The sequence below is a fragment of the Amblyomma mixtum genome, chromosome 8 (genome assembly GCF_055824585.1).
Source record: "Amblyomma mixtum isolate Tamu chromosome 8, ASM5582458v1, whole genome shotgun sequence".
Classification (NCBI taxonomy): domain Eukaryota; kingdom Metazoa; phylum Arthropoda; class Arachnida; order Ixodida; family Ixodidae; genus Amblyomma; species Amblyomma mixtum.
Genome location: NC_143019.1, coordinates 128,900,743 through 128,972,831, shown reverse-complemented (window position 1 = coordinate 128,972,831; position 72,089 = coordinate 128,900,743). Strand labels below are relative to the sequence as shown.

The window sequence follows — 72,089 nt, the reverse complement described above, 5'->3', positions numbered from 1 at the left end:
ACATCAAATTTTATAGTTGTCATTTCCGGTCTGGTGAGGTCTCTTCGGGTCCAGTGACTTAACGCCCGATCCTATGGATTAAGCGACCAAAGACGCATTTGCTACAAAAAAAGCTGTTCGGGCGATAGAAAATGTATCATTCAATGCGCATGCTAAAACTCTGTTCTGTAAATACAAAATCATGAAAGCCGATAACATATAGAAGTGCAAACTAATGAAAAGTTACACTAGAGCGATACAGGGCAAGTTAGATACACTCGTCTCACTCGCTAATCTCCACAAACAAGAATACGTATACCCTCATCGCCATAAACTGCCTTGGAAAGTTCCTGTCACGCGCACAAGTTATGGCCGCCAAGGCATAGAATACATTCTCCCCCACACACTCAATGACTTCGCGAAGCAAGATATAGACATTACGGCACTTAACAAAAACGGCACAATGCAGTTGTTTGTTAGCGACCATTAGTGTAACTAGGGACTCTTCTTAGATACTTTCTTTTTCATTGTGATTTTTTTTCTTTTCCTTGTGAAATGAACAGAAATTAAACTGTTCCAGTGCTGTCATTATTGCAAATGTGGTTGGAGCTTTGTCAGGCTGCTATTGTGCAGCTTTTTCTCCTACCCCCCTTTTTCGCCATGTATAATTTATTTTGGTGAAAATAAAACTGATTGATTGATTGATTGATTGATTTATTGATTGATTGATTGATTGATTGATTGATTGATTGATTGACTGATTTCTTGTCGATGAGGCTTTCAATTTTATCGTATTTGAAACTCTCCCAAACTACCACAAGTTATACGTCTCCGTTGAAAGCCGTGGTCAATTTTTCATCATTTCTTTCTATTGATTACTCCAACTGGCTTTTGACCACAACATGCCTCTTTTTACTTAAATTGCCATAGTCTATTTTACGATAGTAGGCAAAACGTCATTAGTTCCTCGCAAATATGCCCCGCCCATATTTATCGACACTTGATTTGAGCTGAAATATTATTAAGAATTTTTGGCTCAGTGGTTATCGTGCTCGGCTGCTGACTCGAAAGGCGCTGGTTTGATCCCGGCCGCGGCGGTCGAATTTTGTTGGAGGCGAAATTCTAGAGGCCCGTGTACTGTGCGATGTCACTGCACGTTCAAGAACCCCAGGTGGTCAAAATTTCCGAATCCCTTCACTACGGCGTCTCTCATAGCCTGAGTCGCTTTGGGACGATAAACCTCATAAACCAAACCTTTTTATTAGCCGGATGTCTAGTTGCTAGGTCACGGGGAAGCAGTACCTGGTTAAGACTTGCAATACCCTACTAACGTACTCTTATCTCATTCCCAGAAAAGAAAACTACTTTTATATCTCGAATATCGTCTTGCAGCTCACACTTAAGTGCATCTCGAAGCTGAAGGCCCTTAATGACGAGCAGCATTTTCTTTTCCCTGCATTTTCACGTACAAATAGACGATTCCTAGGTAATTTCTTATAGCTTTAGAAGGGCCACGAAGACGGAAACTTTCAAAGGGCTTTGGCGGCGCTGGCGCCTGTGTGGCGCTTTAACGATCTAAGTGGCGTTTAGGAAAATTTTCTTCTTTCCCTGCCATCTGCAAACCGTCTCCACTTCTCATGCCCGTGTCCCACTCCCCGTCTCCACTTGTAGGGCAGAGATGGAGACCCCGGACAAAGAAGAGTGACCGGACGACGAATGAAAATGACCAAGAAGAAAATGACACAGACAACAGGCAGGCCTAAGTTCAATGTCTACAGCCTCCCGAAGAACTTTGTACGCAAAAATGAGATTAGTGAGAGCTAACAGCAGGCAGAAATCCATTGTCTACAGTCTCCCGATGAACTTTGTATGCAAAAATGAGTCTAGTGGGAGCTATTCCCTCTCTCGTTGACCGGGAAGAGCAATACGGATTTCACAAGCCTCACTGATGGGTGCAATAAAAATAGGCACTTGCCTGTGCAGTGGCTAAGCACATAACAGCTACGCCACTTAGCGGCTACGCCACAACGCAATATGTGCCACACTATTAGATTCCGGCGAGCCCTGATAGCACCATCTGCGCAGTGGCGACCACTTGACAGCTACGCCACTGTGCAGATGGTGGTATCAGGACTTGCCGTAATCTAATAGTGCGGCAGATTTTGCGACGTGGCGTAGTCTGAATAGGAGTAGGGTAAGAATTTCAGTCATTGCTAAAACAATAGACTCAAAATTGGAATCGAAAAATAATTCGAATGGAATAAAAACTGGAATATATAGCCGAATGAATGAAAATTGGTATCGCATTTCTTCCGCATTAATACAATGGATCACCAATAGTTTTTTGGGTTCACTAATGCATCTCGCTTTTCCCAGTACTCTCCCTTGAATCTGTAGTAAACGTGCAGTGGACAACAGCAAACAGATTTTATCACCTTGCCTGGCACATATTCTTATTTACGTTTTTATTTGATCTCGGAAACTATGAGTGGTGGGGAGTTCACCATGTTTTTATGCATATTTACAGACGCCTTAAACGAGTATACGTGGCTATTTTCTTGCTTGTAATAATGCATAAGTGATTATTTACATGGATTACCACCTGGTGTTCTCCCAGGGCCGCTAAATAATATAGAATCAAATTTCTTTCTTTTGCTGTTTCGGTTTCAGTTTCAGCAGCCGAATGGAAACTGTGACGTCAAATTCTGGTTGTAGGTCACATCAGGAATGGAAGAGCTGCGAGATAATAGCTGCTTCCACATTCGTTGCCATTCCGGCTCTTGGGAAGGCTGGCTTCAGAACTGTCGTGAATTAAAACAGTGAAGCAGCGATTATATCGACTGCTTTCGAGGCCTCATGTGACAAAGCCACTGTTTGACGTCACATCCGTCGTTCGGCTGTTGGAACAGCATGGAAGAAAAATTCTGTTTTAAAGTATTCAGCGGTCGTAAGTGAGAACCACATGGCGATTCATGCGTAGTAGTGCCTTCCGCATCATTAAAGAGAAGAAAACATGCCACCAAAATGGGCTGTCTATAACCCTTTAACTCCTCTAAAAACGCACAAAGCTCCAATGAGTTGTAAAAAAATAAAAAAAATGCTTTTCAGAAACGTATCAAGATCATGTATACGGGCTGGCATAATAGGGCGCAATTCGCCACAACCTGGCCGACTACGGTAGTTTGAAGTTTTGTTGAGTGCACAGTCCAAGAAGTAATTTTTACCTTAACTTACTTTAGTCTGATGAGGTGTCCGATACTGTTAGCAATTCTGTAATTAAGCACCTTGTAACCTGCATCTGGTAACTTTTCTTTAATGTTTCCAGTCTTAGATGTTAAGCCTTGCTATGGAACAGTAGGATTATTTCATTCACCTGGAACACGTGTTATCACGAAGCATTTTGTGTGCAAACCTAGTGTTTTCTGGCGAACTGTAACCGCAGCATTCTAGCTCATCTGCATCAGCGTGGAGGTCCTACTAGCTGCTTAGCATAATATATTTTTCCTTATCCCATTACCAACCTTGTTCTTCATTACGTGAGACATCCTAGCGCTGTGAAAAGTTTGATTTCTTGGGTGGCTACAAGTCCTCAACATACCCATGGTTCAGAATTCAGATGCCCCAATGTGCGGAAATTGTTGTGCCATTGCTGAAAGCGGAACCGGGGTTCGCAAAGTGAACATTGTTTTCGAGATAAATATTCATCAGCTGCAAAGCCTAGTTACAACTGCTGATGTACCGATGACTAGAAAAGACATTTATTATAACGTATATAACATAATAACACAATGACCTTTATTGGCCTTAAAAGCCAACGTTACTCGTTGAGTAGTCGAAGTGCTATATGGGGAAGCATTTGAGAAATACTCTCATGATGGTTTCAAAGCGCGACAAGATGGAGACGAAAAGAAAAGAACACACACGACAAGGCGGAAAGTTGGGCAAGTTGGATAACGTTCATGATGTAAAAAATAGCGCACAGGGAACACACGGGACGGAAAGTAAACGACGCAGACAAGCGCTAACTCGCAACTGAGGTTTATTGCTGACGCGCGCAATATAAGGTAGTCACTTTAAAAACATAAAACAAAAACAACCACAAACAGTCCCTCCTGGAAAGACCAAGTCAGAGGAAAAAATTGAAATTGAAGCATCAGGCGCCACTCATCGCTGTGGAAGATCAGTTAAAAAACCATTATCAAAAAAGGAATTCAATGCAACGCTGAGGCTAAAAAATCGATTTCACAGTCTGCCAAGTTAACAGAGGGCTCACTGATACACGGATTCCGACATTTCCTAATATGGTACGCCTCCATTATCTCGCGTACACGCTGATCTCGATGTCTGAAAAGTATGACAGTACTAGAAAAAATCGGTTTACAAGTTTTCCCCTTCTGCTCTTCTTTTTTGCTACATTCCCGGCAATGCCAAGCAAGCTGAGCAGTTTATGCTCTCAGATACGGAACAGGCAAGAAGGTGTTGGAGATAAGCGAAAAAAGCGCGGATGCACCGTTAGGCACCGCGCCCCGTTTGTTCCCTGCAGCTTGGGTGTAGTGTACAAACTACCGTTGTCCTGCGGAGCTGTCTATGTAGGACAAACGGGGCGATGCCTCAACGTTAGGCTTGGTGAACACCGTAACTCCCTAAAAGATCATTATGGCAATCTTCCTGAGCATTGCCGGGAATGTAGCAAAAAAGAAGAGCAGAAGGGGAAAACTTGTAAACCGATTTTTTCTAGTACTGTCATACTTTTCAGACATCGAGATCAGCGTGTACGCGAGATAATGGAGGCGTACCATATTAGGAAATGTCGGAATCCGTGTATCAGTGAGCCCTCTGTTAACTTGGCAGACTGTGAAATCGATTTTTTAGCCTCAGCGTTGCATTGAATTCCTTTTTTGATAATGGTTTTTTAACTGATCTTCCACAGCGATGAGTGGCGCCTGATGCTTCAATTTCAATTTTTTCCTCTGACTTGGTCTTTCCAGGAGGGACCGTTTGTGGTTGTTTTTGTTTTATGTTTTTAAAGTGACTACCTTATATTGCGCGCGTCAGCAATAAACCTCAGTTGCGAGTTAGCGCTTGTCTGCGTCGTTTACTTTCCGTCCCGTGTGTTCCCTCTGCGCTATTTTTTACATCATGAACACACGACAAGCGCTTACTAGCAACAAAAAACGTTTGTTGCAGCGCTGGGAATAAATAGGGGTCACAGAAAACAGAAAGAACTATAACATTTTTTGCCCTCATCCGAGAAATACTCTATTGACCAGGAAATAAAACAGCCAAACACGGGTAATATATAAAATCACTTTTAATTTAATAGTTAGTTCAAGAGAAGTAAGTTTGTACTTAGCACCCTTGTTCAGTGTTTTTCAAGGTTTTCACGTCAAGCTGTAGGTACAAGAGAGCCACTCACCGGGAAGCCGTCCCTTCTTGTCAGTGATTTTGGCCTTCTTGTTGCTGACTGCTGTGAGAGGCGTTTGGTTCACTGCAAAGAATACGACAGTTACTGTGGTTGCCTCCTTGGAGAAAACCTGGAGTAACGTTTGGAGCTAGGATCGGAAAAAAGTGTCAGCGCAATATCAGCAGTTCCTTAAGTCATTCCCCTGGCTAATCTGAATGTCAGGTTTACTCGTGGTACTTAATACTCCCAAGGTAATAAAGATAGTAATCGAGCAAACAAGCACGAAACACGTCGGCAAAATTTTGTTACAGGCAATTTGTCAAACTCAGCCTGATGCCTTCTCATCCCTTCGCGTGTTAAGTTCTTCATTAAGTTTCAATCTTGGACAGAAGAGCAATGTTATCAAACTTCTTTGTAACGATTATCAATTTTGAAAGCAATTTTGAAGTGCTAGCCCAAAATATTTTTGACTCCTCTCTGAAGTAGCCGTTAACCTGAATTCAATTTTAAATAGCATGGATAGTTTCAGTGGGAACTGCAATAAATATTTTACAATTATTTGACTTCAGTGACGACAGACTTATTTGTAAGCCCACCTGCGAAGATAAGCAAATTCTATTTAGCGTTGTTAAGTCACTCTGATATTACCCGTCGCAAGGAAGTGAAAGCTTTGTTGACATTACACCTTGTACAAGAGGTTGCAGTAATGTATAATGTAGCCAAGAAGCGAACGGTTATATACTTCTGTGCCGTAGATAAACACTTTAGCGACGGCGGACGTTTAACCTCTGAGCATGGTTTTGGAGTAAAAGTTGTATCCGTGTATATACAGCTGTAAGATGAGGTTATCCTTTTTAATTTTACAATGAAATCTAGTTTAGAACTCAAAGTTCAACGCTTCGTAACACGCCTTATTCAATGAGCAAAGCTACTTTATATTTTGTGACGCGTGCGGATGTTGTAGCGAGAAATTTCAAACTTCCAAGCACCAGATAACCTGCTCAGTGACCAGCCTTGCGTGCAACTACTTCCGCGCTCATTTCTGATGGTGAGAACGTGAAAACCAAAGAGGAAGTGCGTGATGGTAAGCAACTACTTGCTATGCATAGCTTTCCTAATGTTCGAGAAGGACACAAGGGCTGCCATTAATCTTAAACGAAAAAATTTCGCTTTGGAATTTTTTCGAAATTTCGCTTTAACGTGCTGAATGAGAGCAAGTTGTACCCGTCCTTTCACTTGAATAATTCTTGGTTTGAAAATGAGGAGAATATATCACCGAGGCTGGAATCGTTTGCCTGTAGGGCGTGGAAATTAGTATATGTCGTCAGTTGCAGCAAAATTGGTAGAAAACAAAAGAAAAAAATTTTCTTCAGGGTCAGAAAAAACTGCCCAACTATGTCCAGTTTTGGTAGATAGGGATACTGCGTTATTTGATTTTTTGCGCTTGAGCAGCTTTATATATGAGACATTATCTAGTCCACGATTAAAAATGTTTTCCGTGAATAGTTCTTTAGCACATATAAAACCAAATAGGCTGAATTGTGATAGATAGTAAGTCAGCACAACCATCAAACATGCTTTAGTGCCTATAAGTTTCCCTTACTTGCTTGATATAAGAAGTTACCTAAGCTATTCAAGTGCATCCTATAACGTGGTCCTACCTATCACGCCTTTAAATTAGCGCCATGCCTTACAAATCTGAGCATTCACGGGTCAGAAACTCACGTGTCCGTGGAGCGCATGTCTTTTCGCACTCCTCCTTGGAGAGGTATCTGTTCTCGTTGCCTCCGCAGCCTCCGTAGTAGAAGGGCTCGCACTTGCCAGATTCCGCATTGAACCACCACCTTGGAAGCTTAGCCTTGCAGAGCCCAACTTTCGCTTTTGGAGCGCACTGTTTCTGAAAGTTTGTAGCCGCTGCAGAGGGAAAAGTAAAGAGTGGTAGAGTTTTAACGTGCTTAAACCGAGTAAACGTGTAAAAGCATGTGTATAGCATGCTTGGCTCATAGGTTTGCTTTTCTGGGTCGTCGGCACGCCTGGCAACAACATTAGTTTGACAAAGACGGCAATGCAAAATTCAAAGGGCGAGAGTATCACTTTGTTACTAATAATATGTATATTAGTACGATAGTAGTATTAGTTGATTAAGAAGACTATGTGAAATGAACCGTGCCGCAGGGTGTGTATTAGTTCGACAGTATTACTTCATGAAGACGACGACGTGCAATGCCCAGAGCGAGAATTTGTTGCAGTTTAACGCGATCGACTGGGGCGAAAGCGTAGTGCTCTCGTGCAGGGTCCAGAGAAGCTGATGCGTTCGTGTTCGCATTTATTTATTTATTTATTTATTTATTTATTTATTTATTTATTTATTTATTTATTTATTTATTTATTTATTTATTTATTTATTTATTTATTTATTTATTTATTTATTTATTTATTTATTTGTAGTTTCGTCACGGTCATCATCCAGGTGAAGCTTCACATAAACTCGGTGAGCCGGTTAAACCCCGGGAAGCAGTGCTTCCATACTAAAAGATCATAGTTATGTAGTGGGGCAGAATAAAGAGCTATAACGAAGTTGTGGGACCCGAAAATATAACTTTATACTTCATAAATTGGGTAGATTGCCAATAATGCTTTTAAAGTCACATTATATCTATAAAAACACGTGAAGCCGTCAATTTACAGAAACCACGTGTCCTGTTTCCAAGGTGCCTCGACAAAATATGATTTCAGATCCAGCATATGATTTCTTTTCTGTAACTGGTTGTTTCAGGTGGCTCCTGTAGAGTAGCCTAGGCGCATTGGCCCCAAGCTATTTCCGTCGCGTTTCCTTTGGATGGCATGTAGACGTGCCGTTCACAGTACACTCATCCCTGAGGGGCAGAATAACACCAGCGTCGGCGGACATAAGAAAACAGGAGAAAGAAGTTGACTACTTGGCGGTTAAGTAATTTCCGATAACTTATTTTACTATCACCTTTAGGTAAACTTTGGGCACCTTTATCAACTATCACATTTAGGCAGAAACGCAGTTGTTCTCGGCGATGTGGCCCAACAAATTTTCGTTACGCCATGCCAAACAGACGAGCTTCCGAAAAGCACGCCGGCAAAGAAACCGCTTCAGTACACGCAACCGGTCGAAATAGCCAAATTATACCGAGCCACAGTGCAGAGGATATTTGCGTTTTAGAAATTATAAAAACTGATACGACTGTTACTAACGACCAGCTACAGATCTTTAATTGCTGTATCAGTTAAAAGTTGCTTATCAGATATTAGTTAACGGCGAACTAGTTAACATTATGCTTTTGAGAGAAACCAGTCACAGGGTGAATTTATGTTGCACAATGGAGACTCAGTACTTGCAAACACTCAAGAAAGGTTATTATGAGTCCTTAACTGGCGAGAAGGCACTTGAAGCATTGCATTTCGTTGTCAATGCTAAACATCTTTGCAAAAAATCCTTATGGAGACTTAGGTTAGCACGGGGAAGATGAGCGGTGGATGCAGTGGAGGGATTTAGAAAGGAGAATTTAGCACCATGCACTGTGAGCCGGTTGATAAATTAATGAATAGAGGACGCATTGATGGCGATTATCAAAAGCTTGGAAATGTAAAGGCTTTTAGCGCAAAACGACTAAGAAAGGACTGGATAGAACACAGACACAAAGGAGCGCTACTCTCAACTAAATTTATTGCCAGAGTAAACAGTCGATTTATACACTGGTTCCAGTACAGAATCTGCTCACATTCCGAAGACTGCGTACATGCGCACACGCCAGGCGACGCTGTCGATCACACATCTTGTAAGATAATCCTATCTATCCTAACCGGAACAAAGTAATCAAAGTATTTAGATATGTCGACGATTTCCTAGTGGTTTTGAACAAATGTGACTCCTTGACCTACCACGACACTGTGGCGGAAGTTTTAAACAGCTTCAAACACTTTGGAAGAGGGTTAAATTTTACGCATGAGGTTCCGAAGGATAACAAGTTGCAGTTCCTGGACCTTCAGATCTCTCTTCGAGATGGTTTAGTTTGCTGGTGCTATAAGCCTCGTGCCCAAAAAGAAATTATGCCATATGATTATGCTCAGTCCAAGACGGTAAAAAGGGCTGTTGCACCATGCGCTTACTACAAGCTATTAATAAGTCATGTTGTCATGTTCTTCAGGAAAACTTCGATTCACAGTTTTCGAGGCTGATATCAGCGGGCTTTCCTTTAACCTTTTTAACAGCTGTGGCTGAGACGATGTTGCAAAAATCTAAGAGGAAACCAGCGGTGGATGTAGCAGATAAGGAAGGGAACGAAAGGGCAAGATTGAAAAGGCCTCAAGTGGTACCATACTCCCACCGCGTGGCCCACAACTTAAAAAAAGTGGCCAACAAATATGACATTCCAGTTGTTTTTTCAGCGCCCTGCAAGCTGAAAAGCCTGTGCCCTAGAGTGAATGGTGAGAAGAGAAATAAGGGATGCCTAACGAAGCACCAAATCAGATATGTTGGTTGCAATGCTGGAATTGTCTATGAGATACCCCTCAGTTGTGGAAGAGTGTATATTGGCCAATCTGGACGTTGTTTGAATATGCGCTGGCGGGAACACGAAAGATGCCTTGAGCAGGGGACCGGAACAAACTTGGCTGTTCATTGTAGATCCTGTGATAGGGCAGGGACATGCGTGCCATTGCTAAAAGATACATGGGTTATCGGAAGAGGCAATGACGAGGCTTCTCAGGTGTTGACAAGGGTGTCCCACATCAGGAAGAAGGGATCTCTGTGTGTCAGCAGCCCCTCTGTGAAGTTGTACTCTGACGAGTACAAATTATTAGATAGGATTATCTTGCAAGATGTGTGATCGACAGCTTCGCCAGGCGTGTGCGCATGTACGTAGTCTTCGGAATGTGAGCAGATTCTGTACTGGAACCAGTGTATAAAATGACTGTTTCCTCTGGCAATAAATTTAGTTGAGAGTAGCGCTCCTTTGTGTCTGTGTTCCGTCCCCGTCCTTTCTTAGTCGTTTTGCGCTAAAAGCTTTTACATTACCAAGATGAACCAACTCGACCAGCAGAACGTGTTACTGAATATCAAAAGCTTGCCTCGAGCCGCGACATATCCAGACCTAAATGATTTTATAAAACCTTGAAATCCTTGCGAAGATCGAGCTTTTTCTGCTGCCGAGTCTGTTTTAGGTAACTATGAGAAGCAACAGAGATTTGCCTCTATGTACAAAGTGCCGCATTCTAATCACCAAGCTACCACATTCACCGCAAATGGATCTTTCCTAACAAAAAAGGCAAAAAAAACCGAAAAAGCACTGGCATTTATTTCAATTCAATTTACGCCAAAACATTTTGTTCAGTGGTGGGACGATTCTAAAATCAATTTTCTCGCCGTGAAATTAAAGAGCATTCTCTTCAGCGTCTTTCTATAATTTTCAAATAGGTTAAAGCCTGGCCTTTTGAGATAGAATAAAGAAACGTCAGAATCGCCAGCGCACGTCGTTTTAATCCGCAACGTTGTAACAGTGCACATAAATCGAAAGCTGAAAGGTAGGCATAACAAGAAAGCATAGCCGAACACAACAGTTCTTATGGGCGGCATCAAATGAATATCATCGACGTTTTTTAACCAAACAGTGCCTTGCCTAAGCTTCTCTGGTTTGCACTCACACTTACATAATTTCACCTTTATAAACTTGCTGACAGCAACCTTCGACAGGCATAGTATTCGAGAACAAAAAGAAGCGTAGTAGTACTGTACAGCTCGAATTTCTTTTTCATTGCTCAGAATTGTGGTTTCTTATTTGGCGGAGGACATTTTGACACTTACGAATTTTGCAAAGTCTTCGTAAGAAAGTTATGGTTTTGATCTTCCTCTGGCCTGCCAGTCGCTGGACACTGATCAATGCAAGAATTTTTTTTATGACCTGGGAAACTCATTTTCGGTGCCGTACAGCTGCCGCACAAGTGGCTTCAGCAAAAAAGCTGAGATCATCTTGTAATTATTCGCCGCCTAGAGGGAATAAACAAAATGCGTAGCGTGGAAGCCGCTCGAGGAAATTGTTAACTTCTCATTTATATGTTTATATCCCCAGATAGTCAAACTATCAGCTCAGTTGTTTCCAACTGCAGTGGTGGCCCAGTAGTTTGATCGTCCGCCTCTCATGTCGGGAGGTCTCGAGTTCTATACAGACAGTCGCAGGGCACACAGAGTTGATGAAATGGGCACAAGCTTTCTCCTAGACTAGCGCTTGTCCTGTTTAAGATAAAATGATTGGGAAATCAGTCTGACACCACCTTGAGGGGACAAGTATACTTCGTGCCATGGCGCTCTGTGGCCACAGATGTCCTTTCGTCATAAAAATGATATCCGTTGAGTCCACCGCACTACAAAAGTCGCTCCCTTAAATCTCCAAATAACCTTGCTCGGCACCAGTTGCAGCCACGTTATCCTCGCCATTTTGCCTTTTTCTGCCAACCTAATTGTTCGACTGCACATTCTCCCTGTTACCGTTCCTTGCAGTAAAATCTGCTAACCTAAGGGGCCATTGATCATATTTGTTTCTCATTACAAGCCTTACCTCTGTTTATTGTATCTTCTGTATTTTAGTAAGAATAACATTATCTAGCATTTATTTCCATCTGAAGAAATGCTTTCCTCACAATTTCAAGCGTCTTCCGTACACTGCTCGTCTCTCTTGCTGTAGAGAAAACATAGAATAATTTACCTTCTGTACTTTTATAGATGTGGATGTTAGTAATCTAATGTTCCTAACCTGTAAGTACCTGCCGTATGCTATCCGCACGGTTATTTTTCTCGTAGTAATTTCACTTGCAGGTTCTGGATCTCCTCCGGTGAGTACTTGCCAAAGAGGTGTACGGTCGAGATCAATTGTATCGTCCGCAATTTAAATTAACGCTCTGTTATAATGAATTTTGTGGCCAGCGAGGGTATCGCTAAGGACCAACTAACCTCTTTTGAAAAGCTTCGAAAGCCCAATAACCGAGCGTGGTTTGGAGAAGGAGAAGCGGACAGTGCATTTTTTTCGGTCAGTTTAGGCCTCCTTTGAATGACTCTAATTTTGCCTTTAACCCTAGCAGTCCAGTCACTATGAACTTCAGATGCAGAGAACCTAATCCATGTGACCGTTAGTTTGTTATAAGTAGGCTCGGTTTTACTCACTTATCAGACACACTGCCTTGCTGTTTGTAATGTACTGTTGTATGCTCTTCAGACTGTTGAGGATTACCTTATTTGCGTGTTAATTTCCTCAGTCATGCTCTGTGATTCGTCCTCTAAGTTACGTATCAAGACAACGTCATCAGGATATCAGGACAGAGTACAATGTTCTTTATGAAATTTTACGCACGTTTCTCTCAATCCCAGCCTCTGAATACCTCCTGTAAGCTCGGCGTGAAATTTCCTGCTGTTTTCCTTTGTACACGTCAGGCACTTCCGTTGCTGCCGCGTGCTGAGAGCATTTTCGGGCGTCTGTGGTCTATAAGAATGCACTTGAAGCTCATAGAAACGGCGTTTCCAAAGGAGGTCGCTCCCCCTTAGTGAGCATAATGTATAAAGGCATTTCTAAGGTTGAGAGTTGCACACTTCGAGTCGAAACGCTAGCTTATCAAATTCCATAACCATCCTGCACAAAAAATATTGAAAAAGTGAAAAAGTGTCTTAAAGAGGCTTACCACAAGCGGCGCCGATGAGAGCTAGGAGCAAGTAGGCCTTCATATTGAAAAGGCACCGACGAAACTAAATGTAGCGCTACGGCCTGTCCGGTCTTTATATTGTCGAGAACAATATGGCCCTGAGATGTCCAGAACAGTTATCTTAGGCAAAGCGGTTGGGAGACAGACGACCGGATCAATTGCATGTGCAATACAAGTGAACTAATCTTATCGGCCGACCTGTTTCTTGCGAAAACGGCAAAGGAACTGACGTATACACACTGGCGGCACAAATCTAGACAAAAACTACGCCTCTGTTATCTACTGTTCAAAAGAGGTCGTACACTTGTCCAATGTGGCACCACCTTTATGTCCGTAATGAGAAAAATTGTGTACATTTTCTTTTACAAAAAGAAGCAGGAAATTGTTTTCTGCAATACGTCAATATATTAGACCTTAAGAAAGATGATCCACAATTTCAATCTATATTACATAATTTATAAATGTGTAATCCTGAGAGCAAAATTCCAGGATAAGGTATTTCTCGCTCCAAAAAAAAAGAAAACGATATCTTTGGTGCAACCGACACATCATCAATTAATTGTAACATGAGAAACTTTGAAGCTGTGTCGAGACGTGCGCTATACTCTACGAGTACTCTGCGGCATTTGTGTTCTCTGCAGATTTTTTTCAGGCTTCGTTCGTTTCTGTGCATCTTTGCGCGGACATTGTGGTTTTATTGCCTTGCGCGTTTTCTTGCTGTGTCCCTACAGGTGCTCCACGTATTCAACAAACCTCGTTTTTGCGGCTGTCACCCTTGAGCTACGAACAACGTTCGAGAGGCCTTTCAAAACGTTTGTCATAGTGATTCATCCGCTAGTCTCGGATGCCGGCAACCGTTCCACGATGCGCAAGGATCGGTGTGCGTTCAGTAGGCGGTCCGATTAAGCGCGAGCGCCTCCCGAAGACACGGAGGCGGAGTGAGGCGGTATTTTTCTCGCCTCGTTGAAGATCGAGGTGTAATCGCCGCCTGAAAGTGCCCGATAATGAACTTCAGTGAAAAATGGCAAATAGGTATATTTGCATTTTGCTGGGTAGCTAAATTCACACCAGCGGTGTTTAAACGAATTGGAGGCGTGCAACGTTTAAAACATGTCATCTTAAACAGGCGAAAACATCCAACTTAATAGAACAGGGCGCTAGCGGGGGGACTCACGGTAAAATTCGTTCCGAACTGAGCAGGACGATACCTCTTGACTTTCGACTGCATTACCCGCGAACTCTTTCAATGTACTGCGCGTAGTGACTGCAGTATACTACTGATTCCCACAATAACTGCCTATTGACGTGCAGCAATAAGGGGCACGCAAGAAAGCTAGTTTTGTAAGCAGTCTAAGCACGCACTCTGACGTAAAGTTTTTGTACCCTGCTTCTCAACAACAACTGCATTATGGTCGCCGAAGCAAAAGAAAGATGAGAAACTTCAGCTGCTGCTTGGATTATGCGTTGTGAGGATTTTAGTGAAGTTATGCGCAAACCAGCAAATCAGCCTTCGAAGCTATTGAAGCCACGGGAGAAAAAAAAAGCAGAATGCAATTACCATGTCCTAATCTGGCCGCTAATTAGCCGAGTTTCCGTAATTACGCATGATGTGCTTTTACCGTGGTGTGCTTTTACCGCTAACTAATGCTGTATTTTGGTTGAACTTTTTACATTTTGATAGTTACTTCTTATTTTTGTTCAACTTTTCAATGAAACGAGCTTTCAATAAAATTACCAAATGTGTGCACTATTCAGCGACAGTTACCCTGTTTGCATGAAATCGGCAGGACCAGGTAGAGTCAGTGTCGGGTTAGGTGAATCGCCCCTCATTCGCCCCGCTTGGTGTCTACATGAACGCGGCTCAAGCGCTTAAGCATTGCAGCGGAACCTAGCTTCGAGGTTTTTAGAAAGGCGGCTCAAGCGAGTTAACCTGCCCCCTGCAGGCGTGTTAACGCGACTCGCTCTGACGCTTATTTTACTTTACCCGACAGCGTTTACATTAACCCGACAACTGGTTTTTTACCCTACAAGCAAACTCGGCTCGACTATATCGAGTTCATGTAAAGAAGCTAACTGTTTCTTGCTGAACGCTTTCGGAGTAAAATCGACACGCCTCTTGTATTGAGAACAAACAGGTGCAGCAGGTTAAGAGATACGCTGAGAATTTCAAAAGATCAATTTACAAGTTCAGAAAGTTTGTTCTCGTGCCTCCAACACATGATCCTCAACAAAATACATTATGTTTAGGTTTATGGTGGTTTAACGGGCCAAAGCGTCTCAGGCTATGAAGGAGGCGGTAGTGAAGGTCGCCGGAAGTTTCGACTACCTGGGTTCATTAACCTGCACTGACATCGCGCAGTAAACTGGCATCTAGGATTTTGCCTCCATCGCAATTAGGCGCTATGGCCAGTATCGAACCCGCCTCTTTTGGGTCTGCAGCCGAGTGCCATAACCACTCAGTCACCGCGTCGGGACTCAAGAAAATAAATGTCACGCAAGAAAATACCTTCATCATATTAGAATTCGTTTATTTTTCAGCTTGGAAGCCTTTCATGAACCTCAGAACAAAAAACTCCTCCCAATATTTCTTATGAAATAAAAGGCAGCCCCAACCGTTTCAGAAAAGTAAGTTCACGCAAATTATTTGTCGTACAGATGATTCTAATGGAACGTACTGAAGTTCAGAGTGTTCTGTGCTTACAGGTGGTTCTTCCAAAAAAGTGACACGTCCCATTTTGAAGGCAATATGCTAACCAACCTATTCTCCAAGCAGTTTGTGTAGTGCATCAGGGAATGATTCAGAAATGGACATACTGCGCCAGAAAATACTGCCCAATTATCCAGAGCAGAATAAACTATTTCAGATGTACAGGCTTTTCTTGATCTTACACAGGGTGACCTCCTCTAAGAATTGCTGTACCATAGGTATTCGAGTACAGCCGTATGCTTCAAGTAGTAGATACCATAATGGTAACTTAGATTTGATGCTGACCTTTCGCATAAAACAGTATCAAATGAAGACTAATGCTGGTGGACGTGAAATTTGTACTCAAAATCCTGCCCCTGCGTGATAAGCGTCGCCTCAACGCGAAAAAATGGTGCAGTAGCAATACTTTGACCAGGAATGCTTGAATTGCTTGCGACGTGGGTCGCACAATTAATATTTAAAAAAAACCTCGAAGTTTTATTTTTTTTTCGAAAATTCAGTTATCTCGCGATAATTTCCTGCAAAAATATTACGGCCATTTTGTGATATGCAACATTTCAGATTCCAATATTCAGTGAGCGCCCCTCGCCCGGAGCCTCAATTTTTTAGGGATGTATTACTACAGCCTGTAATACAGAAATCCGTCGCGAAAGCTTCAGCTTATTGCTGCCTATTCACAGTGCCTTTTGTTTGATCAGGCGGCCGATGCTTATAGGTAAGGTTCATTGTAATCATCACCAGAGGCGAATTTTGCGTTGTCGCAAGAGGAGCGATAAAAAGGCAAGTAGTTTACGCCCCAAAACGCCCGCCCATTATCAGGCTGTCATCTTGCTCATGGATCAAAGCGTGCCTGGCGCGTGGGATTTCGAACACAGAGGATAATATTACGACAATATTGCTTCTGCTCTTTTCCTTTACAGCTCTTTCTGTGGAACCTGTTATCAAGAAAACTTATCGATAAAATGTGGCCCGAGTCTTCGTAATCAGCGCAGTCAATTTCCGTTCGTGAAGAGAGGGTTGCACAAAACCATTCCACTGACAAAGGCTTTCTCGTCGCTTCTAGCCCTCTGAGCTGAACTTAAATGAAACGAGTCCTATAAAGCATAGGTTACAAAGTTAAATAATTTGTTCTTAAATGCACAGGCGGCAGCGTACAATTATGATCGGATATGTACTACGTTCAAGGGATTTCGTGCGTTGAACGACCTCTACCGCAATAAAGGTATAATCAAAGAGATCGCATTAACTTCAATTGCAAACTCAAGCACCAAAAAAACTGTTCTCAAAATTTGGTGCCTTAAGCTACTTTGCGACTTGTGTAATTAGGAAATTACGTTCTCAGCATTTGAAAAAAAAAAAGCTTGTTATAATTCCTTATTGAATACTAATCTATGCTCAGGTTAGAAAATGAAACCTCTTGTTTAAAAATACCCATCTGCCAGCGCAGAATGAAAAGCTAATATGTACCGCACTCCAGACATTTCGAACTTTAAGTGAACCCAGCCAGGATAACTCTATAATCATAGCGATCACGTTTGCCTCATATAGAACTTACGCACCACTCAAGAACTATTGTCATAACTTGGTGCCATAAAATTTTCTTGGGTCTAATGCGATAAGAAAAGTTACGTTCTCAGCATTTCAAGAACTCTGGCTGCATTGTTTGTTGTATTTTTCTGCTTTTCTTATTTCAAAATTTTGTCCTACTACTACACGTTTTTGTTCAGATGTGCAAACACTTTTCTTTATTCAAAAATATCATTGCAACAAACTACGACCAACTCTGGTGCAGGCGCCATTTACGGGTGCTAACAGGTGAAGGAAATACTCGTTGTCGCTGGCGAAACAGCTTGCCTAGATATTTGTGGGCTTCGCTGCCGCTGAAGAGGATTGTGTTTGGCGATGACACTTTTGAAGTGGTATCAGAGAGGAGACGATATCACAAATTGAGGCCGATGAAATGGCCAAAATCAAAGGTTAAAATAAGAGAAGGAACATGTTGTCACTTCTTCTGAAAGAGTTCATTATGCACTCGGTGCCGTGCAGATGAAACAGTTTTCCGCGCATTTAAATAGGGAGCCGTGAGAACCGGAGAGTGTCGTAACCTACGGCGCAGTAGAGGACTGTTGAGGATTGTTTTTGTAGTTGCGACGTAAAAAACTAGGTAACCAAGTCCGTTATATAAAGCTCCGAAAATGGCGTCGATCGCATGCTGCCAGTTGTTCGAGCAAATACCGCTTGTTTTATGATTTTCGTATATCATTACGATCGATTTAATTTTGGCACCAAGCTTGGAAAAAAACGTAGCTATAGACAGAATGTAAAATGCTTACGGCCGCAATATTGCATAACACTAGGCGATTAGTGCAAACGAAGCTTCATTTTTCAACTCACAAGTGCGAAATCTTACCACAGCCAGGTGGCTAGGCCATGTGGGAGTATGTGGTTCAGAAACCAGCTGCTTTCACCTTTTGCATTGCTCCTAAGGCTTTCTTTACTTCCTCCTTCGTTACTGGCGAGATGTATAATTGGTTATTTTTATTGCCTTTGACAATTATATAGTGATTGCAATGGCTACTGTACAAATTTATGTAGAACTCTTCGGCTACTGTAACATATTATCTATATTGCTAATGATATTGCCCTCTTTGTCTATTAACGCATGCATCCTCTTTCAGCCTATACCTAGATTCATGTTCACCGATTTTAGGCTACGTGCTTTTTTTGAGAGCATGCTCGATTTTGTTCCTGCTAAACTTTGAAATGTCATTTACCTTTCACGTATTGAATTAATTTGAAAGCTGATAGAATTACGGATTATGCGAGGAAGATATGAGCCACATAGCTTCGCTTGTAGCAGTAATTTCTTGTGTTCACAGAGAATGACAAACCAGCCAGGATTGAAAGCGTTCAGTATTTTTAAATGTTTTAGTCAATTCGATGCTTAATCAGTATTCAGGATAGCGGTCACCTCCTCACTGCCCTGCGAGAAGCAACCCCACAGTTACAGGACAATCAGCAGGCTACGACTGCGATATCTACACTTGATCAAAATACAGACTCTGAAAAAGTGCACTTACACAAGTAATTCAACAGTAATAGACGACCGAGTCGCAGTATCCGCGGTGACTCAGAGTACTGATGAGAAATTAATCACTCTCCAGACGAATACAGGCCCGTCGCGTTAGTATACATGCGCTGCAAAATGATTGGTTTGGATGTCGGTTCTCATTGGCCCTCACCAGACGTGCGATTAAGAGGCCACAAGATTCAAAGTAACATCCGCACTACACGTACAATTTTGGAATCATGCTCCTTATTTCATGAGCAGCTTGCTATGCTTCCCATCTACTTTGGGCAATAATTAGATTGTGTCCGCCTTTCATTTTTACGTTTTCTTCTCTCGAGTGCGCTAATTTTCGGTAAACTGTACTCATAGGTCATCATTAGTCATTAATATACGCGCTTGATTATGACTGGCCATTTGTTAGCGCTGTATAAATAAACCCTGTTTTCTGTAATGCAGCGCTGTCTGCTGTTCCCGCTGATCCTTGCCCTTTACCTTTAACTGTATTGTTTCAGTGTCCTAAGTGACCGTAATAACAATAGTTAAAATGTTTTGGAGAATTAAGGTGTTGAGGATTTTGCGGTCGCAGCGGAGCACCAGACAGAGACTACCAGCGTGGCAGGCTTCTAGTTCCGAACTGCGTGTGCCGGGCGTTCGCTCCGAGCACGCGCTGTCGTTCTTTATTTTCTTTTGTCGCGGGAACGCCGATCTCAGCGCCTGCGTTTTGTAGCGTCGCCGGGCGCTACAGGGCCCCCCGCCTAGACGGAACGTCGGAATTTACGTGCCGACGGGGCAGAGATGAAGTAGCCCCGGCAGACAAGCAGGCAGCTAGAGTAACAGTGTCCCCACGGGGTCGCTACAAGTCCGGTAAGTTGAGGTCAGGGGCCGGGAAGAGCAGTCGGGTGGAGTGCGCCGGCTCAGGTGGACGAGCCTGGCTGCTGCGCAAGGGGCGAATGATGCAGAGTGCAGAGCTGACAAAGCATATTAGGGCAATGGAGGCCATGGTGGGGCCGTCAGCGACTGTAGTGCTGCCCGCTGGCACAAGTGTCATTGGTGCTGGACCGTTGCAGCTGATGTCGGCGGGAAGCTGGCACACAGAGTACGCCGTCACAAGCAAGGGAGCGGTCGAAACGGCTCCGTGGACAGATGTGGTCTTTAGCGTGGTGTCGTGTCGCTGCTGTAGCGCCAGCTTCAAGTCGTCCAAATAGGTGGAAATGGCTGGCTTACATGGCTCAGGTGCCCCTGATGTAGGGCGCGAGCAGTGCGGTCCGGCCACTAGGGTTGGCACAGGTGTGACCGACGAGACAACGGTGACAGCTGTGGTGATGACGGAGGAAGTTGCTGGGTTCAATTCCAGGTGCTGGGGTAAAGCGGGAGTGGCCGTCCGGAGCGACTGGCCAGTGCTGATGCGCGTGTGGGCATGGTCGGGCTTGAGAGCAAGCGCTGACACTGGGTCAGGAACTGTTTCAGGCAAAGTGGGGCTGGAGGCGATCGCCGTGCTTGTTACTGCTGTCATCGGGTTGGCTTTCTCATCCTGCTCCTGATGACGAGTAGTGCTCTGCGGACCTTCTGAGGGGCTGGGAGTGTGACAAGCAGGCTTGGTCGTTGTCGAGGGCTCTTTAGCATCAGCGGGCGACGGCTTCAACCTCACAGAAGAGGCCTGCAGAGCTGTTGGCGGTAGTGACGAGGTAGATGGAGATGCCGGAAGCCTCGGCACGGCTGCTGCCGCAGAGTCGTCTTTGGCTGCAGGAGGCTCTGGCGACAACGCCACTGAAGCGCAAGGAGGCAGAGCCAAAGACGCGGGTCGGATAGTAGTGGGAGCAGGACGCGAGGCGGAGCTCGTGCGGATCCCACCTGGTGTGGCGTCGAGAGGGATGGCCGGGCTGGAAACGCTGTGCAGGAGTGGCGGCGAGGCGGCGAGGGGCTGCTGAGGCGGGCCGGGTTCTGATGAAGGCTGCGTGGGCGCGAGCGAGGCCGGTCCAGGGACAGAGGCTGGCGGCGGCGAAAACGGGTCCGCTGCGTCGTAGAGCGGCGGCGGAACGTAGTAGGCGCCGAAGTCGGCCAAGACGGCCGCACGCAGCTCATCGTATGGCCGGCCGCCGAAGGCAGAGTAGGTGAGCCGACGCAGGAGATCGGCCGGGAGGATGTCACAAAGGACTTCGTGTTTGAACGGCTGGATGGTGATGCCGTTCAGGTACATCGCAGCCTCCAGTTGGGCGAACCACCCGCCGACGCCTGCAGGCCGGAACGCCGGGAGCGGCGGGTCGAAACTTGGGTGCTGCCAGTACGCCATGCTGGAACGCCGCTGAGATAGAAGGCACGGTTCGCCAGGTCACCACTGTTGAGGGTTTGCGGGGTCGCAGCGGAGCACCAGACAGAGAGACGACCAGCGTGGCAGGCTTCTCGTTCCGAACTGCGTGTGCCGGGCGTTCGCTCCGAGCACGCGCTGTCGTTCTTTATTTTCTTTTGTCGCGGGAACGCCGATCTCAGCGCCTGCGTTTTGTAGCGTCGCCGGGCGCTACAAAGGCAAGGTTATTGCATGCTGAAGACCATGCTTTTTTCTGTACTGTTACGTCCAGCATAGAAAGAACAGTATCCATGATAGATCAGTTTGCCTTCAGATGACTTGCTCTTTTTCGGGCCTGTGATTCCCTCATTTCATTTCATTTTATTTCATTTTATTTCGGACAACAATACATGGTGTCCGCGGGGAGAGGCTAAAGGAGACTGTAGTGTCTCCTGACGAGGCCTAACACCCGCTTTACACGTCGGTGCAGATGGTGCAGAGTGACATATCAGTGAAAACAGTGGTACATAAAACACAGTGGGACAGGAATTCAACATAAGCAATTACACAAACACTGATCAGGCAGAAAATAATACTCAAGAAATCATCAACAATGAGCGATAGTAATTGGACTAGAAAAGAAAAACATTCGCACAGAACAAGAAGGAACAGTACAGAACAGTAGGTGTAAAAATGAATGCAGCAGGTATGCATAACAAAATTTCACACGGGGGTGTTCAAAAGATTGCTCATTTTCTTCTTAAATTGGTGAATGGTGACACTCTCATGGGCACAAGCAATTAGTGTTGGATATTTGTTGCATAAAACTGTTATTTGGTGATCCGTAGTCTGGGTTCCGAGAAAATGATTCAAAGTCATGTTTTATTTTTCGGTAGATTAGGTGTGCTAAGTAGTGCTTATAGCATATAAAAAACGGTAACACCTTACAAGAGGTAAACATGTCATTGGTACTAGCAGGATAACTACCCAATATGCGCAAGGCTCTTTTTTGCAGAGAGAACAACCTATCTGAGTCAGTTTTATTACATGTTCCCCACACTAAGATACTATACACAATATGTGAATGAATAAGAGAAAAATATAGCTGTTTTTTTACATGGAATGGAAGAAGATAACGAAGTCGTTGAATTAACCCAACTGATCTTGATATTCGTATCCGCAGACTGTTGATGTGATCAGTCCAGCCCAAGTCACTGCGGAAACGAACTCCTAGGAACTTATGAGAATTCACCTGTTCAATTTCTGTGTTATTAAAATATAGTCGGATATTATGACCAAGAGGCTTATTTTTGGCACGGAAAAGCACATATTTAGTTTTTTTTATGTTTAGTTCAAGCTCATTGGCATCAAGCCATGTTCGCAGTTCATGAGCCAGGTATTGGATTGATATTCAAGCATGCTAAGGTTGGGACCAGAAAAGAAGACATTAGTGTCATCAGCGTAGAGGACCATATTTGAAGTTGAATGTATATTTACAATATCATTAATATATAAAATGAAAAGTAGAGGGCCGAGGATAGACCCTTGTGGTACACCGAATTTTATTACGCCCGTGTAGGATTTAAGCTCCTGTAGCCACGTAGACTGCCTCCGTCCTGTAAGATAGCTTTCCAACAATTTGTGTGCAATACCGCGAATTCTATATTTTTCTAGTTTTAATAATAAGATACCGTGTTTAATTGAATCGAAAGCTTTGCGAAAGTCTAGAAATATTCCAATGGTGAAAAGCTTTTGTTCGAAGTTAGAAAGAAGGCAATCTTTTATGTCCAGTAGAGCAGTCTGTGTGGATTTACCAGCCTGGAATCCATACTGTTCTTTGCATATTACGTTTTTTTTATCAAGAAAGTTTTGTAATCTTTTATGTACCACACGTTCTGCGATCTTGGAAAACAGTGGCAATATCGAGATAGGGCGATAGTTGCTCATATCATTTTTGTCGCCTCCCTTGTAGATTACTGTAACTCGAGCTGATTTCATCTTATCAGGGAAAATACCAGTCAGGATCATCCTGTTGCATATATGCGTTAAAGGTGGACTGATGCTTCTGATAGCGGCTTTAACTGGTACCGTACTTATATCGTCATCATCTGGAGAACATTTATTTTTAAGGGAATTAACGATAACTACGATTTCTTCTTCAGACGCGGGGGTCAGAAATAGAGACTCACAGCAACTAGTTTTCATATAAAGCTCTACAGGTGATGGGCGACTCGCGCCTGCTGTGGTATGATAAGCGCCTGCTTTAAGAAAATGTTCATTAAATGTATTAGCAAGTGTTACACCAGAGCAGGAAGTTCCATCAATCAGTAGCTCGGAAGGCAGACGAGGTTTCCCACTGGATATCATGCCATTTACAACGTTCTAAACTTGTTTGGGTTTGTCCGCTATTGAAGCAAATTTGTTTTCATAATAGGCAGTTTTGGCCTTTCTTAGACCCAGAGTTAATTTGTTTCTGAATTTCTTAAATTCTTCGAAATCGGCTGGGTCTCTTGTTTCTAAGAAATGAGCAAATAACGAGTTTTTGTATCGAATGCGCCTGAGAAGAACCGGCGTAATCCATTCTTTCTTAGCTTTTTTGTGCTTACGTACGGGAACCATAGGAAAGGCAATGTTGTAATTGTGTTGTACCTTTTCTAAAAATATATCGTACGCAACGGATGGATCATTTTCCAGATATACTTCTGCCCAACAAGTTTCAGCCATAAGTGAACAAAAATGGGCAACAGTATCATCATTCACTATTCGTTGATTGTACTTAGGTTTAGCAGAGTTTAGCCTATTTCAAAATAGGCCAAAGAATGGCATATGATCACTTATGGCTGATGAAAAAACACCTGCGGCAACTGTCTGTGGGGAAAAATTTGTAAAACAGTGATCGATGAGTGTTTGTGTTTGTTGGCTTATTCTGGTAGGTAGGTCGATAACATTTTGGCAACCATGTAAGAACATCAATTCAAGTAGTTTAGTCTGCATCGAGTCTTTCTTAAGCAAATGAACGTTCATATCACCAAATATAATGACACGCCACCTGTTTTGATTAGCTAAATTAAGGAAACTATCAGAGAAATCAAGGAATGCATCAAGATTACCATGAGGGGGACGGTATACTAAAAGTAAAGCAATGTCGCGATGCAATAAACTAACAACTTCAGTTTTCATTTACAACACATGAGTCTGTAAGAACATTATAGGGCAAACGTTCGTGTACATATAGAGATATACCACCTCCGCGTTTGCCTTGTCGGAACATAGAAATGTGATTGTAGCATGGAAACTGCACAACTTCTGCATCAGAGCTATACCAAGGGGCTCAGTACCGCTGCATTTATATTTTATCGGAGCCTTCACGTCTGAAAGCGACTCAGGTTATAAGGGGCGCCGTAGTGAACGGCTCCAGAAATTTAGACCACCTGTGGTTCTCTAACGTGCACTGACATCGCTCAGTGCACGGGCCTCTAAAATTTCGCCTCCATCGGAATTCGATCACTACGGCAGGGATCGCACCCACGCATTTCGGGTAAGCAGCCGAGCGCCGTACTCATTGAGCAACCGCGATGGCCAATACCACCTTATTGTGCATTAATATGGTTGGCTTATGTCGCTCCTAAATATCACAAAGCTCGGCTTGATGCATTCAAATCAAGCGCATATTATTGAAGTGAGCGGATCCCGGAGCATCACTGTTGGACTCAGGCGTTTGTTACGCACCGGCTTTCTATTTTTGCTCATGCCCAGGCCTGTCACGTGTATCTGGCTGCAAAAATATATCACGTATGTACTCTAGGTACTCCAATGCGCTAGGCAGTACACCAAAAACGTTCGCTGAAGATTGCGACATTTATGTGGTCAGCCTTTTTTGAGCCGACTCAGTTCGACAACGGTTTCAGGCCTATACCTGCTGATAAGCTTGGTTTGGCGCATCTCTATATGAAGCAGTTGTTCCTCGTTTCTTCTGTTTTTGTGACGGCTGCCGTCCCACTCGTGCAGCAATCCTGCAAGTCAACTTGTACAGTCAGGCCAGAATGAAACGCGAACAGAGCATGTCAAGAAAACAAAATATTTTGCCTGCCTACTTTCAGCTGAAGTGTACAACTAGCCCGATTCATGTGTCTGGGTAAAGGGCCTACTGAAATGCATAATCGAAAATAGGTTCTAAAGGAATATCTCGCTGCAAAGCTGAAATGTATGACATACACGTGTTCGCGTTTCATTCCGGCCTGACTGTACACCTGCTTCCCAAAGCAGTGGTGTTTTCTAGTTTAATAGAACGCCGCTCTTTACTAGGATTTATCCTAGTGGAATATGCTTCGGTGCAAATTAAGACAGTTCGGTTTTAACGCGACAGAGTTAAAGGCCCCGTTACGCAGAAAATTCAGCGTCGGCATCGTTGACGCTGTGAGCGAAAAATAGAGTGGCCCAGGTGGTCACCCGCCGGTGAGAGAGCCTAGGTGGGACACCTAGATCATGTGACATAGTGGTGTCATCACAGCCTGAACACCGCATGGTGAGCGAACTGACCACCGTGGCAGCGGGCTGTTATATCAATGAGTGATCGCCACAGGTTACTCGGGAAGAGCAACTTGGTTCGCACAAGCTTCGCCTGGGGGCAGCGCCTGCCATCGTAGGGCAGGGGCTCATCCCTTAACCGCTCCACCATTGCTGATGGAGTGGAGTGAGGACTCCCAGGAACCTATGAATGTAAATTTGTGAATAGGCAATTCCGCATATATTGGCATCAACTCAGTATAGCTATCGCTGCGCTATCCTTAAGACAGAGCTTAACTGTCGTCCCCTGCAATTATTTATTGCAGCCCCTATATTTATGTTACCTGTTTCAACCTATGAGAACTAGCGAAGGTTTCTAGTATCACGATGGAAAGAAACGCGAACAACGCAGCGCCTACGCGCTCCACTGTCTGAATTCCTTTAAAGGCGCTTTTACCTAGGCGATAAAATAACGACGTTACCACCGTAGTAAAAGCGTGATTAAAGGATTTTTGGATGGGTTTTTATAGGTTTTAACGTCCCAAAGCGACTAAGGCTATGAGAGACGCCGTAGTGAAGGGCTCCGGAAATTTCGACCACCTGGGGTTCTTTAACGTGCACTGACACCACACAGTACACGGGCCTCTAGAATTTCTCCTCCAAAGAAATTCCGCCGAGCACCATAACCACTTAGCCACCGCGGCGGCTGTGATTAACAGAACTGCGAACAGTGAAGCGCCTAGGTTCAGCTCTGTTATCACCATGAAACATGAACGACGGACACGCACTTGGTGCTGCTTCGTAACCTCAGTTATTCTGACAAATAGAATTAAGCGAAACTTACCAGGCGTTCTCGCGAACTTGTCATTCAACGCAGTGAAGATGAGTGCACTTTCTGAAAGCCTGTTCTCTGGACCCAGAAGGAGGACTTTCTCTGAAAAGAAAAGGTTGTCAAGCATGCATACGCTTTTCATAAATGCTGGCGTAATAAAGCTATGCACAGAGAATGCGCACCTGAAGCGTAAATATAGGAGATTCTGTGTTTTGTTCGTTAGCCTTGTATATTGTGTCTGAAGACAAAACACCGAAAATAAACCAGTGTACCAGCATCTCCTAAACTGTGTCTACGAAAAAAACATAACGAAAATCTCAACCTATAGAAACTTAAAAGTAAAGCCGCAGTGTGTTCAGCTGCATCTCAAGTTAAATACTCATACGGGTTCAAGCGCTCTGCAACCTTTTGTCACGATTATTTTTATAGTGGATGAGTCTTAGGTCTTGTCTTGATGTGGAAGAATGCGGGGGACTAGATTCTCAAATTTCGGCGATGCACTGTACATACAACTACAGAAAGAATCAGATATTTTGAGGCCCACGGTGCTCAATAGCAGTGAGATCTAGTTAATTAGTTTATGTGTGTGAAATATTGCGTAAAAATTCCACTTCGTAGTTTCCAGCATGCATCGATGAGATAAGACTAAGTATAAAAAATCACGGCTTGAGTCCCATCAATAAGGCTTGCCTAGGTAGAGGTGAATTAATGCTGGAAAAACAACAGATATCTTTCCCCTATTGCTTCTAGACGGAGGATGAAATAGCAAAAAAGACCTGTGCTGCCGGAACTTTCCACAATAGCGATAGAAACGTACTACACAGATACGAAGCCTGACCCATGTACGGCCTGTATTACATAAGTGCCCAGTCCTGCTTGTACCACATACACAGAAAACCGGAACTTGGCCTGACAGAGAACCGATAGCTACTTATATCTCCCGACCCTGTAACTACAGTGCTGCCGCACATAACTATCTGTATCCGGAGAGCGTGCCCTCTCCTACTCGTCTGTCTTTTGCGGCAAGGGTCTCCATCACTTTGTACTGTTCGTGGACGTGAAGAAGGTAAGCCTCGGAATACTACTAATGTATCAACGATGTTTACCGTGGAGGAAGTTCCTCGTTCAGATGTCGTTAAAGTAAAGCACAGTATTTTCTGCTAACAGCCGGATCAGAGCATTTCCGTCAATAACGAGCTTAGGAATCTGCTGGATCATGTAACGGCAGAACACTGTCTGTCCGCATAGCGCTCTTAAAGGCAGGCGCTCAGACGTAAGTTGCTGTTGATTATATGAAGATATCGAATGTGCTGTTGACTGTAGTGGTGTCATAAGAATTCCGCAGCGTCAGAAAAAAAATCTTAGCACACACCCAGTGCAAACTCACGTGTTTTAGGGATGCACATCCTTTCACATTTTTCCTTGAGCAAGAATCGGTTTTCGTTGCCGCCACAGCCGCCGTAGAAGAACTGCTCGCACTTGCCGGTCGCCGCGTTGAAGTACCACCTGGGCAGCCTGGCCTTGCAGAAACCGGTATCCGGCTTCTGAGCACATTGCTGTGGAACCGCTGAAAAAGACAAAGTCGTGAATAACTGTAAATAATTAGGACAGCATTTTCGACTAGAGAAAAACTTCGTTTCTTTGGCTCAGTGAGACATAGCTCCCTCTTGGGAGCTTTGTTCACGCCGCTCTCAAGAGCAGTTCATTCAAGGTGCACACTACAGTCGTAACAGCATATAGGAAGGTTGTGCTGCAAAACAGGCTAATACGGGTTTTGTACAGAATGCCCCATGCCCCCCCCCCCCCCCCCCCTTTTCCTGATAGGTCAATGTAATGGACCGCCGTGGGCGTAAATTTTACCGTTGTCGACGGGCGCAGTGCCCAGACGGCATTGACGGAAGTAAATCTTGACTATAATTGGTCTCCTGAATGCATCTCCTCTTTAATTGGTACATACGGCGCAATAGATTCCAGTTCTGAACGCCGTTTCATACTGTTGCTTACGGGCCTTTTTAATATACGGCGATTTCCACGACAGCTACTGAGCAAAGATAGGACGCTTCCGCACTTTTCAGTAGATGTGCGAGCAATTGGTTTCGAGATACTATCACTGCGGTGATCATCACTGAGCCCCACCGTACCGCCACTTCGTCGATAGCCCGACGCCACTATCAGTTTGTTTCAAAAAATTACCTATAATTATTGTGATATATCGGTGACACAAAGCTCAGTTAGGTTGTATCCGCCGAAAGGGGGCGGTTCTATCACTCTTCTCTCTAACTATCATATATATTGGATCTGTAGGGTTGTTTTTGCGCTGGAGGTAATTCCAGCTATTTTCAATGTGGTCTCTTGCTCACGGCGACACTCCATTAGTAATATGGATACACTATGCGGTGAGCGAGTTAACCTGATGCTGATGGCAGAGATTTTTCGATGGCCTACCTGGGCGACGTTCCTACATCAACGTAATTTGTTTTGTCTCTTCCACAATTTATGACACATAATCTTTCGCGCGGGAAAAAAAATTAATTATGAGCTCACGCTAGCCTTACCTGTAAATCTGACATACGGAGCACATGTTCTTGCTAATGTGTTTTATCCCCGCCTCGGTGCCTCAGTGGTTATGGTGCTCGGCTGCTGACCCAAAAGACGCGGATTCAATCGAGGCCGCGGCGGTCGAAGTTCGATGGAGGCGAAATTCTAGAGGTCTGTGTACTGTGCGATGTGCACGTTAAAGAACCCTAGGTGGTCGAAATTTCCGCAGCCCTTCACTAAGGCGTCCCTCATTGCCTGTGTCGCTTTCGGACGTTAAACCACCATAAACCATACCAAGTTTTCTTATCTTCCATACGAATCTGTATCCTGAATGGATGGAGGTTACCACAGGACTGAAGTACTTTAAACACGTAGGCTTACGTGTATACAGATGTGTCAGCCTTTATCAAGGGTTATCTCTGTCTTAAGTGCATGGTGGAGCTTAGCAAAGAAAACAAGCACCTGCTCAATGCGTAGTCCAAGGTGAGTTCCTGCCGATTGGCTCACTTAATTGTGGCGAACAAAACGAATAATGAAAAAAAAAACAGAATAATGGAACTCAAAGAAAAATGCACACTTTTCCATACACCGTCGGGCGAAGATCCAACAACAGAGAGTTTTCTGGTCTCATGAAGGAAACTTCGGCTGCAGCATGGGACATTACTGATTGTTCGAGCTGTGTTTCCCTTCGTTCTTGCCTTTGCGATGTTGCACACTGCACTACGGGTTCCAAAGGCGACTGGCCAGCTTATCTGGGTCTTTTCTTTTTATTTAGGTGCCAAACTGAAAGATGCTCGCGTGCGTTAAGAGTTTCCTTGGTACGTGAACCAAATAAACCTAAAAGCACCATGCACATACCCTATTTCTATGCCCACGTCTCATTATGGTCGTCACTTGTTCAGCCATAAGTTTCCGGAGTTTCGAAAGAAATTTTTGTTTCCGTCACTTTTTACACGCCTAGTACAGTATCGTTCTGTCTCTGCTCCGAGTGAAAAAACAATTCGTAAATGTTAATGAATTCAGAATAGAGTCTTAATTTTGTTTTGCATAAGGACTGCTAACGAGACTTACCGAATGCTGCTCCTATCAGCGTAATGATGATGCACAGCTTCATATTCAAATGCAGTGCTACAACGGAACGATGTTTGCTTGGCCTGATCAGCGCCTTTTACACACGGCGAAAATGAGGCATTGAGACGCCCACATTTCTTATCTCGTACCGCAAGTCTGATGATAGCTGAAGTTTTCGAAGAACACACCGCTGGAATGATAAAGGAAGGGCGCGACAAGCGTTGGTAACGTGGGTTATGTTCCCGATAACAAGCACTTGAAAAGATATAGAGAGGCAGAGGAACAGGGGGGGGGGGGGGGGTGTTACGAAGGAGAATATAAAAGCAACGGATTGCTGAATATTTTCAGATATCTTGCAAAATCTTTGATGAGATCTCCAGAATAATGAAAACCAAGTGTAATGCTCGAACCTTTTGTTAGGAGCAAAAAAGCGCCTCCTGTCTACAAATTCAATGTAAAAGAAGATTGCTTCATTTTAAAACTCTGCCGGCGACGAATTTTAGCAGCTTTCAGTTGTGTATAGCATGACTGATCTCATACATCTAACAGCATGCGGTGGAACACTTCTGCGGTTTTCAGGATATTGCCACTTATACTAAACCAGGCATTTAGGTACATGTGCAGTGCTCTTTCTGGTCGCTCTATTTCCTAAGATTATGTGCAGATGTTGGCTAGTCTAACACTAAAAGTCGCTTATTACGAAGTAATTTAAGCCATGGTTGGTACAGGCTCCTTTCTGGTAATGCTCATGCTATCATCTTCACCAGCCAAACCACATCCACCGCATGAGAAAAATCTGCAAACCATCACTACTTACCGATCCCTGCGTCAGTCGCAGGAGCCATAACCCAGGAAATTAGACGACCGCACCTCCTTACCGTACTCTACATCCCCTTCGTTACAGGTCACTTCCCGAGCAATTTGCTCATTTACCTGAAAGAAGCCTTGTAGATGCATTATCTGCATTGCTCGCGAAATCGTTCACTTTTTTTTCTGGAAATGCGACCGAATGTTACAACTGAGCCACTGTCCAATCTTCAGTTTCACTTGGAGCCAATAAGTAGGCTTCCAATTTCTATTTGCACAGGCGAGCTGTGGTAATATCAGACTTTTATATATTTTCCTTATCAGCGATATCAGTAGCCCGCTTCTTATAGAGTTGAACAATATGTAGAAAGTGTCATTCAATAAGGACGTAGGCGCGAGGGTATACATTAGATTATACTGCAGCACTGAAGCCGTACCGCGCCAAAGCGTTAAAGCTACCATTATGGCCTTTGCTCCAAAGGAAGGAAGGAAAATCATGGATCTTTTGATACGACAGATGGTGCGTTTTGTATACAAGCCATAAAAGCTTCATGAAATACGACAACGGGGTGAAACATATGTCGCGCTACTATGCAGGGTGTGGGCGTTTAAAAAAGGATGGTGGGCCTTTCCGAGCTGGTAACCTTTATTGTGAGGCGGGAGCAAAGCGCAGCTTACGCTCACATTTTGCATAAACATATTCACACATAAAGTTTCATTGATTTTGAATGGTACCATTTTTTTTTCCGAGCCGCCCACACGTGCGAGTTGGTTTTCCACTGTTTTATCAGGTGTCTTATTTGGTTTATTTGATGCAGCAAAAATTTGTATGACATCCCCTACTGAAAAAAAAGTTTGTTACCAAATATTTCGTTCAGACTGTCCTGGCTCGTTATTAAAGGTGGTCAAAGAGCTTGGCAGCCATCAATCATTTTTAAAAGTTCCCAAATAGAAATTTTCAGAAAAATTCCGGATAGCATGTCGTCTATTGTGAATGAACTGGTTGGCGTTTCTCCAATATAGCACGTGGGCACCAGCATTCCAGAATTTTTGCCCAGACGCAGTACCGCGGTAGTAGTTTAGACGCGTAGTCAAAGGAGTGATTCATCCTGGATTTCGTTCAGTTCTTCCAGAGACGTCGGTGGCTACACTAAGCATCGGCACATAATGGGCGCGTGGGGAGGATTAAGCTGATTACGCCACCCTTAAATTGAGATCGGGTGTATAATTATATATTGAATATCTAGATACACGCAGATCGAAACACCCTCTCTGCCCTTTTGTGCGCCTCCGTGCTGAGTCAGTTGGGACGTCCGCAGTTTCTGTAGCCGCCATATGACGCACAAGAAGCTAATCAGTCTGCGCTCGTCTCGCTCCCATTGTTTTTGTCGGTGCCTCGTCCGTACCTATTCATATTTTTGAGAGCACGAGGTGCTGCATAGTAATCTGTCCGGCAGCTGACAAAAGAAGTTCACTGGATTCAGTCTCGGCGCCTGCACTCAGCTCTTGAATAATTTGCGTATTCTGTCGCGCCAGTTACGGAAGCAGTCCTCGTCCTCTACGCTCTGCTTTCACACCTACGCTTTGCTCAGTCCGCAGAACAAGGAGACTTAGACGAACCGTTGTGTTAAAAGAGACGCTGAGAAAAAATAGAAGTTGGCGTCAGGCAACCGACACCGCGTTTTTATTAAGAGGGACCGCTCTCAGCGAAGAGGGAGTTTTTATAAGGTGGAGCAGCCCGAAAAAAAACGAAATATAGATGTCGCCGTCAGCGGCGAATTTCGAAAGAGAAATGAATGCATTGGCAGTCATTTTTGGGCTTCGATTGCACGAGCTACGATTCACTGCCATTCACTTAATAAGGCTGGGAACCTGTACCTTCCGGTAATGAAATCCACAGTTTGAATCTATTGGTGGTAAGGCATTTAAATCCGATTTTCTCTGCGACAAATCCGACTTATGCGACAGGACCAACGTCAATATAATGAGAAAGAGTCCGGAGACCTCCACTACGGCACCTCTTTCTCTCTTTCTTCTTTCACTCCTGCCTTTCTCCCTTCCCTTACGGAGTAGTTCAGGTGTCGACCGAGATATGTGAGGCAGGTACTGCGCCATTTCCTTCCCTCAAAAACCAGCTTCCCAATTTACCAGAGATTAAATTTTTGCAGAAAATAATATTTGGATGCAGTTATCATCAGTGTCCTATTGTGGAAATGTGAGTAAATGCAAGCGAGGCGCACATTAGAAAGACGCTAAAGTACATTTGCCCCGCAACTATAGGGCAGTCCTACTGATCATATCACTTCCAAAGAACTTGCACCCCATGCACCGTGGGGGTAGAAGACAAGCACGAGCCAAAAGCTTGCATTATATATACGGACAGTATACCGTACCAATTTATGTAGATGAGGCAGAATACAAACATACAAACGCTTTTTTAATTTGTGGATGTGGACGAGAACGGTGACCGCATCGTCCCTGCAACCATCAAAAGCAGATCCCCTGAAACAGCTGAAAAGGCAGCAATAGTTCTCGCCCTAGCGCATACCCAAGAGAGCACCATTTCTAGCGATTCTTAAATGGCTATCAATAAATTCCCAAAAGGGTGAATTACAAACATCACCCGTGAGATCCTGAAGAAAAAGAAACTCTCACCATATTATTCCGAACTGCTGTGGGCCTCAGCCCATTCGAGATATACGGGGAACGAGGCAGCCCACAATAAAGCCCGATGTTTCGTCGACCTGGCAGTGGATGAGTCTGGCTCCCTGAATTTCACGAAGGACTGCATGATCATGTATCATGATGTAACCGATTATTTTAAACTAGAGAGGAGAAGGTTTCCCCCTTTACACATGAGCCTGACTAGAGATGTGAAGGCCTCAAAAAACACTGCAATTTTGAAAAAAAAAACCGTTTTTTTTTCGTTTTTTTTTCAGACGAGAAAAAATGGAAAAAAACATCGAAAATTTCACAATTCAATTTCAAGGTTTTAGGATTGCTTGCTTTCAGTCTGGGTTTTTGTTTTTGCTTTGAAAACCAATATAGCATGCATCGTTGAATGATTGGAGAGCAGTTGTCATCGCCGGTGCCAGGTAGTGCTTTTAAAATGTTCGGGCTGCGAGCAAGCGGGTTGAAAGCCAGGTCACATATAAGACCCGGACATGACTTAAAAACACACTAATACTTGAACTCATGGCTGAAGTAGAACAAAATTACTGCAAATTCTACAGCGCGACACACACGGCATAAATAACTTAGGCTGTTGTGCACCTAAGCGGTTTCAGCCAAATACACCCAGCTTCTTGGCGACAGAGACGGCTACACAATAACACCTGAAACTCTGGTAATACTAAACGAGATCAAGCGTGATGGACTCGCACTGCCATCTAACAAAATGTGGAGTGACTTACGTGGAGAAACGTGGAGTAACTTATAGAGTGACTTATCGATCAGTTTTCATGTTCCCATTCTCAGTGCAATGGAACAAGAAGTTCGTTCCACAAATGTGATATTTATATCTCCATATTCGCCTGAAGTTCAAATCATTATTTATCTTCTCGGTGCAATAGAACAAGAAGCTCGTTTCACAATATGACATCTATAACTGCATATGCGACTGAACTTCGGAGCATTATTATTGATCGTTGTGCTGTTGCAAATAAATCAGTTTTTGTCACGTTTTGCAAAATTTCCAATTTTTCATGAAAAAAAAACATGAAAAAAAAACGTTTTTTTTCATGCCATTCAAAATTTCGTGAAATTTTTCATCTCTAAGCCTGACTAAAGAACAGGAGGTTACGTGGCCTCGTCTACATACCAGATCAATACCCATCCGATCACTCCTCGCAAACAGTTTTCCGTATCAATACAACCTGAATTACAAGCAATGCGGCCAAGGAACCAAATTTAATCACCTCCCATGGGATATCAAAATACAGTCAGTCCCGGGTGACCTAGTTACTGATCCTTCTCTCGAGCGGTGGAAGACCACGCTGGCTAGGTCTCACACACGAAGCTAAGTTCTAGCGGTGGAGTGGGCTGACAGAATCTTCGACTGCGCTGACGGACTCTCAGCACCAAGCTCTTTCCGACGAATAAAATGTTTTACAATGAATGCAGATGGAGAACATCCTTGCTCGACATGTGGTAGCTAGAGGGACATGTGCATGGTTTGAAGGAGCAGTGCTAACGACGAGGACGAACACAGAAGCCAGCTGGGCAGGCGCAGAACTGTCGAGCTAGAATTCTGTCCTTCCGCATGAAAAGAAGGCTCGTACTGTTCAAAGTTTGGCGCCTGTCGTGTTAGCTTCGGTGTTCGTCCTCGTATTTTTGCACTGCTCCCTGTAGCCACACACAGAGATCTGCTCTATGATCCAAGTATGGAGGATACTGTAACGAATGTACCATCATGCTTTTTGTAGTGACACTAGGTGGGGGTAGGTACTTCTGTGCTCGGTCCCTGGTTTTTGTGCCCATGATGAGCTACAGTATTTACATATGACGGAAACCAACAGTCACATGACGTCGCCATAGAGGAACGTTTTTATTTTTGGTCCTTTTGGTGTCCTTGCAGGTTAATCGTGTAATTGTCCTTTCCCTTAAAGGTAATTGATTAGGCATTTGTATTTTAAACAACAATGCACGTCTCGGAACTGCCCGAATTGCACTGGGCTACTGTGAGGACTGTGGGAGATTGCAGGTTGTATTTTACACAAACACAAAAGTGCAAACAATAAACGAGGCGGCTTTTATAGGAAAGGAAACCAATTTCAGTATGGGCGTGAAAAAAAGAAAAGGAACAAGAGAGCAACGCAACAACACACGGGAAAAACACAAGGGGGAACAGAACAAAGTGCTTACGAAAAATACAGGAAAAAGAAAGTCAAAAAGGAAAGTCACACTACTTGTCTCTCATTCGAGCAACGAGCGGGGAGGACTGGCTGGGTGTCGGGCAGTCAGGGAGTCTCTGGGCGTTCCAATGTCGATGCAACGCTACCGCAGCGTCAGCGTCTGTGGGGTCCCAGCACGGTTCCCAGGTCTGGTATCCCGGAAAGGCCACGTAGGCACCAGAGGCGGCCTGTGTGGAGCAGCTGACGGATGGACGGAGAAGAGTGACTTGGGCCTGGGCCTGGTGGTTGAGGCTCTCGACGATGGATGTCCAGGTCTGGTGACCCGGACGTCTGCGGCTGAGGCCCAAGCCCGGAACTCGGGGAGCCAGCAGAACTCGTCCACGTCCGTCGCTCACCGCGCTCTTCTCTTCTATGCCACGTAATCCCCTTCTACCTGTCCCAGCGTTCCCCTCCGCACGCGCTCCTCGTGCTTTTTCTTCTTCTCCTCACAAACGACGCTGGGTGGCGCTATCTCCTTACAGAAGGCCCCCTCTTCGGAAGTTTTTTCCAAGGGAAAGAACTCAACTTCAGGAGAGTGACCCCAGACACGTACGTTCGACGATCGCACCCAGAACACCACACCACAGCGCGCACACTACACGCCACACATAATCCGATGGTCGTCAATGCTCGAAGCGTCCACAGACATTCGCACACACAGCACAGAGAGTATATGAAATGTCAACGTAAAGCGTCCATAGAGGGCGAAGAAACACGGAAGGCATAAAAAGTAGATAGCCGACACTCAAAAACAAACATGAACAAACAAAAACAATTCCAACAAGAACAGGTGTGGGCTACATTCTTCCGTATTCCATTGTTCACATCAAACCACTTCACCGTCGCGAGAACTCTTTCAGCTAGTACTTCCGTTTTCTTTTGTGAAACCGTTTTCTCCAAACCGACGTCGGTCTCCACCATGATTTTACATGTTCCCGTCCTACGATGTTAGTCACTCTGTTCTCCCTTGCCTTCTACACAGTCCGTTGACACATATCACACGATCTGACATAATTCTTAATGTCAGCCTGTACACCGGGCCAGTAAAGCTCACTGAGCACCCTAGCTATTGTTTTCCGTATTCCTTGATGGCCGGATAATACACTCTTATTCGCCAACTTAAGGACTTGCGTGCGTAAGCCCTTCGGTACCACCGCTTGCTCAACGACTCGGCCGGGACACACTTGGTATGTTCGGAAAAGAACACCGTCATCTGTATCAAAAGAGTGGGCGGTCTGTCCCTTGCCACGAAATATTTGCCCCAACTTCCTGCGACACACCTTTAAGGTCGGGTCTTCTTCCTGTTTGAGGCGAAACTCCGGCCGTGACAAGTGGAGTGTGTTCAGAGTGGGGCTTTTACTACTCTCTGAAACCTTTGCTGTCACCTTAAGGGAAGGAACATCGACCGAACTCGTCATGGCAAGGGAAACTGCCTGATCAGTTAGAACTGGCGGGTCGACCGAGAATGGAGGTTTAGCGCCAGGGACATTGCCTATTATGATGTCGTACAGGGGTGTAGACAAGCACCGCGCGATGGCCTTACCCGAAAAGTATGGTAAAGAAATCATCACCTCCGCTTCCGGAACTTCTACCCGGGTCCCATTGGCCAAGAATAATGTAGCCTTTTTCCCTGTAAGTGCCGCTGCCGGTACAAGGGACTCAGGCACAACAATGCCGGTGCTGCCCGTATCCCGTAATACCGAACCAGGCTGGCCGAAGACCTCACCGTGCCCCACGGGCATAGCAGTTTCCACCGGGTTGGAAGGACAGACCATCTCCCCTAACTGGCCCTCTACGCGCGTTACCTCTGCAGGGTTATCGGGATGTGAATATCGAGGTGTCATGCAACAGGTGGACTCCTCACGGTCTCCTGGTCTCTTAGCTTTGCATGACTGGGCATCATGTCCTACCTCGCGGCACCAGGTGCAATACAATTGCTTCGGCCTCGCCCGACAATCCGACGCCTTGTGCCCAGTCTTCTCGCAAAGAAAACACCGAAGGCGGGATTGTGAAACCGAAACCTTGTCCTTAGCCTTATTTAACGTATGCTCCCCCTGCTCTTTAAAGAACAACAAGTTATTTTGCCCCTGTGCCTCGAGAAAATGATCAGCAGCCTCCGCGAGCTTGCCAACTGTCTTGCCCTCCCGCTCACGTAAGAAAAGGGCTAAACGGGAATGACAGTTGTTCAGGAATTGCTCGCTCACGACCATCTCGCGAACTACCTCAAAAGTGCGGCCTTCTTCCCGCATCTCGACCCAACGGTCAAAGAAACTAAGCAACCTGGCAGCATATTGCGAGGCCGTTTCGCCATCCTGGGGCTTGCTCTGGCGAAACTTTTCCCGGTACCCATCCGCGGTGAACCTAAACCTCTGAAGCAATGGAAGCTTCGCTTTGTCATAATCCACGGAATCCTCAGGCGAGAGCCGACCGAAGACCCTAAGTGCTTCGCCGCCAAGGCACAAGCTCAACGCCGTTGCCCACTTTTCTTTTGGCCAACCCTGCCCCGTGGCCACATGCTCAAACCTCTTTAAGTAGGCATCGAGGTCATCCCGCGCTTCATTGAACTGTGGTATGAGGCTGTGCGGGTTAATGGAGCAAGCCGGTGCGACGCTACGCTCTCCACGGTCACTCGGAGGATTTGCGCCACCCTCCATGAGCGTTATTTTTAGCTGCAAGTTCCGCGCCTCTAACTCCAATCTCTGCTTCTCCGTCTCTAAATTCCATGCCTCTAACTCCAATTTCTGCTTCGCAGCTTCACGCTCAGCGGCTCTCTCTTCCCGTGCCTTACGAAGCTCGTCCTCCACCCACGCTCGCAACTCCGCGCCGCACAAGCCCATGCGCTCGCCTAAAGCAACCAAATCTGAAGCGCTCATACTGTTCCTAAATTAACACAACAGGCAAAGAAATAAAAACCGACCTCGTCCTGTCGTAGTGGACGCCAAATTTGTGAGGATTGTGGGAGATTGCAGGTTGTATTTTACAGAAACACAAAAGTACAAACAATAAACGAGGCGGCTTTTATAGGAAAGGAAACCAATTTCAGTATGGGCGTGAAAAAAAGAAAAGGAACAAGAGAGCAACGCAACAACACACGGGAAAAACACACGGGGGAACAGAACAAAGTGCTTACGAAAAATAGAGGAAAGACAGTCAAAAAGAAAAGTCACACTACTTGTCTCTCATTCGAGCAACGAGCGGGGAGGACTGGCTGGGTGTCGGACAGTCAGGGAATCTCTGGGCGTTCCAATGTCGATGCCACGCTACCGCAGCGTCAGCGTCTGTGGGCTCCCAGCACGGTTTCCAGGTCTGGTATCCCGGAAAGGCCACGTAGGCACCAGAGGTGGCCTGTGTGGAGCAGCTGACGGATGGACAGAGAAGAGTGGCGCCTGGGCCTGGTGGCACTGGAAGGCACTGGAAGGGGGACTCACGGGAGGTACGGTAAGAAGGAGACTAGCAGAGGAAAAACGTGCTATACTTCCTCGCGAAGCCCTTAGCCTCTCCTCAGCTAGCGTGGCGAGGAACCCATCGGTTTTTGTGCCCTGGTGAGCTCGGAGGAAGCCTGCAGACTGGAAGAAGTAGTAGATCAAGAGAAATATTATGCAGAATTATGATGAGTTGGGCGAGTTGGATGCAGCTCAGTTTGGCGGAAAAGTCAGCGTGGAGGGACGAAAGTCACTGGAAGGTGGACTGAACAATAAAATTTAGTTCTGAAACAGCGCTTCTTTTGTCCCCCTTCCAGTGCCTTTCCTTCGACGATGGATGTCCAGGTCTGGTGGCCCGGACGTCTGCGGCTGAGGCCCAAGCCCGGAACTCGGGGAGCCAGCAGAACTCGTCCACGTCCGTCGCCCACCGCGCTCTTCTCTTCTCTGCCACGTTATCCCTTTCTACCTGTCCCAGCGTTCCCCTCCGCACGCGCTCCTCGTGCTTTTTCTTCTTCTCCTCACAAACGACGCTGGGTGGCGCTATCTCCTTACAGATACTACAGCATTTTGGTTTATTCAACGAAGTTTATTTGTTACCTCTCACACGTCTAAAAAATGAACAAATCATTGTTGTCCTTGAATAACCCACCGCGGGCTAGTTGGTTCTTCACAAGGCAGAACAGCGCAAGCTACACAGGGACAAGAAAGTAGACGAGACACACACAGCGCTGTGTGTGTCTCGTGTACTTTCTTTTCTCTGTGTAGCCTCCGCTGTTGTGCCTTGTGAATTGTTGTCCCATTATCTTCCTTCATTTGAATTATAGCAGCAGAAGGAAAGGTGTACGTTTTTAAATACGGGGTAATTTTATCTGTTCCGAAAAACTGGTCGCCCTAATTGTGTTCTAATTGTGTACAAGGTCTGTTCTGAAAGTAGTAGGACTCACTTTTTGAAATAAAATTTATTCATGAGAAAAGCACGAACGATTAGAATTTTTTAAAGTAGCACCCTTCCGCACCTACGCGCTGCTGCCAATTAGTTTTCCAGTTTTCACACGCCTCCAGGAACGCCTGGACCCGAATGCTGTGTAGCTCCCTCGTCACGGCCGGTTGAACCACCTCTACCGATCCGTAATGCTTCCCCTTGAGCGTCAATATTATTCTCGGGAATGGAAAAAAGTCTTGCGGAGCTAAGTCGGGGCTGTAGGGAGGGGGCTGAGGCAGCGTTGCTTTCTTGTGCTGGGCAAAAATCGGGGTCCTCATTCACATGATGAAGAAGATCCTGGCAGATCGCTTTCCGGTTGGCCTTTTGCTCCTCTGACAACACTCCCGGTACTGACTACGCGCACACTTTTCTCATGGTAATGTTTTCTGTCACGATCTCAAAAACTTCGGTTTGAGGAATGCTCTAGTCATCAGCAATCATTCTGATACTTATCCTACGATCACTGTTCAGTAAATGTTTCACTTGCTACACAGCCGCCGCGGTGGCTCAGCGGTTATGGTGCTCGGCTGCTGACCCGAAAGACGCGGGTTCGATCCCGGCCGCGGCGGCTGGAATTTCTTTGGAGGAGAAATTCTAGACGCCCGTGTACTGTGCGATGTCAGTGCACGTTAAAGAACCCCAGGTGGTCGAAATTTCCGGAGCCCTTCACTACGGCGTCTCTCATAGCCTTAGTCGCTTTGGGACGTTAAACCCCATAAACCAAACCAAACCAAACTTGCTACACATTTTTGATGGCCTTGCTGGTCGAAGGGCGTCCGGAGCGGTCGTAGTCATCCACTCTTTCCTTACCTTCTCGGAACAGCTTGTTCCACTCAAAAGCCCCTGATATACCCATGGCAGCGTCACCGTTGGCCTCCTTAATCATGTCGTGAGCCTGTTTGCCCGTTTTACCAAGATTTACGCAAAATTTGATCGCGTATCGCTGATCCACTAAACGCTCCATGATTCTGCGTGACGAGACGTTTCGACAGGGGTTCACAGTACAAGCGACTTGCCCTCTTCAACGGCCGAGAGCCGACTGGCGATTTTCCCCAGCATTCCCAATAACCCTCTTCAACGATCCTGCGCGCGCAGACCGCTTCTCGTCCGCCCATTCGCCCAGGAAAAAACCAGTCCTACTACTTTCAGAACAGACCCTGTATTTCTATAAAGAGCCCGAAAAAAGAGAACGGGTAGCTGGGGAACGAAAAGGAGAATATCATCCTGCGACCAGTTTGACTCGGCTGCAGTGGCAGCAACTAGGTGCAAGGGCGTCCGCAGAACTTTTTCCAGGGGGGTGCACCCGATGTCTGGGGGTGGGGGAGGCGGTAGGTTTGTAGTTGTTTTCTACTAGGGCATAAATAATATCCGTAATTCCAAGGGGGGGCAACCGCCCCCCCTTGCCCCCCCTTCCGGACGCCCATGACTAGGTGACCTCATTCTGATTTTACTTTTTGTCAGCGCCTTTATTAAGTAAGTCCCGATGACGCTACAGCATTAAAAAAATAACGTCCTTATTCTCTTGATGTCATGAATATGCGCTCTGTATATTTTTTAAACAATTTTCTCTCAGATTCCGTTGTGAAATGTTCAAAAAACGTGAAAAACGTGCTTTTTGAAAACAATTGCGACACCTGCTAGGTTATCGCGGTATTTTTCGTCGGTTTGCTGTGAAATGAATGCATGCGCTTGTACGAAGATTATGGGGGCTCTGCTTACGCATTCGTACAGGGACGGCTTCTAGAGGCCCTGTGAGTACGGAGCGCTTAAAACGTTATGGCATATCGGTGAAAGAGGCGAACTTGTACTTGATACTTGCGGAATCTGGCAGAGTTCTTGGTGGGAAATCTGGAACAGGGCCTCAGATCATGTGACAGTGTCTTGTTTCTTTTCTTTGTTAGCAGTTCGCCGTGCATTTTGTATAGCATTTACTTTTTTTCAGAACGCTCTGATAAGCATTTACCATTGGACATCTGTTCCTGCTACCCTTAATCGCTGCACTACGTTTAATTACGGTGATAGCTCAAAACATCTATTTCTTACTGAATGTAGAGAAAATAAAAATAAGAGCAAGGAAGAAGGACATGTGCAGAGACAAACACGTCAGCGCTAGTGCTAGTCTAACGCACTGTTTGCTGTTTTCTTCTGCATTCATCCAGAGATATACCAACTCTCCCATACTTTCGCCTTGATTATTATGGCGATAAAGGATGGACGGTGTTTTACAGTGGGGCAAGGCTCCCGAATCGGTAGCGCTAAATACGCTGTACCAAGATTGATATGAAATCCATGTTAATGACATTATGCGCAAATACTCCTTAGAAACAGTGATTACAAGAAAAGTGAAAGTGTAAAAAATGCAAGGATTACAAAAGGTTTATTTTGTATTTAGTAATTATATTTACGCAATGTTTTGCTTAAAGTAGCTCTTTTCTCAGCAACGTTTTTTAGAGAGCACAAATGTGCATTTGCGCTACATATAAGGAACAAAATTTTTAAAAAGCTCAGATTGTTTCCTTAAGTGTTCTTCATTCAGTACATCCGATAGGAGAAAAGAAAAGAAAAACTACGAGCCCAGTTTGATGCAATGTTAGAATTATGAGCCTACAAGGAGCTTGCTGCTTTTATAGGCTTTTATAGGCTTTTATAGGCGCAGATGAAACCCCCACAAAAGAGTGTATGCAGTTCCTGGATATTAGACTTTCTTTCAAGCAGGACTATGTATGCTGGATGTATTTACCAAGGTCGGTTAAGCCCCTTTTAAATTTTCAATCGGGTAATTCAAAAATTGTTAAATGTGTTATTGCTGTGGCATTTTTGTGGTCTTCTTTACTCAAGTCGTGCACTCACTCTTTGAATGATAGTTTTTCTGAGCAAGTAAATAGATTATGGTTGGCTGGTTTTCCAGATAATGTCTTGACTCTTGCCTGCAATAAGGTGTTAAAAAGAATTAAGGATGCCAACAGGCCATCACTGGGAGTGCAGATGAAGGAAAGAAAAAGAAGGTAGCGGTTCTTCCATATGTTCACCGCTTTTCACATCAACTAAAAAATGTGGGCAAGAGATGTAATGTGGACGTAATTTTTTCGGCCCCGAAAAAAATTGGGAGTATTTGTGCCACGGCTGACAAGCGCTCTGGTTGTGCTGTTCGTGATAAGCGGAAGGTGTGCATGTGAACCATGTAAACCGGTACATAAAATGCGAAAAAGGTGTAGTGTACCAGATTCCGCTGTCTTGTGGGCGCACGTATGTCGGTCAAACTGGCCGTTGCATGAATGTTCGCTTACAAGAGCACAACTTGTCGTTGGGAAAACCGCCTTCTTCGAATCTTGCTAAGCACTGTATGGAACGCAGGGGCTGTAATCCTTTACTCGATAAAACAACTGTTTTGTTTAGGCATCCTAATCAATTGACTAGAGAGATATCAGAAGCATATTATATCTATAAAAATCAGCCTACATGTGTCAGTGACCCATCTGTTGTCCTGCGTGAACGGGAATTTTCATATCTGGACGCGCCTGCGTGATTGCATAAGTATTGATGTTTTTGTTTTTATTGTGAGCATATATTTTCTGCGTTTGCGAATAAACGCTTAGTTGCGAGTCAGCGCTTGTGGTGTTCTCTTGTTTGTCCCAGTCCTGTGTGCGCTGAAATTTTTCAACATATAGGTATGCTTGACGAGGAGAAAAAGAAATATATTGTGCAATAGTGTTCTCATGCAAGTAAGCGCCAATATACGAAAAACTAAGCGGAGAGGTTCTTCGCTCATGCCCGAGACCATCAGAAAGTAACAACGCTTGCAATATACTAACAGGCCATTACCACGAGTATCGCGCGCCAGATCCCGTTCGTGGAAATTACGCACGCAGGTCTGGGAGCGCAGTAACAATGCTCCAGTCACAAGAACTGCGTGCTGCATAGTTTTTTGCTACGCGGATGCAATTAAGTTGGCTGCTTTTAAATTATCGCGCACTGACTCTGCTAATAGCAGCCGCGCAGCGCCGCAGCTGCTATTTTTGCGTGACTGGAGCAATGAATGAAGGTGATGACTTGTCTTACTTTCGGCAAAGGAGAGCTTTTAATACCGAAATCAGGAAACGTTTTCTATGTCGTATCAAAGTAGATTAAAATATGCAGAGCAACCACTTTGGGGCGCGCGCCTGGGCGATATGTCATCCTCCGGGCTCATTTTACTCGTCCTCGCTCGATTAGGTGGCTGGGTTGTAGCCGTGTCTCTAGTCCATGGTCATTTCCATATCATCATCATAATCAGTCTGACTACGCCCGCTCCAGGGCAAAGGCCTCTGCCCTGTCTCTCTAATTAACCCTGTCCTTCGCCAGTTGCGCCCACTGTGTCTCCGCAAACTTCTCAATCTCATCCGCCCACCCAACTTTCTGCCGCCCCCTGCTACGCTTGCCTTCTCTTAGAATCCACTCCGTTACCATTAAGGACCAGCGGTTATCTTAAGGACCAGCGGTTATCGCATTACATGCCCTGCCCAAGCCCATTTCTTCCTCCTGATTTCAACTAGGATATCATTAACCCGCGTTTGTTCCCTCACCCACTCCGCCCGCTTCCGATCTCTTAACAATCGTTACCCCCCCTGCCACTTTCAAGACTTTCGATCGGTTTCACATTTCCATGCCGCGAACTCTGAGATTCGAGGCGCGTCAGCTGAACCGAAGGAAGCCCGGTCTGACGGGAGCGAGCCGCCGCGAGACGTGTGACGTCGTGCACGCCTCCTGCCTGGGCAGGCGAAAACTGGCGCGCGCGCACAGAACCTACAAAACAGCGCCATCCGCGTAAAAATACACGAACTAAAGACTGCAGCTTTAGACAATCGCACCTTCTGAATCGAATTTCGGCGATCTGCTAGAAAGTCTCAATTTTATGCGGTATCCGTTTAAGCACAAGCGGTTATCTTGCCTTCCCATTACATCGCCTGCAAAGCGCATTATCTCTTCTAGATTTAGACAAGCATGTCATTAACCCGCGTTAATGACTTAAGCATCAAGCTTAAGTTAAAGACCACGCCGTGACCTATGGCAATAAAACGATAGGTGTAACGTTGAGACAGGCAGTGGGCATGGTGTGTGAGGGAACAAACGCGGGTTATTGACACCCTAGAGGAAATCGAGAGGAAGAAATGGCCTTGGGCAGGGCACAGAGTGTGACAGTCATGTAATGCTACACAGTGAAAAATGCAACACAGTGATGAATATTTACTTGTCCCAATTTCGGGCAGAAAAATACGCTTACAAGTATGTTTTTTTTCCCCCTCGAACGGTAAGCGAGTGGATCTCATTTCCCATGGATGTATTTGATCAAACGGTTTCATGTCAAAATTGGAAAATTATTTTTGAAAAACTTTAGCGATGTCGAATTGTGATCTGTGCTCCTTTTTTAATTAAATTCATATCAAGCGTATTATTTACGCTAGTAAGTGCTTTTTTTTCGATGAAAAGTCTCTCCTGCTTTAGCCAACGTCTACGCCTGCACAAATACTGAGTAAACATGATTTTTTGACGTTTGTTGATCACAAACGTTGTTAGCTAAAAAAAAATTCATAACGTAGGTTCAGGAAGAAAAAAATAATCGTCATCAACCTAACCACAGCCACTCCACACGCAACTCTTCTTATCTCTACCCTGCGCAGTTGTGGTTTCCTTAATCCCGCAAAACTCCTGACCTCATCCTCCCGTCTGACTCTTTTCTCTCATTGCCCATATAAATTTTTTTCGTGATTTCAAATAGGATATCATTAACTCGAGTTTCCTGCTTAACCCATTATGCCGTCTTCTTGTTCTTTAATCTTACATATATCATATTTCTTTCCATACTTCGCAGCACTGTCATAAATTTAAGCTATTTCGAGAGCCTTGAAGTTTCCTCCCAACAGGTGACTACTGGCAAGACATATCTGTTCTTACTTTCACCTCGAGTGATACTGGTGAGCCACTAATCATGACCTGACTAAGCCGGTCAAATGTGCTCTAGCCCATTCTTATTCGCCTAGTTTTTTCACGGACGTGGTTTGAATGAGACGTGAATTCCCGTCTTAAGTAGACGTACTCCCCTTACCGCTACCAATGCTTCGCTCGCTGTTGTAATCTGTTGTCCCCTTTCCAGATTTTAGAAGTTCGCTGTAATTTTTTGCAGATAAATTTTTAGATCATCCGAGGGACCTACTGCCTAGGTACTCAATTGCCTTCTAGAATGCGTCCACTGGGTTACTCCGGAAGACTATTTCATCAGAAAATTCGGAGATTGGTAAGGTGTTCTCCATAAAATTTGAACTCAAACTCTTCGCAAATTTGTTCCGTGAATACCTGAGAGAAGTTGACTGGTGAGTAATTTCCTCTGCTGGGTGAGCAGCACAACAAGTAAACAAGTAAACCCCAATAAACCGAACCAAACATTTCAAAATTTTATAGTTATCGCAGAAAGGCAGCTTTCAGTTAAAGACTTGAAAATTTGAACGTTTATAACTTTGGTTGGTTGGTTTATGGGGTTTAACGTCCCAAAGCGACTAAGGCTGAGAGACGCCGTAGTGGAGGGCTCCGGAAATTTCGCCCACCTGGGGTTCTTTAACGTGCACTGACATCGCACAGTACACGGGCCTCTAAAATTTCTTTGGAGGAGAAATTTTAGAGGCCCGTGTACTGTGCGATGTCAGTGCACGTTAAAGAACCCCAGGTGGGCGAAATTTCCGGAGCCCTCCACTACAGAGTGAACACTAAATAATGAAACAAGTCTTATTTTAAAAATTAGGCTTCCAGGGACATGATTAAAAAATGTTAAACTGCTTCTTAGAAGGAGTTCTTTTTCTATTGCTTTCATAACAGTCAGACACAGTAATTAGCATAAAATGTGATCTATAGACCAGAGAGTAAATCTAACTGCATATTTGAAATCAGCATGCGAAACTACAATAATTCTGGAAAGTTTCAGGTTGATAGTAATATTTTTTCGTCCTCGAGGAGATCAGCAACGTATATGTGTTTTCACTTGGCTTCATAAGAAACAAGCGCTTTAGAGGCCTATGCTCTTTTCTCTTTCCGAGATTTGTAAAACATCGGGAGAAACAATAACGCATATAAATAAGGACCTCAAAGAGAGTGCGTTGTTCGACGAGTCCGTCAGTCGTGATCAAAAAATGGCACTGCGCCCACGAAAACAAATACGAGATGTGTACACAAGGTGTTAGTGTCCCATCAATCAACTTGAGAAAGAAGGCAGGATTTTGGAGGGTGTACAGTCATTGGTATACGACGGTTTGAAGCTATAAAACGTGCGCCTTCTTTGGAATAAAAATCAGTCGCAGAGCAGCGCTTTTTGTGTACCCTTTTCCTCCTTGCTTGTATATGCCAATTACCCTATGTTCACCGTGAGCCGGCAGTGGTAACCACAACTATGATGATAACTATGCGCGTTGAAATGAGAGGTTCTTTTGTGCAAGCGAATGTGAACAATGAAAACAGCGCCTTTAGCATCAATTCACAGCGGCTATTTTGGTCAGTGTATGTCAAAAAACGTTGGCTTTATGAAATCCGATCAAAGAGACTCTGTTCCGCCAGCGGCTAATTTGCCCCGAGCCTTGTTGACGCCTTGATGGGGTGTGCTGCGAAGAGCTGCGTTTCAAAATATTTGTTAAAAGTGTTCGAAGCCAGTCATGCGAAACTAACGCACAATGTCCCCGAGGAGATCAAGAAGGTGTGTGTGTTTTCACTTGGCTTTTTGTGAAACGAGCGCTTTAGAGGTTCCGTGATTCATGAGACATCAGAGGAAACAATAATACATGTAAATTAGGACCTTAAAGCAATCAAGAGTCATGATGTGTACTTATGAGGATGTGTTAAAGTGACATCGCTCATCACCGTCGGGAAAGGGGCAACCTTTTCGTTCAGTTTTTTATGTTCTCTGATAGTTTTTTTTCTAATCGAGCGTCATTTCTCGCACGAGGAGCTATAACTACTTTCACTGAAGGATTGATGCTGAGTCGCAGGAAAGAGTTTTTTTTGTGTGTGTGTTCGTGAAAAAAATGCGCCTGCGGAATGCTCGCGTCATCATTTCATGCGGAGAGCTGATTTCAACAGTCAATGTGCTATGTGCTAGCATTATAGTGATAACTTATAGTGCATTTCAAAGCAGGCTTTGATGGTATTCTTAGGTCTTGTGCACAGCTATGCGGTTGGAAGCAATAAATATTTTTACAGGAAAGAAAAGCAAACCCGGGCTTCAAGAAGCAGTTTTTATTTGAATTGCATCAAACTGCAAACACGTCAGAAATTAAAAATCCCAGTCATTCGCAAACCTCCGCAGAGTGCAACAATCGTTTGGAAGTAGATTTCTTGATTTATTATTGAGTACACTTTCCCCAGTTATCGACAGAAAATACAGTGTAGGACACAGTCTTCGTCTAACGCGGCCTGTTGTAATGCAGCGGGCCTTACCCGCACGCTGCCATGCAGTCACGCACAGTAGCAAAATTGTTCCCGTTGCCACCGCACCCGCCGTAGATGAACGGGCGGCAGAGTCTGCTTGTTGGGTCGAAGTAGAAACGAGGGACACGCGCCTTGCAAAGGCCCCTGTATGGCGGCCTGCTGCATACGGCCCCATCGAAGGCTGTAAAGAAAAATAATTTTTCCACAATGACAGATGAGCTGATAAAGCTTCATATAGCTGAATGTGGATCATAAGTGATCACAACTCTACGACCGAGTACATTTCCCTGAATATATTCATGAAAAGTCATTTCCTGGTATCGATGTACATGTCTTTTTTACAGTACATTTGCCTTCACTTATCAACATTACTTTAATTGTTCCAGAAGGATGGAATATTGGAGAAAAACACAGCGTACTACTAAGACAAGGACGAAGGAAGGCCAGACGACACACCGCTGTATCGTCTTGCCTTCCTTCGACCTTCCTTTGTTTTCCCCAAGATGAACTACCAACTAGCGCGCTCTTCCACCCTTGCATGACACTTTCTTAGTGCATAATTGGTGAACATAGCGATGGTCCATTATCATTTGATGAAGGTGGCCATGTAATACCTTAATAGTCACATAATGTAGCTTCTAGTAACCAGACATCATCCTATTACTATATATATATGTCGCCTCACAATAAAATAATCAGTTGAAGTCAGCGCTGTATTGTCTTGTCTTTCTTCGTCCTTGTCTTAGGAATGCGCTGTGTTTTCCCCAAGATGAACTCCCAACTAGCCCGCTCTTCAACCCTTGCAATGATCGAATATGTTAGGATAGATTAAAAAAATGTTCTGGACGAACATTTGGCTGGTCAAAACACTTTCTAAAATAGTAGCGGAAAGGCGTGTGCTACGATAGCGTTCCAGCAGTGCAAACTTTAGACAGGTTCCAAAAGCGCCGATCAAAAATTTCGGCAACACACGCAAGTTTTCTTCACGGTAACAAAACCGCTTTTTCAGTCGCGTTGTATAAAGTGTGCTTGATATCTTTTTTTTTTCAGGGCGAAGAGTTTTTAACTGGATTGGCTATATTGACCGAGCCCATTGAAAATTGTGCCCTAACAGTATCTCGAGCAGCAACAAGGTATCAAGCGTGGAGGATACTAAAGTGAGCGGCGTCAAGGCATCCATTACTGCAGAAATTAGGTCCCAGTTATACGAAGTGACTATCCTAAAATAAATGGCAGCACTAGACATGACATTCTGCAATCTCTAATTAGTTTGGGAATTAGAATTTCAGGGGGTATTGAATTGCACAAAAAGTCTCAAGAACTGTTCGCGAAAAATTTGTTTCCTAGATTGTAACTTTAAGTTCAATTTTGCAGCATTATAACTAACGGCCACTCTTACTGCAGGGTCAGAAAAAGTGAATTTTACCGCTTATCGTTAAACGATTTCAAATAGTAGCAATGTGATACATAATGGATTTATTATGATATCGCTTTAATGGCGATATTTCACGGAATTGATGCTTCCAGCAGTGGGCTGTATTTCCTCCCGCATTGGGACATGCTAAATGTAGTACATTTTCTTTGGGATAAATTTGAGTACAAAGCTTTGCAAATCAGGAAACTGAAAGTGATGAAAAACTAGTTTATTTGATAACCTGATATCGCTTTACATAGCAGAATAATACAAGTGGTTTTCAATATATATTTTTACAGCTTTTGGGCATGGCAGTTAACTACCCACTGCAGCGCGCAAGACAAGAGTGCAGCGTGTATGTAGTGCAAAATATGGGCTGCGCGATTGCGGCGGATGCACGCAAGAGTATTCAAGCCGCATTTTGAGTTGGAGGTTAGCGCTTCTTTTGTCAAACCCCGAGATTCCACAAGTACTTTCGTTTGGGCTAGTTAGTTCGTAGCTAGAGCGAAACAAAACTGCGCGAAGAAGACGGGACAAAAGAAAGGCACGAATACATACACACAAAGCGCAGACTCTTGACTGGCACGTTGACAGTGCGATGAGGTTAACATAGGTAGTTGCCGCTTGTCCCTTGTTCATAGGAAGAGTGGTAGAGCCCAGAGTAGAAGAAATGTATCGAAGTAAGACATGATGTTGGGCTAGTGGCTAGTTTGTTTCGCTCTAACCATAAAACCGACTAGCCCAACATCATGTCTTACTTCGATACATTTCTTCTACTCTGGGCTCTACCACTCTTCCTATGAACAAGGGACAAGCGGCAACTACCTATGTTAACGTCATCGCACTGTCAACGTGTCAGTCAAGAGTCTGCGCTTTGTGTGTATGTATTCGTGCCTTTCTTTTGTCCCGTCTTCTTCGCGCAGTTTTGTTTCGCTCTAACCATGAACCGACTAGCCCAACATCATGTCTTAGTTCGTAGCCATGCTTGAAACAGAATGACGCAAAAGGGACGAGGACAAAAAGGAACGTGAAGCAACAAGACATGCGCTTTTCCTGTTGCTTCACGTTCCTTTTTGTCCTCGTCCCTTGTGCGTCTTTCTGTTGCAAACATGGCCTGAGATTCCAGTTCAATAGTTAAACGCTACAGCCTTGCCACTTTTATTACCGGGCCTGTAGGAGACCAACAGATGCAGGCCACTGGTAAAGCCATTCGCACGTAGACGTCACACGAGCATTGCGGTTGGTGCTAACCACGTGCCAATAGTGTGACGCCGAACGTGTGCCAAAGAAAACACGCCATCCTCCTCAGCCGCGAGCTCGCCGCCAGGCTACGCTGTGGCTACCAACAAGGGCGAGGATGCGATTGTGGACAACAACGGAAAATTCCAGACACTGATTGTGCGCGATCTCGATCCCGTCAAAGCCACTCCTAAAACATTAAGCAGGGTCACCCCTGCAAGGGGCGCTAAGCCTGACGCAGGAACAGGTGGACTGTTCGTGGGGTGGACTCTTGTGCGCTCTGAGCTGAGAAGACGTGTGGCTCGGATCTACATTTACGCGATGACGTTAAGGCTTCCTTTGCACGGAACAAGCGGCGTCGTCTCTTCGGAGTTGTCACGCAGTGGAACTCACGTCACACATGAGGTCACGCGAAATATGATGCCACACATGGATCTGTGGAATGAAAGTCATTAAGAAACAAGTAGTGTAATATAATTAAAGGTGCTGTTTTTACTCAAATGATGAAGCTTTTTAAAGTAAATGGTTTTGCCTAAACAAAATATTTGGAGACTTTCAGTTGGGATTCGAACCTGCTTTGCTTTGGTTGCGAGTCATTGCAGCGCTATGCCACACAGGAGCGTTTATACCCATTGTCTAACAGCGCGGATTTCTATATTTCTCGCTTAGCCTTTCATGCAAGCTCGTATCTTACGACTGTATGCTAACAGTCGTGTGTGTAATCATAGGTTCTAATTACGACCGTATTAATTGAGCGAATAGCCCCGCAGGGGTGGCTCAGTCGTTACGGCGCTCGGCTGCTGACCAGAAAAACGCGGGTTCGATCTCAGCCGCGGCGGCCCAATTTCGATGAAGGCAAAATTCTAGAGGCCCGTGTACTGTGCGATGTCAGTGCATGTTACAGAACCCCAGATGGTCGAAATTTCCGGAGCCCTTCACTACGGCGTCCCTCATAGCCTGAGTTGCTTTGGGACGTTAAACCCCAATAAACCAACCAACCAAACCAAATTGAACGGGAAGAAAACTGCATGCTGCAATGCGGAATAGTTCCGTCGGCATACTACGGCCAGCCCAAAACCTATACGTCGCTGCGAACACAGATGGCACGCGATCTGTACAAAAGTGCGCGTCGTCTTCGTTTCATTTCTCACTGCGGAACCTGCGTCCGGGTGGAACTCTACTTTTCTCCTTCAGGGTTCTCCGATTTGGGTGACGTCTTGTGACGTCTCTTCCGGTCTAATGTGTGACGTCGCTCGCAGTGGGCTAATCAGTGTCAGACATTCTGCATGCCTCTGGAACCTTCCATACCGTCACTGATGCGTGTTATGCCTCACGGGAAGCGGAAAGACGTCCCGCGATCGCTGATCACCAACGTTTCTAGAGAGGGTCAGTTTGGAAACAGCGCCGACGCGCCAGAGAGCGGAGCGGGCTCACGCGAGAGCTGCGGTCGCTTTGAGGTGTCGAGGTCGTCGTGTGCTATTCCCTGCATGAGCAGCGTCAGCACAAAACGGCTGGAATGAGTACAAAAACGCATTTGTGGAATACAAGCGTAGTGTTCACCTTCATCTCCTATGTATTACTGAAACAAGACGGCATGTTACCAGTTATGACCACAATCTCACCTGGGCACATTCAAGACGCTTTGGCAAACGGCTCCTGATATGCGCATGACGTATTCATTCAGTTATTTCAAATGGACATCCAATAGACTGCTTTCAAACGCTATCGCTTTACCTTAGCCATCTGTTACAACTGACATTCGCATTATGTTTCCATCTTGGCATGTGCAAAAGGGGAGGGGTATTGAGAGAAAGGGAGCATTGGCAGCGAAATAAAAAAAACGACAAATAAGCCTTCTTTTTTAAAAATTGTTTTCTTACGTTTCAGTTGCACAAAACCAATTTATGGTAAAGTGATAAAGAGCAGCCGACTACAAATACTTAAGAATACACATCTATGAGCCATTGTGACTGATTTAACGCATTCCGATAAGGGCTTTTGGTTTTAGAGCTATTATTGCTGCCTTGCTTTATCCAAGTTACACGTGAGAGCATGAGCGAAGAAAGCACAAAAGAGGAAACAGGACGTGCGCCTTGTGTCCGAAGGGCTTTTTTTTTTATCCTTTTTGTCAGAAACATTGCTTCTAACTTCTATTACTCTCAGGCTCTTAACAATCGTATTCTTTCTGGTAAGACGGGAACACCAAGAAACCTAAGATTTCAAGCGGGGTTTGAAGGAGCCAAAAGAAAGCAGCAGCCAAAAGCGGTCTTTATATGTGAGATATAGCACTTAACGAGATGTCGTTAAGAAGAAAATAGGAGTTTGCGACCAAGCCAATGATGCGAAGTTGAATAGGTGTTCGAATTAGTTCTGGCAATCTCAGTCAAAACTCTATTCAATCACACAACTGTTCAAAAAAACCCAAGGGTAATTAGGTTTAATACGGCCGCTTTCTGCTGCAGCCGGTGTGACGAAGTGAGCGGAAAGGGATAATCCCTTAGAAAATTTTGTGATGCAACGGCGACTTCAGCCGCAGTAAGAGAAGGAAGGTCAGCAATAATGGTCACCAGGGATGCGGTCTGACCACGGTTGACAAAGAGGACGTGCAAATACACTTTTCTCCGATGCATATTACCCACGTGAGGAGTTCTATCAAGTGTGCCACCGCGGTGGCTCAGTGGTTATGGCGCTCGGCTGCTGACCCGAAAGACGCGCTCCAGGATACCGGCCGCGGCGGTCGCATTTCGATGGAAGCGACATTCTAGATGCCCGCGTGCTGTGCGATATCAGTGCACGTTAAAGAACCCTAGGTGGTCATCGGAGCCCTCCACTACAGCTTCCGTCATAGCCTGAGTCGCTTTGGGACGTTAAACTCTATAAAATCAAACTGAAACCAAACCATTTTTGTCAAGGCAAATTACGAGGTGGGAAGGAAACGTCGTGTTTCTCCGATTTTACAGTGCCGAACCAGGTCTGGTGTACGCTTCTGCCCCAACAGATGGCACTCAAGCAGTGCGTGTCGTCATGGTTCAGCATCTATGTCTGTTCTGTGGAAAGTCCGTTGGAGAGACCCATCGTTAATGGGCTCCACACTTGAGGTGGGGCACTTGTATCCCCTTCGTTCTGTGTTTATTTCATCTGACCGCTTGTAAATGTTTTATTAAAAGCTCTTTTGTTCCTTCACTCTCCAAAAAAAGGCCTCGGAGCATTCTGGCTACCAGTCCGGAATACGGGGTTTGAACCCGGTCGCGTTGCGAAGGCAGCGAAACGCACAACGCGCCCGTGTGCTGTGCGGTGTCAGATCACTTTAAAGATCCCCAGGTGGTCGGAATTATTCCACAGCCCTGCGCTACGGCACCTGTTCTCTCATTTTTCTCTCACTCCTTTTTTGATGCCTTCGTCCACGGCGCGTTTCAGGTGCCCACCGAGAAGTAGAACATTTACTGCGTCTTTCTTCTCCTCAAAAATGACCTTCTAAGCATAGCCTGAGCTCCTGTCTGAGAGCGTGCTAATTATTTCACAACTCAAAATAAATAAATGACCAGCGAAAACTTGCTACGTGCCAGAATCCAAAATGCTTAATAATCAAATGAAAGACCCGCCAGGTACTGCGGAAAAATAATTTCAATTTCCTTCAGTGATATGAGCTATTTGTTGCTTACCCGGTTTCCTAGCATTCTTGTCACCGAACGCACTCAGCACCAGATTGTTTTCTGAAAAAGGAAAAAAATTGTTATAGAGGCATGGCTCTTTGAAGGTAATTTGTGTTTTAAACCATTTGCCTAGAAGCAGAGGTCGCGAAAGCAAACATATAAATTACTATGTAATTGAGAACGTGATTCCATTTCCTATAAACAAAATTATGTGCGATAGCGTGTGTACATCCACATTAATGCGCGTATCTGTTGTGTTATAAAAACAAAACACGCAAAATTTACTGCGCGAATAAAGCAAAGGGTTCATTTTGGCTCTCGAGATTTCTAAACTGTTTCTTAGCCAGAAATAAAAACAAACTTTAGGAAGAGAAACTTCAAAACCTGTGCAAAAAAAAACCTCTCCAGAAAATTTGAAAGTTTCAAACTAACAAATAAGCAAGCACGCGTGTAAAATCCTACAGCAGACTCTGTTCGAGACCGATAATGTGACCGCAGGTGAGGAAAGGGACTTTGATAAGCGCGAATCATACTGCTATATCTCGGCATGACATTCTTCTATACGCAATTTTTTTACTACTGGATACGTATAAGCAACAATCCTATATATTAAGGTGCGATATATCCGGTGCAGGCTATTTTGGCATCTTCTTTTAGCTTTTAACTAGGTGAGAGAACTTGCGCAGCGTGATAAATGCAAATCTCCGCTGACACCGAGTACAAACTCACGTGTTGCAGGCATACATATCCGTTCACATTTTTCCTTGATCAGGTATCGGTTCTGGTTGCCCCCGCAACCGCTGTAGGAGAACTTCTCGCACTTGCCAGTCACCGTGTTGAAAAACCACCTCGGCAGCCGAGCTTTGCAGAATCCAGGATCGGGCTGCAGGGCGCACTGGCTTTCAATTTTTGTAGCTGCTAGGAAAGAAAAAGTTCGGAATAACTGAAAGTATTTACAATGTTGTCAATGACTATCCTTAAGTAAGCGACATGCCTTGCAATTTCGAGATGCCTTTCGACTGCAAAAGGCAATGGGCACACATCTGGGCAGCGTGCCCCGTCTTGCTGACCCATAATGTTAAGCACATCTGTGGCTGTGACATTTAGCCATTTTGAAGTTGTACTCTTTGAAGTCTGTTGTTTACGCAATCTAAGTGCCATCGGATGCCAGAAAACCAGAGTACTCTGCGTTACCGATGCTATCGGCTGCCTAAATAACGTAGGCAAGGATTTTAGCACGTCATTTGAGGGAATAATGTGCAAAGCTCAGGCTTATTTGTGATTGTGAAGACAAACCTCCCACTAAACTTAGAAGGCGCAGCATACTCGAGTATGTAGAGCTTGAGGCAAGCAGTAGCCTCATAGTATATCTGTGCAAAAAGATAGTTTGCAAAATGGGGATTATCGGCAATAATCGTGCTTAGAATGGGGATGTGCTGGAGTCATGTTATGAAACTCACCCAAATTAGTCGGTAAATTGGAACATGCTATTTATTTATAGGAATGTTTTAGGAAGGAACTTAGCGTCAATAATCGGCTGCAAAGGGAAGTTCATAATTGGTATATCAGATAGTTATGCGCAGGTTTGATTTAAGCGGCGTCTGAAAGCTGCTTAAATTGAGAGCAATAGCAATGCATGGTAGTTAATACGCGCAGAAAGGTACCATGGCGGTGCAATAATTCTGACTCTTCGCCATTGTCTGGAGGAAGTCAATAATCACCGAAATGAGGGAAAGCGTAAGGAATTTTTTTGGTGCATATTTATTAGTTTTTAACTTTAATTTGTTATTCTGACAGATAGGAAATGAATGGGGCCAATTTTTTTTACGGCTGAAAGACAATAAGAAAGTATCACAAAAAGCAATCACATGCCGCTGGTGGGAGTTAAGGAGAGAACGTCTCTGAAGATGCCCTCAGGCCGAAGGAAAAAGCACTAGAGTAAAATAAAGTTTTCCCTTCCTTCCTACGAAACGGAATTACCGACGACAACGCTCGTCGGGCTTGTCAAACGTGCCGTCGGGCTCCGACACTCGTGGGCGTCGGTGCCGCTCGCCCAGTGCGACACGGGCTCTAAACGCGTTTATGAAAGCAGATCGCACCACGGGCATGTTTTTGTCACTACCAGCGTGACGCCTGCTCGAACATCCTATGAAAATGGGAGCAGGGACCGCCAGCAGAGGACGGAGGACGAGGTGGGAATGGTAAGAAGTGGATAGCTACAGAATACGGCCCAGCTCTTAGTAGCGCTAGGGCGTTTATCCAAGCAGATGGCATCATGGGAATTCTTTTGTCACAACTAGCGTGACGTCTGCTCGAACATCCTATGACAATGGGAGCAGGGACCGACAGCAGAGGACGAGATGGAATGGGTAAGAAGTGGATCGTTACAGAATACGGCCCAGCTCTTAGTAGCGCTAGGGCGTTTATCCAAGCAGATGGCACCATGGGAATTATTTTGTCACTACCAGCGTGACGTCTGCTCGAACATTCTATGACAATGGGAGCAGGGACCGACAGCAGAGGACGAGATGGAATGGGTAAGAAGTGGATCGCTACAGAATACGGCCCAGCTCTTAGTAGCGCTAGGGCGTTTATCCAAGCAGATGGCACCATGGGAATTATCTCGTCACAACCACCGTGACGTCTGCTCGAACATACTATGAAAATGGGAGCAGGGACCGACAGCAGAGGACGAGATGGAATGGGTAAGAAGTGGATCGCTACAGAATACGGCCCAGCTCTTAGTAGCGCTAGGGCGTTTATCCAAGCAGATAGCACCATGGGAATTTTGTCACTACCAGCGTGACGTCTGCTCGAACATCCTATGACAATGGGAGCAGAGACCGACAGCAGAGGACGAGATGGAATGGGTAAGAAGTGGATCGCTACAGAATACGGCCCAGCTCTTAGTAGCGCTATGGCGTTTATCCAAGCAGATGGGACCATGGAAATTATTTTGTCACAACCAGCGTGATGTCTGCTCGAACATTCTATGAAAATAGGAGCAGGGACCGACAGCAGAGGACGAGATGGAATGGGTAAGAAGTGGATCGCTACAGAATACGGCCCAGCTCTTAGTAGCGCTATGGCGTTTATCCAAGCAGATGGGACCATGGGAATTATTTTGTCACAACCAGCGTGATGTCTGCTCGAACATCCTATGACAATGGGAGCAGGGACCGACAGCAGAGGACGAGATGGAATGGGTAAGAAGTGGATCGCTACAGAATACGGCCCAGCTCTTAGTAGCGCTATGGCGTTTATCCAAGCAGATGGGACCATGGGAATTATTTTGTCACAACCAGCGTGATGTCTGCTCGAACATCCTACGACAATGGGAGCAGGGACCGACAGCAGAGGACGAGATGGAATGGGTAAGAAGTAGATCGCTACAGAATACGGCTCAGCTCTTAGTAGCGCTATGGCGTTTATCCAAGCAGATGGGACCATGGGAATTATTTTGTCACAACCAGCGTGATGTCTGCTCGAACATCCTATGACAATGGGAGCAGGGACCGACAGCAGAGGACGAGATGGAATGGGTAAGAAGTGGATCGCTACAGAATACGGCCCAGCTCTTAGTAGCGCTATGGCGTTTATCCAAGCAGATGGGACCATGGGAATTATTTTGTCACAACCAGCGTGATGTCTGCTCGAACATTCTATGAAAATGGGAGCAGGGACCGACAGCAGAGGACGAGATGGAATGGGTAAGAAGTGGATCGCTACAGAATACGGCCCAGCTCTTAGTAGCGCTATGGCGTTTATCCAAGCAGATGGGGCCATGGGAATTATTTTGTCACAACCAGCGTGATGTCTGCTCGAACATCCTATGACAATGGTAGCAGGGGCCGACAGCAGAGGACGAGATGGAATGGGTAAGAAGTGGATCGCTACAGAATACGGCCCAGCTCTTAGTAGCGCTATGGCGTTTATCCAAGCAGATGGGACCATGGGAATTATTTTGTCACAACCAGCGTGATGTCTGCCCGAACATTCTATGACAATGGGAGCAGGGACCGACAGCAGAGGACGAGATGGAATGGGTAAGAAGTGGATCGCTACAGAATACGGCCCAGCTCTTAGTAGCGCTATGGCGTTTATCCAAGCAGATGGGACCATGGGAATTATTTTGTCACAACCAGCGTGATGTCTGCTCGAACATCCTATGACAATGGGAGCAGGGACCGACAGCAGAGGACGAGATGGAATGGGTAAGAAGTGGTCGCTACAGAATACGGCCCAGCTCTTAGTAGCGGTATGGCGTTTATCCAAGCAGATGGGACCATGGGAATTATTTTGTCACAACCAGCGTGATGTCTGCTCGAACATCCTATGACAATGGGAGCAGGGACCGACAGCAGAGGACGAGATGGAATGGGTAAGAAGTGGATCGCTACAGAATACGGCCCAGCTCTTAGTAGCGCTAGGGCGTTTATCCAAGCAGATGGGACCATGGGAATTATTTTGTCACAAGCAGCGTGATGTCTGCTCGAACATTCTATGACAATGGGAGCAGGGACCGACAGTAGAGGACGAGATGGAATGTTTAAGAAGTGGATCGCTACAGAATACGGCCCAGCTCTTAGTAGCGCTATGGCGTTCATCCAAGCAGATGGCACCATGGGAATTATTTTGTCACTACCAGCGTGACGTCTGCTCGAACATCCTATGACAATGGGAGCAGGGACCGACAGCAGAGGACGAGATGGAATGGGTAAGAAGTGGATCGCTACAGAATACGGCCCAGCTCTTAGTAGCGCTAGGGCGTTTATCCAAGCAGATGGGACCATGGGAATTATTTTGTCACAACCAGCGTGATGTCTGCTCGAACATTCTATGACAATGGGAGCAGGGACCGACAGCAGAGAACGAGATGGAATGGGTAAGAAGTGGATCGCTCCAGAATACGGCCCAGCTCTTAGTAGCGCTATGGCGTTCATCCAAGCAGATGGCACCATGGGAATTATTTTGTCACTACCAGCGTGACGTCTGCTCGAACATCCTATGACAATGGGAGCAGGGACCGACAGCAGAGGACGAGATGGAATGGGTAAGAAGTGGATCGCTACAGAATACGGCCCAGCTCTTAGTAGCGCTATGGCGTTCATCCAAGCAGATGGCACCATGGGAATTATTTTGTCACTACCAGCGTGACGTCTGCTCGAACATCCTATGACAATGGGAGCAGGGACCGACAGCAGAGGACGAGATGGAATGGGTAAGAAGTGGATCGCTACAGAATACGGCCCAGCTCTTAGTAGCGCTAGGGCGTTTATCCAAGCAGATGGGACCATGGGAATTATTTTGTCACAACCAGCGTGATGTCTGCTCGAACATTCTATGACAATGGGAGCAGGGACCGACAGCAGAGAACGAGATGGAATGGGTAAGAAGTGGATCGCTACAGAATACGGCCCAGCTCTTAGTAGCGCTATGGCGTTCATCCAAGCAGATGGCACCATGGGAATTATTTTGTCACTACCAGCGTGACGTCTGCTCGAACATCCTATGACAATGGGAGCAGGGACCGACAGCAGAGGACGAGATGTAATGGGTAAGAAGTGGATCTCTACAGAATACGGCCCAGCTCTTAGTAGCGCTAGGGTGTTTATCCAAGCAGATGGCACCATGGGAATTATTTTGTCACTACCAGCGTGACGTCTGCTCGAACATCCTATGACAAATGGAGCAGGGACAGACAGCAGAGGACGAGATTGAATGGGTAAGGAGTGGATCGCTACACAATACGGCCCTGCTCTTAGTAGCCTTAGGTACAGTTAAGTTACTGTGTGTCTCGATGGCGCTACGAGTGCAGAGTAACTTATTGCAGTGAGCGTCTCACAGCATTGCTTTATTTATTTCTACGTAGCGTTAAGGATTTGAAAGGTAATGCGCAACCAGCTAAAGGTTGCTTTTCCACTCCCGGTTATTTATGCTGTGCGTAGATGTTAGAATGCAATGATGGTTTCACTTGCACTGAAGAAAAATTTCAAAAAGTGCTTCGTATTAGCTCAGTTCATCGGCGCACGAGACACTTTCAGTAGTACTGGAGCGCCGATTATCCTTAGTTTTTAATGCGACTGGGAAAAGAGTGTTAATCACTGCCGATCACCTTTCGGGGCAGATAGTAAAGGAACGATATTCTACACGCTTCAAAATGAATTGTTTTGCTTTGCTTTTGCTAACAACAGGAGTGAGTAACGTAGTTAATGCGCGCAAGCATTGCTCGTCAGACTTACCAAGTGCGGATCCAGTGAACGCAAGGATGAGGTACAGCTTCATGATGACCTGGGGTGCCTCTAACTGAGCGCAGGTTTGCTCGCCTGCTGAACGTTTTATACAAAGAAGAACAATGCGCCGTGGTTATTTCCACGGCCCCTATCTCGCTCTGCGGACTAGAAGATAACCAGCACTAACGAAACCCATCAGAGCAGACTTCCACAGTAAGCGCGCAAGTTGATTTGATAGCGATGGTTAAGTTTGCGTGTAGAGAGAAGGCCTGCAGGAAAAAAATAAGTGGTAGACGCACCGGCAGACGTAATTAATCAGAGAAAAAATCAAGGATTTGTTAAGATTTTTTTAGCCCACTCCAAAAATCCAAAAATACCGTCAGATATCCGAAATAAATGCATATATTGAAGGATTCCACTTAAGATGCAAGAAACGAAAAGCCGAGTAATAAAGCAAGACTGAAACATTGCTGGAAAGGAAAAACTGCAGTCTTTTGTTTGTGTCTGTGTACATCATGTTCGATCCAACACACCTTTCTGCAGGGAAAGGTAGAATTTAAATATGTAAAGCACATTATTAGCCACCTAATGAGACTGACAGGACTGACTGATATAAAACGTTCATTATTCTTTTCTTTTTTTTCTTTTCTGTTCTTTTAGACAGGTACAAGTGTCTGGGAGAATCCAAACGATTCCGTGCAAGATATGCGGACCACTTGCAATCATCGCTGTTTTGTCTTCCTTTAAATGAGGAAAGCGAAGAGCCTTGTGAACGAAACGGCGCACGCCTAACGCGTTGCATTGATCCCGTCATTTTGGTTTCGGGCGATCTCGTGGATGAATGCGCCCAAGTTCAGGAACTAGTACGGATGAATTAATAGAACGGCTTCTCGAATGCATGCATGGAGCCACACCTGGTTACATCTCTTGACTTTCGTTACTCTTTTAAATGCCGAAATATCGCTCTACACGCACAGCTGTGATTAATCTCGCGGAGCAAGGTGCCTGTTCGACAATGAAATTTCTTTCTTCGAAGTTAGACAAAGCAGGTCAACGCAAAGCGTAGAATGAAAGGGGACATGCGTGCTCTACACTCTGGAAGCATTATACCAGCTGACGGGCTACTGAGGAAACAAAGATTTATTTTTTCCGCCAATCCACATGTCAGCTGTGAGCCTGACTGCGCGACCGTGTGCGATAATCACTGATGAATCAAGTTCTCGCGCAGACGAAAGGGTCAAGGTGTACTCCTCGTGATTTCTCACGGATAAAAATTGCTAAATTTTATACCGAAAAAAACAAAAGCGGTAATTAAACCGTAGCAAAATGCAAAGCCAAACTTTAAGGTCTGGAAAAAAAACACCCAAAGATGTCCGGGAAATTTTGAAAAGCAAAAACCGAAACGTCTAACCCTTCTCGATGGCTACTGACTTACACATTTGCCGTTGTGTGGAGTGCACCTGACGTGCCAACGACTAATCAGTCTGCGCTCATGTCGCCTCCATTGTGATTCCCGGTGCCTTGACCCGGATCTGTCTATCTTGTCTGCACAATCAGCTCCTACAGACAACTTACTCGATTTCGCAACAAGAATAAATGGTCCTTGCTGAATCTATATGGTTTAACTTGACACTTGAACTATGTACGTTTCGTGTTCTCTACGCTATGAAAGGAGATATCCTCCTCTATGGGTTCGTATGAAAGCTTATAGTTTGTGCTAACGAACGTAGTAGCGCGGGATGCCGACAGCTCACACATTGTACCTGCACGAAAATTAACACAGAATCTGTGGCATTTTTTAATACATTTAAGACTCGCAAAGTTCACCAAAAAAGAACACCTAATGGCGTTTTTTCCTGGCGCTTCTGATCGGGAGACGCTCTCATTCGCTTTTTGGTGTGTTTTCAAATTATGACTATTGATTTCCGGTTCCCTAAATAAACAGTGGGTTTGTCTTCGACTGTGAACCAACTCCTTCGAAATGTTTCTTTAGCAGTATATTCGTCATTGTTTTTTGTCGAAAAAGGAGACAACTTGTAGGCGTCCATAGTTTTTACGGTACGTGCCTCTAAAGCCTGCAATTTCGGAGTGGAACGCGATTTTTTGGACTGCAAAACTTTTTATGTCCAACGAAAAAGGGAGTTTTTTAGGCTCCCCGACTAGACAGTGGCCAAGAGTTCATGACACCTGGTGGCCGCTTAAGCCAGTCGGACGGCTTCTAGTTGGAACTCTGAACTAGTGCTGTTTAGTAAATCCACCCATTGGTCGATTATACCAATGGGTAGAATTGTAGAAGACCATGACTAGGATATTTTTACCTCTGTGAAAAAAAATTATTCACCTCCATGGAGTGCAGTTTCAATCCTTCCTGAAGACGCTGCTTGATGAGAGAGGACACTACTGCTCCAGTACATGCGCCAATGTACCGCTTGAGAGTAGACATACTTGGCAGAGACAAGACACCAGTCTCCCGAAGAAGGCGGTACCCAGCTGGCGACTTTGCATGCCAAAGAACGCATTTGCATATTGTCTCCTCTCGCCATCGCCCTTTTTTTCTGCTCAGGAAAGCCAGCTGCTTTTGAAGGAGTGTTTTTTCATTGTTCTCCTCCACCTTTTCCTGCAAGTATGACATTGAATAACACGTCGCGGGCTGCATGCATGCAATGGAAATTTTTGTAAACGAATTTTCAAATAGAGATTAGTTCACACCTGGACGACTGCGACGTTTGTTTTCTTCATGAAAACTTCCGACTTTTATTCTGCTGTCTCCAGATAGTGATCTCTCCTTGGAATTTTTCCTGCTTTTTCCGCAGCCTTTGACATATCCGCGGGAGGTTATTCACTTGCCTCAGAAGATTTGTCATTCGTGAAAAAGAAGGTCTCTTCTGAACCTCACATGGCCTGGTTGCTTTTGATGAACTTCAGAGGCTATGGGGGGACTTGCTACGCTAGTGCTTCTCACATGTTTTAGGAAAGCAAAAAGCAGATTCAGGTGAAGGCAGAAATGGAAACACAAACGAAAATTCACTAACAGGTACCTCCACTGATGGTACCTGTGAATGACCTTGGGAAGGTGGCAACAGTGCTTCTATCGATATTCTAGCATCTTCATGGGCCGTATCACTGTGAGACTCACCTATGCTTGTCTGTAGGTCAGTCCTTTCAGATGGAGAGCAATCAGGGTTTGGGATGTCTTGCCTGGAGCATATATTAGACACAATATTTGGGTGTTCCCCAAATGGAGAATATTGATGCAAAACACTTGCCTAGTTCTCTTGGCCTTCATACGAGGCTTGCTTCCCGACAGCCCCGGCAGAGCATTGCTTTTCACAGCTTTCCATTCCTTCTTGTGTGGTTCCTGCAGGTGGACTGGGTAAATCGGGAATAATAAAAGGTATGGCATCTGATTTCAGCTTTCGTATCCTCAATCCTTCCCTGAAGTCTACAGGTTTGAAATGCAAAACCTTGCTGCGGTCGCTCGGCACCCATGGCTGTGTCCTTGGGCCTGCGAATATATGTGTGCATAATTTTTCCTCACAAAGTCTGATGGCAGGCAATGGACGCAGACAATTTTCTAATTATAGGGAGACCACTGCGTGACACATAAGGAATGCTTGTAGGCTCACTATCTGATGACTACTCCAATTGACTGCCGGCGGTATACGTTAACGGCAGCTGCACTTGTGCCTGTCGAATTTGAAGAGAACGACCACGCTGTTCTGTCGGGTTAGTCATAGTTTTGTCAAAACACAGCGTTCGCACAGAACAGAGTAAAATGCACTAAAACAAGCTTCTCATCAAAACAAAACGTGTACGTGCTGAATTCCTGCCACGGCCATGTGGACGGCTTGGTCAGGCTAGAGCATGACAAAAGGCAAATGCAGTTTCTAGCTTTGTACGCGACGTCAACGATCCTCGCTTGGTTTTTCTAGCGGTCAGCAAACATAATAAACCAACACAATACTCTAGCGTTCTAGCTGCATATCGTAGGTAGGTAGACACATGATGTGAAAACTGACTAGTCATTTAGCCGATTCTCACGGTGTATGGAATTCAACTTTCTCAGCAATTTACCTTGTGCCTGTCGAGAGATCTTCAACCACTCGTGTCGAATTTGGGTAAAGGGAAACTCGCGGAACAATATCCCAGTCGTGATCCTTGACCGCCGCCCACTTGACTTGCAGAAAGGAACGTAACAGTACACTATAGCGAGAAACGGTGCTACTGCTGCCGTACCCTAATGATGTTGTTAAGTGCATTCCCTAAGTGACACACGCTCACCCCTGAATGTCACAAAAGCAAACACCTTCGGCACGCAAACACAAGGGGAGCACGCGGAGACAGCCGTGCTGAGAGCAAAGCCTGCAAAGCGACAGCAGTAAGCTGCGGCGCCACGGCTTGCGGTGGCAGTTTGGCGAACTAAAGAAACTAGACAAGCAAAAACAAATCTGGTGACAGGGGGAGCGTCAGCATGAACAGGTCGGAAGTTTAGAGAGGAGGTCTTGCTCTCAGCCTACCTCCACCGAGTCCTGTCGCCTCTAACACGCAACACGTCAACGCACGTGCGAAACTCCAGCCACTTCGTCGAACGTCTTTCCCACGTACAACTTGAAGCGGACGAGTGCATTGTTTCATTCGATTTGGTCTATCTCTTTGCCAGCGTTCCTGTGCCCTTTGCCCTTTCCGCAGCGAAGCAAACCCTCGAAGCGGACGCTGACCTAGGCACCAGGACGAGCCTGAACCCAGAAGAGCTCTGCTGGCTTTGGAGCTTTGCCTAAGCGGTAGAGCTTTTTACTTCAAAGGAGGATTTTATAAGCAGACCAGCGGCACTGCCATGGGCGCCGCGATCTCGGTGACTGCTGCCAACCTGACGATGGAGGCCATCTATAAGGAGGCACTCATCTAGTTTCAAAAAAAGCCAAAAGTTTTCATCCGTTACATTGACGACTGCTTCTGCATTCTGAAGACATCGCAGGTCGAAAACTTCCTGGCACACCTCAACTCAGTCGAACCTTCTATTCAGTTCACAATGGAACGAGAAGTGAACAACACATTCTCATTCCTGGACGTCTTCATAAGAAGAAAATGGGTAGATCTAAAGTTCAGTGTCTATAGGAAACAAACCGACACCGGCCGCTGCCTAAATTTTAATTCCAACTACCCTACTAGACACACGGAATCCGCCACGGAATCCGCCGTCTAATCTCTTCTGAGAAGATCAAAGGCAATCCGCTCCTCCGAAGCAGAAAAAAAGCAGTAGAGGCCACCGTTCTCGCCGACCTACAGAAGAATGGCTACACACGTGGCTTCATTCAACTTTGGCTCGCCGTCAGGCTCGGAGGACAGGGGAACAGCCAACAATGAAACATCGAAAAGCGTGCGCGGGGTGCTTCCATACGTGAGGGGAACCGGCGAGGCACTTGCACGTATTCTGGGAAAATATGGAATCTACGTTGCTCACAAACCTGTTTCGACAATAAGCCGCTTCTTACCACGAGCGAAAGACCGCGTTCACAGAGAAAAACAACCGGATGTCGTTTAAAAAATGCCGTGCTCCAAATGGCTCGCTGAATACGTCGGCGAAACAAAAAACCTCCACCAAAGAATAAGGCGACATAAAAATGGCATCCGGCTAATGGACTCAGAATCCAACCCCCTCGCCGAACACTGCGAGTGCGTTGACCACACAATAGCCTTCGAGGAGGTGAGCGTCTTGCCCCTGGAGCCAAATCTGTTCAAGAGGCGACATGTGGAGTCATGGCACATCCGGATCACAAAGGCGCCAATGAACTCCAGGAACGCTCCCCTCCGCGTACGTTAGTGGACTGCGCCACGTGCTAACAAAAGGAGAACGAAGGCAGCACCCAGCTGCAGCTTTCACACTTTAGTCACCCCTGAAGAAGGGACCGAGTTGGTCCCGAAACGTTGTGCAAAATTAAAATATTGGTTAGCGTCAGCTTGCTCTTAACAACCCGCTATTTATCTTTCTCCTGCTTGTAACGCTTAAAACAGGGAAATAACGAAACATTTTACGAAAAGGCAAGGATGGAAAGAAGGGTTGCTTATGCAGACAAAAAATTTCTGAAAGTCAAACCTTATCACTGCAACGTAGCATCGCAGAGTGGCATATTACATTATGAAAGCTTACTTCCACGTTCACAAAGCCTGGTGACTTTAAGCATAGTGAGAGCACGTAAAAATAGTAATAAAATGTTCAAAATTAACTATGATATTCAGAAGTTGAACTATCTATTATGATCAGGTCACTGTTTGTTGCCTGCGAGGAAAATTATGTCTGTTTATTTCTCTTCACCACTGTATACGTTCCACTACAGGAAGGGGAGATGGTTTAAAACACAAAATTCAACATTGAAGCAATTAGCCTCCGATATAAAAACGTTTTCTTCTCAGTAATATTAGCACGAAATTAAAAAGGAGGATTCCGTTCTTGGGAAGCGCCTGGAATGCATGACAGTTGCAAGAATTCAGTTCTAGTTCTAAACCACGTTGTTTGCCTTGGTAGCTTTGGGAAGCTAAAAACAGTAAAGCAAATAATCAACATGCCAATGGTTGAACAGTGTTAAGGTCAAAAACATACCTAAATAGACAACAAATGAGTGAAATACCCATAAAGTGGCCATTGATATTTTAGACATAATAGCACGCATTCTTTTTTTATGTTGACATCTCTGCTGTTAGCTGCGAATTTATTTTTTTTGCGATCGCGCATGCGCTGGTCTACTTATCCATGTTGTCGTGTAAAACGTGAAGCATCAGCAGTTTTTACTTTTCTATACACCCCAGTTTCTGAGCCAACAATCACATTTGCAAAATATCATTTCCTTCAAAATCATTACACCGGAAAAAGCAGAGGTCCCAAACGTCATTCATGATTCATTGTGGTTTGGGACCCAAACCACATTCAGAAGCTACTTCATCATCGTACACCTGTACCTAGGGAGCTGCCTCCGGTATTGTCCCAAGCTCTCTTCACCGGCCCACTAGAACACTGCCCGCTGTTATTCCTGAGAAGCACGGCCCGCCCACATCACACCTATCGCTATCCTCGCAAGGCCGTCACCTTGTAGGGGCCCACACAGTAACGGAACGAGAGATGACGGTCGATTAAGCATGGCTGCGCGAAATGCGAATTAGGTGCGTTCCCACTTCGGTTTTCGCTTTGGTTTCGGTACAAGGCGAGGTTTAAGAGGGCAATAAAACAGCGATGTATTCTGGACCCGCCTCTGGATCAAGTTGGTGACGACGACATCGAAAGCACAGTGCGAGAGATGTTCGGCTGCGGCGATGACGTAGTAATGTAATACAACGGCAAGCGAAGCTGATCTGTTTATGCCGCCGCGGATAAGAGACCTACTCGCGGACGTACTGTTTTGCCATAAATAGTTTTGTATAGTTGGCCATAAAACGTGCTGGCCGGTTTCCTCCTGTCCACCGTGGCAGGTGGTCACCTGTCGGAGGCTTCGGACAAGCACGGCCGAAATATAGGTGACACATTTCAGTGCTATCGCACTAAAAGGCCGATTCAAAGACCATCGGGGACGCCAGCTGCTCTCCATTTGTGCCACCCAAAAGCAAGATCCGCAGTCACCACAAAACCAAGGACTACCCTGAATCTGCCGCCACCATCGAGACACCTGCCCTCTCCCGACCGCCCTTCAGCCTCGAGAGAAATTATTTGGCCTCTGAGAAGCCAGGGATAAGAGCAAAATCATTCATTGCAGTAAAGAACACAAAATAATCGAGTGTAAATCAAACTGCTTTCGCAAAACAGTGGGATGAGATGTCAGATCTTGCGGCGATTTGATACTTAAAAACTGAGGACTGAAATCTAAAGTCATGAAATTCAGTTAAGAATCTCCCTAATTACATTCACACAGGCTTCTTCTAAACTAAACCATAATGCAACACAAATTTTTTTGAAATATAGAAACAGAGAAACACAAATGCTGCAACGATTGAGAGCCTCACAAACCTGGCGAACAAATAGCGTTCCTTCCGGGGTGCAAGGCGCGTCTCGTGGTAGTCTTGCTGATTCATATTTATATGGAGTGTTCACTGAGATGTCTCATAATATTTTCGCTTAAGGTGTTGCAGTTTTTTACAGCCACTGCTTCTTACAGAACGAAACGGTATTTTCATAGCAGTTAGCATGTTCTACTCACATAAAGTAGAAAAAGGCAACATGCCATTCAGCAGGAAGGGAACTCGAGAGCAAATTTTAGAGGACTGTGTCCCTTAAGTGAAGATGCAGACTCCTGAAATATCTTTGAAACAACTCCGAACAAACAATTGCGGTATCCGACTGTGGGCACATCTAAGAGCTAAAGATCTGCTGTAGTTCTTTCCTCTAACTCAAAGTCCGTACTAGAGTTAAGCTAAACTGCGATGTAATCCAAGTCGAAGGTGTGCTGAGAGGAAGTATAGAGCTAAAGAAATCTCTAAAGCTCTTTGTTTTCTCGGTTCGCTCATGAAACTTTTGCCCGAGTGTCGCTGTCTTTTCTCTCAGCCGAATCAACCTGTGGAGTTCGTGACCTAACTGGGCTACGTCGAGAACAACTAGGCGAAGAATTTTGTCGGCGAAAATGCGCCTCTAATCCTCTGAGCGTTCAGAATGTGGGCTCACGTTTATCTCAAGACAAGCGGCTGACGGCAACGACTTTCAGGCGAGCACACAAACACTTGGAGAGTCACCCGAGCACTGAAATTTGCGGATAGGCACTGCATACTGACCATATCCCTCTACAGAAACAGTGGTGGAGTTCCAAATACAAATGGGCAACAGACAATTTAATTATATTTACGCCAGGATCACAAGCGCGGCAAAAAGATTAGCACAGGCGATACAGCAAACATCATATAGCAAGACACAAAATAAAGCAGGGGCAAAACGGAGCGGGGCGAAAATAGAAACAAATAAAAATGTCGAACAGAGGGAATAAAAAAATGAATACAAAAAAGCCCACTCATTCACAGGACAGCACACGCAGTGTACAGCACTGCTACAGAACAGCAGCGCCGCAGAAAGTAATTAAACACCCAAACACCAGTCTACTATTTACTGCTGATTTTAACAATCTGGCGATCGAATGGACCACGTTACCTTTTGATCTGCAAAATAAACACCCAGGTCACCCATAGCCCGAGCGGCTGACCGACTGTAAATGGACAACCGGCGAATGTAAAAAAAGTAGCGCTTGCCTTTTGCGCGCTCCCACCTCACCCCACCAGTAAACTTACAACTCATAATAGCCTACCATGAGTGTATCACACCCCGCATGCCTGAATTGTACCTAAATCTCGGCTATTTTAGCACAGCCCCCGTTTTTTCGTCTCCCTCTTCTCCTGCCCTGATGCAACTCACTAGCCAAACTTTCCATCTCTATCCCCCAACCTAGTGGTCTTGGCTTTTCCAGGACATCTTCGACAACTAATATTTCGTTTACATAAAGCTTACTCGCACTCGCGGAGCAGCTGAAAGAGCAAAAATTGTCGTAAAGCAGGAAAAATCGTCCTCGCTGAACCAACAACAAATCATTCAAGGGTACAATTCCGCATATGACATGTGACAATAGCAATGGCGGTATAATGATATACATATTCAAAAGAGTTCATTCAACGCACGCAAAGTCCCTACAAAGCCCCTTTCTTGAGCATCAACGGCCATGAGTATAGAATCGCTCTCCTTGATAAAACTCCGCTCAACGCATGCATACATTTGCGTCGCAAAATAATTCTCATTGCAAGCTTTCGTGTTTGGAAGACATTCTGCACGAAGTTATACTAAGCACATCATCAACAGTAGCGTTGAACTTGGGAGTGTAACTTGAAAAGGAAGCACGAAAAGGAAACAGCCAAGCAGAAGAGCCTGGAGGAAAGACGGGAGGTGTCAGTCGAAGAAGGTACATTTTGTCGCCGGGTTCATATTCGAGAACAGGGGACACTGGACGGCTTTAGCAAGTGGTGCAAAGTTGGCCATGGCTTTGTTACAGTCGCCGCCGTACAGGTTGTCGGCTGCTGTCTCGGAGCAGCTGATCAGGCATGCGGTGATGAAGAAGACCTTCTCTTCTGTCAACTCCTGAAACAAACGGCGGAAACACTGTGTCGAAAATGTGCACTTCCTCAAAAGCTCTAGTAACACTGCCTTTACTTTTTTGACCACGAGAGGTATGCAGCGCTTTGTAGTGCTATCAATGGTTTTGCGCGTCGTTTTAGCATCGCCTACAAGTCATCAATAACGTGAAAACACCTGTCGGCTACAGACCCCGCGGCAGCCATGGACAGCCCGGCAGCATCTACGGCTTCGTAGAGCGCTTCCATACCCTAACCTTGGCCCAGTCCTGCGCTTGTACCTTGAAGCCTACCATGCCACTGAATGTTTTTTTTCTCTGACAATATATGAGGAGTTAAAGTACCATGTAGGTGTAATTGTAGTATTTTTTCTCGGCGTAATGTATGGGTCACCGTGTGCATTTCACCTATGACCGCTAAAAAACCTATAATTAATTTTTTTCTCAAAGGGACTTTCAGTCTCACCATGGCTTGTACGAGTATAAAGTGTTTGGGTAGCCAAACAAAACCAGGCGCGCCGTCTGATAATCGATGCCTGATGACGGATCCTCCCAAAGACTAGGTTTTGTGCGTCTATGGGTATCTATGAGCCATCCTAGATTATGATACGCCTTTTCTGCAGTGCATTTCATACTTACACCTACTCTCGTCAACGAGATATGCTTTGAGTTTCCTTTCCAAGGCTTTTAAAAGTTTCTTCTGAATATTTCCTTCAGTTCCAATGCAATGTTGTAACTTCGCCCCTTCGCCCCCCCCCCCCCCTGCCCCATTAATTCAGCAACGCATTGTAATCAGTACACTGG

General features: G+C 45.2%; 3 protein-coding genes across 3 annotated transcripts in view; all 3 read right to left on the bottom strand.

The window, feature by feature from the left end:
• Window positions 1–13,199, bottom strand: part of LOC149334396 (thrombin inhibitor hemalin-like) — a 14,842-nt gene extending 1,643 nt beyond the window's left edge. Inside the window, exons 1-3 of the mRNA XM_089555122.1 lie at window positions 13,082–13,199; window positions 7,109–7,297; window positions 5,396–5,467 (exon numbers count right to left, since the gene is read on the bottom strand). Coding sequence (XP_089411248.1) covers window positions 5,396–5,467; window positions 7,109–7,297; window positions 13,082–13,124 — 304 coding nt within the window. The 5' untranslated portion in view covers window positions 13,125–13,199. The remainder of the gene's footprint in view (window positions 1–5,395; window positions 5,468–7,108; window positions 7,298–13,081) is intronic.
• A 12,468-nt stretch (window positions 13,200–25,667) lies between these two features.
• Window positions 25,668–61,249, bottom strand: LOC149334395 (boophilin-H2-like). The gene is made up of 6 exons (XM_089557913.1): window positions 61,207–61,249; window positions 55,694–55,882; window positions 54,974–55,024; window positions 27,889–28,068; window positions 26,514–26,603; window positions 25,668–25,843 (listed from the first exon to the last, which is right to left on the bottom strand). Exons 1-6 carry the CDS (start codon window positions 61,247–61,249, stop codon window positions 25,668–25,670), a joined length of 729 nt encoding a protein of 242 aa, XP_089414039.1.
• Window positions 61,250–71,104: 9,855 nt separating this feature from the next.
• LOC149334394 (endothelin-converting enzyme 1-like) overlaps window positions 71,105–72,089 on the bottom strand; it is an 18,628-nt gene continuing 17,643 nt past the window's right edge. Inside the window, exon 4 of the mRNA XM_089555120.1 lies at window positions 71,105–71,293. Within this exon, the coding sequence (XP_089411246.1) occupies window positions 71,105–71,293 (189 nt within the window). The remainder of the gene's footprint in view (window positions 71,294–72,089) is intronic.

Excerpts from the sequence above, each read along its gene's own strand:
- LOC149334395 (XM_089557913.1), bottom strand. The coding sequence starts at position 61,249 with ATGAAGCTGTACCTCATCCTTGCGTTCACTGGATCCGCACTTG. Across the intron at positions 55,883-61,206 it reads GTTCACTGGATCCGCACTTG|CAGCTACAAAAATTGAAAGC; the intron begins GTAAGTCTGACG and ends TTTCTTTCCTAG. Across the intron at positions 26,604-27,888 it reads GATGTGCATCCCTAAAACAC|AGAAAGTCCTCCTTCTGGGT; the intron begins GTGAGTTTGCAC and ends TTTTCTTTTCAG.